General features: G+C 38.9%; 1 protein-coding gene and 1 non-coding gene across 2 annotated transcripts; both read left to right on the plus strand.

Moving 5' to 3' along the window:
• Window positions 1-26,234: 26,234 nt before the first annotated feature.
• SERPINA7 (serpin family A member 7) lies at window positions 26,235-31,502 on the plus strand. Its single transcript, XM_052663731.1, has 5 exons — window positions 26,235-26,241; window positions 27,959-28,594; window positions 29,645-29,918; window positions 30,626-30,773; window positions 31,305-31,502. Exons 1-5 carry the CDS (start codon window positions 26,235-26,237, stop codon window positions 31,500-31,502), a joined length of 1,263 nt encoding a protein of 420 aa, XP_052519691.1.
• A 6,146-nt stretch (window positions 31,503-37,648) lies between these two features.
• Window positions 37,649-37,721, plus strand: TRNAC-ACA (transfer RNA cysteine (anticodon ACA)). The gene has a single exon. It is a non-coding gene; the product is annotated as a tRNA-Cys (tRNA).
• Window positions 37,722-72,089: the final 34,368 nt, after the last annotated feature.

Below are 72,089 nucleotides of genomic sequence, written 5' to 3' on the forward strand. Positions count from 1 at the left end.
CCATTATTGTTACATCTGGTGATGATTCTCAACTCACAGGACACAAGGCCAGGAAGGAAGAATGAATATGAACTCAAGAAATGCAGGGGAAAATTGAAATACACAAAAAGATGGAACCTGCATCTTCCTTTCTTTCATTGGACCCTGTGTCAGGATTTGTCTATCATCAACCCTAAAAATTTGCTGAAGAAATGTAACTCTTGTTACAAAATCCCTCTTGAACTTGGCCAGAAATTACAGATGCTAGAGGAATATGACCCTGAATGCTCGAGTTGTGAGCCTGGCCACTGCCATTGTCAACAAGGGGGAGCAGCAGTGTGTGATCTACAACTTGGTGCCTGACTACATCATTCTTCCAAGAGTAAAACATGGCTACTGTTTCATCTCAGATTTTTGTTTTACGGTAATCAACCCTAACTTGCAACATGCACAGTAAACAATTATGGGAAATGTAGTTTGGCTTGGCCAAGTTGACACATTTTAGTGCTTGCACAGTCCAGCCCTTGTCAACTTGGCATCCATACACACTTCAACTAAAGAAAAGAGCAAAGCCATGCTTCAGCCTATCATGATGCAACTCTCCCATGTAAAAATCCGAACATGCTAACTCCCTTCATAAAAGGTACAATTCCCTTCATCCATCTTGGGTGAGATGCTTATTTTTCTTCTCAGACCAGTTTAACGTCTGGTAACTTGTACCCTGAAATAAAAATTAACCTTTATTAGCATTTGCTATATATTAATAAATAGGAAAGAATAAGGGGAAAGGAAAGTTGAAGAAAAATAGCTAATAAAATAGATATATTGATATCAAAATAAGCAAAATTACTCATTACTATCACAGCCCTGGAGTTTTCAACTGGAAAATCCTGGTGGTCGTAACTGGTGTTTTCACCAATCTTCTTCTAATACCCATTTCATATTCTCATTGCTGTAAGCAAGTCCCTTAGCTGGGTTAATTTCCTTGCCTGGTGGAATGACCTAAGTTTTCCTTTCTAGAGGGTCTGGACTATTGGCAGTTCTGTTTGTATGGGCTGTTTAGTTTTCCATTGATTTTGTTCACCGGACATAGGAACGTTACTGAACCAAACTAGGATCTGCTTGCCTATACGAAATAAAGCCAATCTACTGACACCAGGTTTTGGTGAAGGACAGTGCAGCATTATTGCTGGGCACCAAGTAAGGAGTCCAGGTAGCTAGTGCTCAAAAGGTACAAACTCCCCAATGGCTTTCAAGAAAAGGTTTTTAAAGACAGGGTGAGGGAGTGGGGTGGTGGGTTGTGAGGTATGTGATCAGTTTGTGGACATTCTTCTGATTGATTTCTGGTGAGGTAATTGGGAGTGCACATCATCAATCTTCTGATTCCAACCATTCTGAGGTCTATGTGCTTGTGGGCGGCATGCAGTTAACTTCTTCCACCTGGTGATGATGGGGTTTCAGTATCTGTAAAACAGCTCAAAGGACTTGGCTCAGAACATTATCTATAGCCCTTGAAGAAGAACTAAATGTCCTTCACTTTGTTTAATGGTTGAAGTACTATTATTTTGTCTTCCTTGACTGGAACTCAGGGAAGGCATAGGAGGTCTTCTCTACAGATAAGAGACTAGCAAAGTACCTGGGGATGTCTCCCTAGGAGGGCCCCATCAGGTCTTGCTCAGGTATAGCAGTACTGAGAGGCATCCCCGGGAAACTCCTGTATTACAAATCCCCATTTTGTGTACCAATGCCATTTCCTCTTGATGGTCAGGATCTACCACCTCTACCAGCATTCTAACCCCTCTTTTTTCCTATTCATTCAGTGGCACCAAGGTAGCCAGATGGCAATCTCAACTACAAGTCCAGTGGAACCATTGTTGTATCCCCTCAGTGGAAGTGTTCATTCATTTGAACTAGGAGAGCCTAGTTCATAGGGACAGGAAGCAAGAATTATGCCAATAGATTAGTAGGGGAGTAATGAGAGGATTCACACTCATTTTCACTCCTCGATGCCACAACCCGTGAATCCAGACTATGGGAGAAACTGCATCACATTTTGGATGCTGATTTAGAGCATATACCACATCGCAAGGGACATTGTCCTACTCTACAAAGTGTTGTCATCTAGCTGGTTCTGAAACTGAGTCATCAAAAGGCCCTTTCACTTGCTATTAGACCAGCTATTTCAAAGTGATGGGAAGGTAGATAGCACGATCAAACATATGGCATAAGGGCCTTTGGAGAGGGGCAGAATTGGTGTGTTGATAGCCTAGACTACTCACTTGAGATATGTAATCCAAGCTAGTATTATTTTGTTCCATCTTGTCAGCTGCTTAAGCCTATCCTTTAAATTTTGTGGGTGATATGAAGCATGAGATTGTTTTATATACCCCATGATTGGGTCCACTGGTGTGCACTTGGGTCACAAGTCTGAAGCCATTATTAGATGAATAGTGTTCAGGAAACCTGAACAGGAAACTAATGTGGTTTTGTGAAAGTGAAGTGAAAGTGGCTCAATTGTGTCCGACTCTTTGCGACCCCATGGACTATCCATGGAATTCTCTAGGCCAGAATACTGGAGTGGGTAGCCTTTCCCTTCTCCAGGGGATCTTGCCGGCCCAGGAATTGAACCGGGGTCTCCTGCATTGCAGGCGGATTCTTTACCAACTGAGCTATCAGGGAAACCCAATGTGGTTTTGTAGGTCTAGGATAATGTGGCCAAGTCAGTAAAATATCTATAAATGGCTAGGCCAAATGCCAGAGAAAGTCTCTGCAGCAGTCAGGATCCAGTGAAGCTATCCAGATGTGACCAGAGGCTCACTGTGATTAACCTGCTAAGAAAGTCCCAGCCCATGGCTTGGAGAATCTGTCCTTAGGCAATGCTTTTAGTGTTGGCTAGGCTTTGGCAGGTGCAACAGCTTTTCTGTGCTGTCTCAGCATTTTCAAATGGCAGTGGCATCCAGGAGGCAAGCTATTGTAAATCTACCTGCTTTAGGGTAGAAGACACTTCATTCTCAGGATTTAGCTGACAAGTATAGTCTGCTAGTTGATTATGCTTTCCCTCACCATTATTCCTGGAGAAGGAAATGGCACCCCACTCCAGTCCTCTTGCCTTGAAAACCCCATGGATGGAGGAGCTTGGTGCAGGCTACTGTCCATGGGGTCGCAAAGAGTCAGGCACGACTGAGCGACTTCACTTCACACCATTATTAGAGGCCTTTCTAGTGAGCATCTATATGGGTAACGCCAAGTTTATTAGGAGCAGAATTGATTTTTATTTTAATGTTTCTACTCCACAAGAAGCCTTATTTTATATACCAGTCTGAGGCTTGATAGTGGCCTGATCAAATTTCCACACCATTAGATATAACCTGAGTCACATAAATTTATGGTTTTCCATATGTCCCACTCAAATGGCCCTAACTGTAGCAATTCCCATCAGGGCTTGAGGGAAAAAACTAGCAGAGATGCACGTAGACAATATGTCAATACCAATAACACATTCATTTATGGGGGTCATAAAAACAGATTTATAGAAGCTTTAAGGGATCCTGCCATTGTCAAAGTTAAGCAAGGGTCTTAATGGTGGTGGCTTTAGGCTCCAAATCAGAGGGTATTATCTACTTTTCCCTCACCTTGGTGCCTGTAATTGTGTGGAAAACAGTCATCTATGAAATGATACTCAGCCAAAGAATTTAATTTTTCACCTCTCTACTAAATTTTAACCTTTGTGTAGGAATTCTGATCCCCCTGGTAAGAGAGGGTCATTGGCTTAACCCGAGTGTTATTTGTATTTGAGGGCTGAGAGGTCAGATTCTGGTTCAAGATAGCTATACAGGAAGATTCTGAACTTATCCTTTCACATGGACACAATGAGTCTATAGCTACATATGGAACAATTTCCTCTGGGAAGAAACCTAAAGACTGGCTGAGTAATGACTATACATCAAGCAAGCAAGCAAGGAAGCACATAAAAGTGGGTAGAAGAGACTGGGATACAATCTTGCCATAAAAGCCACCCCTCACGTGTGTGCTAACATGGTGGCCTATAAATGGCATGGAACTCAAAACCTGGAGCTTCTCCCTGAGTAGCAAAGGATTTGAACACCACATTGGGCACCCAAACTTTTAAGACCTGTACCTAAGAGGTGAACCCCCAAACATCTAGCTTTAAAAACCAACAGAGATCTGATGGACCTAGAGACTCATATCCATGAGACCTACAAGACTGTAGCAATGTGAGAAATGGATCTAAAAGGGCTTAAGTGCTTGTGCTCACTACCCTAGGGCTTAGCTCAGAGGTAGGCAGTTGCATCCAGAGGCTAAGTGAAAGAGGTTTGTGTGTACTAAAGTATTGGCCTGAGAGTCAGGTATCTTATTTAACTCACATATCTAAGAGTCTGCTGGAATGCTCTCTGGAAACAAGGACTGTAGGGAGCCATCTTTGTGCTCTTCCTCTGCCTTATTGAGGAGCCTGATGGGCTACAGTTCACAGGGTCATAAAGAGTTGAACACAACTGAGTGACTAATACTTTCACTTTTTGCCTTACCCTAGACAGCAGGTACCATCTTTTAATTATTTTTTCTATTTCTGGTGGAAACCATCTTTATGCGTCCTCTCTGCCTCATTAAAACTGGTGGGGAACAGTTTCACACTCTCCCTCTGCCATGTTCCAGAGCACCAGTAACTCAGGGATCGAGCTTTACACAAATTTGCTGTCCTGATTTTTGTGGCTAGAGCATGCCCCTTTATTTCCTGGTTCTTGAGGCCAAGAGAAATTGTGTTCATGGGTACCATGGAATTGTATCAATCAGAAAGACAGTTTTCAGTTTTTAGCAGTCTACCACCCATAAGGCATTGCACAGACAGTAGCTGAAACATACCCTGGTATTTGAAAGAGGCTTATTTGCTTATCCAGGAACTTTGGTCTCAGGGGAAAACTTTTGGTTTAACACACACTTAGTGCCCTTAGAAATAATTTCAGGGAACAGAGGCCAGTGGAAACAATCTTTGCACTCTCTCTCTGCCTCATTACAGCTCACTGGTATCTCCCACGAAGGATCTTATATCGTTGCCTGGTGCCCAGATTCTTCAACTGCCACCAGAGAATGCCTGAACACAGCCTGGCTCTGGGTATCACAGGACTTTAACCAACAGAAAAATAGTCCTTAAATAGTTAGCATCTCCAGGGCACAACAAGAGGCAGCAGAGCCAGGAGCTCAGTCTCTGTGAAAGAAGCCTGTTAGCTAATCATCATAGATGCAGACTGAGGGGCAAGCTTCTAACTACGTACATATCTGAGGCATGACTGTAATCCTTTCCACAGACCTCAAAGAATGGGTGCTATCTTTACACTCTCCGTCTGCTATGCTCAGGAACAACACTATCTCCCAGAGGGGACCTCTTATGCATGTCTGGGGCCCTGGTTTTTGTGGCCAAGGAAAATTGTGTTCCTGGGTCCCATGGGAGAGTGGCAATCAGAGAGACATTTCTTTACAAGCTAGCCGCGCCCCCCCCCCCCCCCCAGAAGACTGCAGAAATGATGGACTGAAATTCACCTCCAGTCTTTCTGTGAAAGAAGCTTCCTTGCTTGTTCTGGAGCATTGGCCTGAGATGTAAGCTTCAGTTTTGACTCATGCCCAGGAGTTTATGGAGCTGCTCTTAGGGAATGTAGGACAGTGGATGCCATCTTTGTGTTCTCCCTCTGCCTTGCTAAAGCTTGCCAGTATCTCCCAGAAAAGAGCTTATGCTTATCTGGAGACCCAATTGCTGAGACTGCTGCACAGGGGACCCCTCCAAATTGCCTGGCTTTGGTGGCCAGAAGACTGTATTTATTTGTATACTTTAAGTTTTGCTGCCTGAGGGTCTGGATTCCAATCAGCCTGAATCTAGGTCCCAAATGAGATCCTACCTATTGGGACACTGACAGGTCTCAGGACAGCCTCAACTACTTGGAGCTATTAAAATTATAATGGTTTGATTGGACAATCACAAATGTTTGAGAGAGAAACAAGATCTAGGGAAGGGTTGAATGACAAGGCTCATCCCCTACCTAAGGCCACTACTTCAAGGCTGAGAGAGGTACCTGGTTCATCTAATGAATAGAAGTCAACACAGAGTATCAAGCAAAATGAAGAAACAGAGGAATCTGTTCCTAATTTTTAAAAAAGATAGTCTCAGAAAAAATCTTAATGAAATGAAGATAAGTAATTTAAACCTGATAAAGAGTTGAAAGTAATGGTAAAGTAAAAGTAAAGATGTTCATCAAACTCAGGAGAATAGATGAACAGTGTGAACTTCAACAAAGAAATGGAAATATAAGAACTACCAAATAGAAGAAGAAATCAAAGAAAAAATTTACTAATACCTTGACATGAACAAAATTGGAAATACAATGAATTGAAATGAAATTTAGGGGATACAGTAAAACCAGTTCTAAGAGAGAAGCAATAAATGCCTACTTCAAGAAACAATAAAAAGTCAAATAAACAACCTAACATAATTTTTTTTTAACTGGAGGATAGTTGCTTTGCAATGTTGTGTTAGTTTCTGCTGTACAGCAAAGTGGATAAGTTATACTGTTGATGGACATTTAGGTTGTTTCCAAATGGCTAACAACCTAACATTAAACTTAAAGAAACTACAAATAAAGAACAAATATGCCCAAAGTTAGTAGAAGGAGAAGAATTACAAAAATCAAGCATAAATAAATGAAATAGAGACTAAAAAGAAAATAGAGAAGATCAATGAAAATAAGAGTTGGTTCTTTGGAAAAATAAACAAGATTGACAAGCATTTAGCTAGACTCACCAAGAAAAAAGAAAGAGAAAAAAGCTCAGGTAAATAAAATAAGAAAGGAAAGAGGGGATATTACAATTGCTACTACAGAAATACAAGAGATCATATGGGCTTAATATACATCAACAAATCTGACAGCCTAGAAGATATGGATAAATTCCTAGAAACATACAACCTAACCAAAGATTGAAATAGAAAATCTGGACATATTGCTAGTAAGGGGATTGAATTAGTAGTAATAATAATAATAAAACACTTCTCAACAAATAAAACTCCAGGTTGCACTGATAAATTCTTTCAGACATTGATAAAAACAGAAATAAAAACAATTCTCAAACTCTAGTCGCTAAGAGTCAGACACAACTGAGCGACTTCACTTTCACTTTTCACTTTCATGCACTGGGGAAGGAAATGGCAACCCACTCCAGTGTTCTTGCCTGAAGAATCCCAGGAACAGGGGAGGCTGGTGGGCTGCCGTCTATGGGGTCACACAGAGTCGGACACGACTGAAGCAACTTAGCAGCAGCAGCTTCTCAAACTCCTAAAATATAGAAGAGGAGGGGGGAATTCTTCCAAACTCATTTCAGAAGGTCAGCATTACTTTGATATAACTACGCAAGGACATTACAAGTAAAGAAAATTATAGGCTGAAATCTCTGATGAAGATAGAGGTAAAAGTCCTCAATAAAATATTAGCAAACAAAATTCAACGATAAAGACATTAAAAGGATAACATACCATTATCAAGTGGGATTTATTCCAGGGATGCAAGGATGGTTCAACATCTGAAAATCAATCAATGCAATATATCACATTAACAAAATGAATGATAAAAATTACCTCAATAGATGATCATCTCAATAGATGCAGAAATAATTTAACAAAATTAACACCATTTGTGGCAAAAAATCTCAACAAATAGAGTATAGAGGGAATGTACCTCAACATAATAAACGGCAGCATATGACAATCCCACAGCTAATATCATACTCAATGATAAAGAGCTGAAAACTTTTCTTCCAAGAGCAGGTATAAGACAAGGATACTCACTTTCACCACTTTTATTCAATGTAGTATTATAAGTCCTAGCTAGAGCAATTAAGCAAAAAAAAGAAATAAAAGACATCCAAATTGGAAAGGAGGAAGAAAAACTCTTACTATTTGCACATGACAAGATGTTATATATATAAAAAAAAGACTCCATTTAGAAACTGTTAGAACTAATACAAGAATTTAGTAAATTTGCAGGATACAGAATCAATATACAAAAATATGTTGTGCTTCTATTTACTAATAACAAGATATCAGAAAGAGAAATTAAGAGAAAAACCATTTACACTTGCACCAAAAAGAATAAAATACCTAGGAATAAATTTAACCAAAAAGATGAAAGACCTGTGTCATGAAAACTACAAGATATTGATCAAATAAATTGTAGAATACACAAATAAATGAAAACCTATACCATGCACATGGATTACAAAATTAATACTATTAATATGTCCATACTACCCAAAAGAATCTACCAAAATTCCAATGGCATTTTTCATAGAAATAGAACCAACAATCCTAAAATGTGTAAAGAGGTGTAAAAGACTTCAAACAGCCAAAGTAATCTTGAGAAAGAAGAAGCAAGGTGAAGGCATCATGCTCCCAGATTTCAAAGTATATTATAAGGCTGTATAAATCAAAACTGCATGGTACTGACACAAAAACAGACACATAGATGGGATAGTATACAGCACTTAGAAATAAACCCACACATAAATGGTCAATTAATCTACAACGAAGGCGCCAAGACTACACAATGGGGAAAAGACAATCCCTTCAATAAATAGTATTGGGAAAACTGTATGGTTACATGCCAAAAGAATGAAACCAGATGATTATCTTACACCATACAAAAATATTAACTCAAACCATATTAAAGTCTTAAATTTAAGACGGGCAACCATAAACTTGAAGAAACATAGATGGCAAGCTACTTCATCTATGTAATCTTGGTAATAAGGTTTTGAATCCAACATAAAAAGAAAAAGCAAAAAAAGCAAAGAAACAAAACCAAGTGAGACTATGTAAAACAAAAAAGCTTCTGCACAGCAAAGGAAGCCATTCACAAAAAGAAAAGGCAATCTAATGAATGAGAGAAAATATTTGCAAATCATATATTCAAGGGTTAATATCTAAATTATTGATATATAAATAACTCTTGCAACTTAAGAGCAAAACATTGTGATTAAAAGATGAGCAGAAGGTCTGAATAGATATTTTTCCAAAGAAGACATACAGGTAGTCAACAGGTACATGAAAAAGTGCTCAGGATCACTAATCATCAGAGAAATACAAATCAAAATCATAATGAGATGCCACCTCACACTTGGTGGAACGACTATTATCAAAAAGGAAACAACGTGTTGGTGAGTACATAGAGAAAAGGGAATGCTTGTGACTTGTTGCTGGGAATAAGATTGGTGTAGTCACTATGTAAAATAGTATGCTGCTGCTGCTAAGTCACTTCAGTCATGTCTGACTCTGTGTGACCCCATAGACAGCAGCCCACCAGGCTCCCCCGTCCCTGGGATTCTCCAGGCAAGAACACTGGAGTGGGTTGCCATTTCCTTCTCCAATGCATGAAAGTGAAAAGTGAAAGTGAAGTCGCTCAGTCGTGTCCGACTCTTCGAGACCCCATGGACTGCAGCCTTCCAGGCTCCTCCATGCATGGGACTTCCCAAGCAAGAGTACCAGAGTGGGTTGTCATTGCCTAGTATAACGTTTCCTCAAAATTAAAAATGAAACTACCGTGTGATCTAGCAATTCCAGTTCTGGGTATTTATTTGAAGAAAACAAAAACACTAATTCAAAAATACACATGTGGCCATGTTCATAGCAGCATTATTCACAATAGACATTAGCCCCAGTATGGAAAAATCTACATGTTCATTAATGAAAGAATGGACAAAAAAATATGGCATACGTATTATAATTTAGCCATAGGAAAGAATGGAATCTTGCATTTTATGAAAACAGATGATCCTTGAGGGCATTAAGCTCAGTGAAAAAAGTCAGATAGAAAAATACAAACAGAATGACCATCATCAAAAAGTCTACAAACAATAAATGCTGGAAGGGTATGGAGAAAAGGGTACCCTCCTACACTGTTGGTGGGAATGTAAATTGGTATAATCACTCTGTATAATAGTATGGAGCTTCCTTAAAAAACCTAAAAATACCACATGACCCAGCAATCCCATTCCTGGGCATATATCTGAAGAAGACCATAATTCAAAAAGATACATGCACCCTAATGTTAATTGCAGCACTGTTTACAGTAAGCAAGTCATGGAAGCAACCTAAACGTCCATCGACAGAGGGGTGAATAAAGAACATGTGGCACATGTATACAATGGAATATTACTCAGTTATAAAAAGAATGAAAAAATATCATTTGCAGCAACATGGTGAACCTAGAGATTATCATACTGAGTGAAGTCAGTTAGAGAAAACAAATATCATATGATATCACTTGTATGTGGAATAAGAAAAAAATCATGCAAATGAACTTATTTACAAAGCAGAAACAGACTTACAGACTTAGAAAACAAATTTATGGCTACCAAAGAGGAAAGGTGGGGAGGAAAGATAAGTCAGGAGTTTGAGATTAACATATACACACTATGATATATGAAATAGATAACCAACAATGGGTAAAAGGGATAAAAAAATATAAATTTCAGTTTTAAAATAAATAAGTCATGGGGACATACAGCACAGTGTCTATAGTTAATACTCTATTTCATATTTTAAAATTGCTAAGAAAGTAAATGCTATCACAAGGAAAAAAAATTTGTAACTATGTAAGGTGATAGATGTTAACTAAACATTGTGGTGATCATTTTACAAGGTATATAAAACCAAATCATTGTATTTTACACGGGAAACTAATATAATGTTATATATCGCTAGACCTCACTTAAAAGAAAAACTATTTCTTTTGGTGATATTAAGCTGCATGAGCTGTTTGTAAATTTTGGAGACTAATCCCTTGTTGGCCTCATCATTTGCAATTATTGTCTTTCATTTTATGCGTTGTCTTTTGTTTTGTTTATGGTTTCCTTTGCTATGCAAAAGCTTTTGAGTTTAATCAGGTTCTATTTGTTTATTTTTGTTTTTAATTTCCATTATCCTGGGAGACAGATTGAAGAAGATATTGCTGCGATTTATGTCAGAGTGTTCTGCCTGTGTTTTCCTCTATGAGTTTTATAGTATCTCGTCTCATATTTAGGTCTTTAATCCATTTGAGGTTATTTTTGTGTATGATGTCAAAGAAAGTTCTAATTTCACTTTTTTTTGCAAGTAGCTGTCCAGTTTTCCCAGCACCATTTATTGAAGAGACTGTCTTTCCTCCATTGTATAGCCTTGCCTCCTCTGTCGTAGATTAATTGATCATAGGCATGTGGGTTTATTTCTCAGCTTCCCATCCTGTTCCATTGATCTATATTACTATTTTTGTGCTAGTACCATACTGTTATAGTCATAAGACTATAGCTTTGTACTATAGTTTGAAGTCAGGGAGCCTGATTCCTCCAGCTCTGCTTTTCTTTCTCAAGATTGTGTTGGCTATTTGGGGTCTTCTGTGTTTCTATACAAATTGTAAATGCCTTTTTTGTTTTAGTTCTGTGAAAAATGCTGTTGGTAATTTGATGGCAATTGCATTAAATCTGCAGATTGCCTGGCATAGGACAGTGATTTTCACAATATTGATTCTTCAAATCCAAGACGATGGTATATCTTTCCATCTGTTTGTTTTGTTTTGATTTCTTTCATCAGCATCTTATAGTTTTTGGAGTAGAGGTCTTTTATCTCCTTAGGTGGGTTTATTCTTGAGTTCAGTTCAGTTCAGTCGCTCAGTCGTGTCTGGCTCTTTGCAACCCCGTGAATCGCAGCATGCCAGGCCTCCCTGTTCATCACCATCTCCCGGAGTTCACTCAGACTCATGTCCATCGAGTCCATGATGCCATCCAGCCATCTCATCCTCGGTCGTCCCTTTCTCCTACTGCCCCCAATCCCTCCGAGCATCAGAGTCTTTTCCAATGAGTCAACTCTTCGCATGAGGTGGCCAAAGTACTGGAGTTTCAGCTTCAGCATCATTCCCTCCAAAGAAATCCCAGGGTTGATCTCCTTCAGAATGGACTGGTTGGATCTCCTTGCAGTCCAAGGGACTCTCAAGGTATGTTATTATTTTCAATGAAAGGGTAAATGGAATTGATTCCTGAATTTCTCTTCCTGATCTTTCATTGTTAGTGTATGGAAATAAAATAGATATCTGTGTATTAATTTTGCAACCTGCAACTTAACCAAAATTACAGCTGTAGTGGTTTTCTTAAGATTTTTGTAGTGATATTCTCCTTAGCATTTTCTTAATATTGTCATTCGCGAACAGTGACAGTTTTCTGGTTTGGATTCCCTTTATCTATTTTCCTTCTCTGATTGCCATGGTTAGAACTTCCAAAACTATGTTGAATAAACAACCCAATCAAAAAATGGGCAGAAGACCTAAATAGACATTTTTCCAAAGAAGATATAAAGATGGCCAAGAGGCACATGAAAAGATGTTCAACATTGCTAGCTATTAGAGAAATGCAAATCAAAACTTACAATGAGATATCACCACACACCAGTCAGAATGGCTATCAAAAAATCCACAAACATTAAATGCTGGAAAGGGTGTGGAGAGAAGGGAACCCTCCTATATAATTGGCAGAGATGTAAACTGTTGCAGCCACTCTGGACAACAGTATGGAGGTTCCTTAAGAAACTTAAATTAGAGCTATCATATGATCCTGCAATTCCACTCCTGGGCATATATCCAGAGAAAAACACAGTCTGAAAGGATACATGCATTCTGATGTTCATAGCAACACTATTTACAAGAGTCAAAACATGGAAGCAACCTAAATGTTCATCAGCAGAAGGATAAATAAAGAAGAAGTGGTGATATACACACACAAGGGAATATTACCCAGCCATTGAAAAGAATTAAATGATAATGGATGGACCTAGCAACTGACATACTGAGTGAAGTAAGTCTGACAGAGAAAATATGATATCGCTTATTAGAAAAATCTAAAAAATGACACAAATGAACTTATTTACAAAAGGAAACAGACTCACAGACTTTGATAACAAACTTATGATTCTAGGGGTGGGAGGCAGGGAGAAGGGATAGTTAGGGAGTTTGGGATTGACATGTTGTTGTTGCTGTTTAGTTGCTAAGTCATGTCCAACTCTTTTGTGATCCCATAGCCTGCAGCCTGCCAAGCTGCTCCGTCCATGGGATTTCCCAGGCAAGAATACTGGAGTGGGTTGTCATTTCCTTCCCCAGGGGATCTTCCCGTCCCAGGGATCGAATCTGTGTCTCCTGCATTGGCAGGTGGATTCTTTACGACTGAACCACCTGGGAAGCCTGGGATCGACATGTACACACTACTGTATTTAAAATGGATAACCAACAAGTATGGAGTACAGGGAACTCATCTCAATTTTATCTAACAGCCTAAATGGGAACATAATTTGAAAAGAATAGTTACATATACATGTATAGTTGAGTCATTTTTTATGCACCTGAAACTAACACATTGTTAATCAGTGGTACTCCAATATAAAATAATAAGTTTAAAAAAATAAATAAATTCAGTCAAAAGTATCTGTTTTACAGAAGAAAAAGAAAAAAATAGCTGATAGGTTAGACAAAAAGCTTCTGGGCCTTTCCCTCTATTCCCAGGTCCACAGAGAGGGGTGGACCTGCATCAGTCACAGGGGCTGACAACATAAAGACCCCAGCAAGGCTACCTCCCTGGATTTGGCCACAAGTTATCTGAAGCAGGAGAGGGAGAAGGAGCAGAGAGTGGGTGAGGCAACTGACTGGGGTGGACAGCTGCTTCCTGGCTGAGACTCTTAGGGGCATGCAGGGTGGGCCTGTTCAAGCAGAGCCCAGTCTTTCTGGGAGCGGGGGGTAGGGGGCAACCAGAAGGTCACAGCTGCTATTGCTGCTGCTGTTTGCATTTTGTTACCCTGGTGACGGCTGCCATAAAGGCACTATGAAGGACAGGATTTGTAGTAAAGCACCCTACACTGTGCCACTCTCTCTTTATTAACTTTAATCAGATTACCTCTGGAGAGATCTAATTAAGTTTCTAAGGTCTCTTTGGGGGCTGTTGGACAAAGCAATCTTGAAAAGTACTACACTTTTTTTTCCCTCTCTTGACGTTTCAATAACTTGCTGACACAAGGGTGTTTATTGGCACCAGGAACATATTGTTCAAGTTACTCAGCTTGTGTGATGACTCCCACCCCCATATCATTGCTGGAGAGCCTTAAACAGTGGCTAGGATATTGCTTCCCTACCTTTCTTTGACCCTCTCTGTTGGGTCACTTATCTGACCAGCCAGGTGAGATCTGCTGGGGGATGATCTGGTGGTGGTCAGGCACTAAAGAGGACCAGAAACTGCCCTCAGAATGGAAAAGTTTATATAAAAATATGCTAACACCCTCCTAAGAATGCCTCATGGCTTCCTCTGGCATTCCCAAAGATCCATATGCATGACTAGCAAAGTGCCCCATGAGACGTTTAGACTCTTGCAAATAATCCACTAGCAACCTTCTAATATGCCCTGCAGACTCTGTTAATAACTCCCAAAGGTACTGTGTAGGATCTTCAGGCTTTTTGAGTTCCAGGAGAGCATTGTGGTTAATTGACTTATTGGCTCTCTAAGTTTGTCAGAAGCTCAGCTGAGCTGGAGAGAAAGCTGATCTGCCAGATGTCAGAGTAGCTGCTTAAGACAACATGCCAAAGTAAAAGTAACACTCAAGCCTTACTTAAATCACTTACTGCAATAAGAAAAGCAAAAGGCTAAACTGGGAAAAGTGCTGACCCCACTCTTTTCTGTTTTGCCCATGGACCAGTACCAGCATGAGATCAGATGGATGAACATAGACAAGGAGGTTGTCTCACTGTAGAGGGAGCGCTGAACAAAATGCTCCTGTGGTTTTAAGGTCTGAGGCACCTAGGCTAGGAACACAGCTATGTGTGAGAGCATGGCCAGCTATGGGAGGCTGACTGCTTGACAGCAACACCCTCCTGAGACATCAATCTGTTAGGTAGTTAAAATAGGAAAAAGTAGTCCAGAATGGCAGTGGCTAAAAGACAAGGAAGGGAAAAGCCCGTAAAAATAGAACAAAGGAAAATCTGAGGACCGGAGTGAGGATCTCAGGTAAAACAAACAGCACTCCTGGTTAGCCCAATTTACATAGGGCAGGCCCAAGGGGAGGAGAAAAAACATAAAAAGAGGAGCCAAAATTGGGCTGCAGGCCTCCCTCTCCTCTTCCCATCTACTGGGTTGGCATGCCCTCATGCCTCGAGGATGTATTTTCCTTTCAGTTCAGTTCAGTTGCTCAGTCATTTCCGACTCTTTGCAACCCCATGAACCACAGCACTCCAGGCCTCCCTGTCCATCACCAACTCCTGGAGTTCACCCAGGAGGGTGTCCATCAGGTTGGTGATGCCATCCAACCATCTCATCCTCTGTCGTCCCCTTCTCCTCCTGCCTTCAATCTTTACTTTCTAAATAAAACTGAGCTGTTACGGAACTGTTACATTGGTCCATCGGTTCAAATTTTTGTTGCAACGAGACAGAACTGAGGAAATTACACACTCCCACAACAAATCTGTTGGCTGTACAACACGTCTGATGTAGGGAGAGAAGTTTTAGCCTTCAAAGTGTGCAGGTTAAATCCTTCGTAATTGCCTATGGTGAGGCCTGAAAATCACATGTAAGTTTTTAAATCAGGAGCCAGATGCCTCTTTTTCATCATAAACTTTTAGTGGTAATTTTTGTAGCGGTTGGTCTAGTGGTCTACATCTTAACTTTTTCTTCCTTCCTTCCTTCTTTCTTTCTTTCTTTTTTCCTGGCTACGAGGCATGCTGGATCTTAGTTCCCTGATCAGGGACCGAACCTGTACCCCTTATAGTGGAAGTGTAAAGTCTTAACCACTGGACCTCTAGGGAAGCTCTTCCATCTTAACTTTTCAATATCAAACTCAGATTTTTATATTATTAATAACTTAATTCCAGTTAGATATAGAAACATTATTTTCATATAGCTTTATTCCCTTTACTCTATTTTGTGGTATTATTGCTATGTATGGGCTTCCCTGGTGGCTTAGTGGTATCAATGCAGGAGACATGAATTTAATCCCTGGGTCTGGAAGATCCCCTGGAGAAGGAAATGGCAACTCACTCCAGTATTCTTACCTGGAGAATCCCATGGATGGAGGAGCCTGGTGGGCTACAGTCCATGGGGTCGCAGAGTCTGAGACTACTTAGTGACTGAACAACAGCAATTCCTATATATGTTAACTAATAAATGTTACAAACTCAGGAATACATTGCTATAATTATTACTTTATAAAATTTTATGTCTCTTGAAGAATCTTAGAGAAGGATAACAAATACATGTTTGTAGCTTTTATTATATTAACTTTCCTATTTATTGTAGCTGATTCACTTCATTTCTTCTTGTGAATTCAGGTTACCATCTAGAGTCATTTCCTTTGTCTAACACAGCTTTCCTCCCATCTACCTCCATTGTGCTGTTTTTGCTAAATATATTGGATTTCTATGTGTTATAAGCTTCACAATACATTATGTACATTTTTTAATATAATTGCTTTTTAAATCAGTTAAGAAAGGAAAGGAGAGTAAATACAATTATATACAGTCTTTTATAATTACATAGTTACTATTGCTCTTTGTGTGTGTGTGTATTCAAATTACAATCTGAGGTCACTCATCGTCAGCCTGAAGAACTTCCTTTAGCAGTCTCTGTAGGGCAGGTGTGCTAGCAACAATTTCCTTAAGCTCTTGTTTGTCTGGAATGTGTTTATTTCACCTTTATTCTTGAAAAATCACTTTGCTTGATTTGGGATTATTGGTTGACAGCTAGTCAATTCACTTCAGTTGCTCAGTCGTGTCCGACTCTTTGTGACCCCATGGACTACAGCATGCCAGGTATCCCTGTCCATCACCAAATCCCAGAGCTTGCTCAAACTCATGTTCATTGAATCAGTGATGCCATCCAACCATCTCATCCTCTGTCATCCCCTTCTCCTCCCGCCTTCAGTTTTCCCCAGCATCAGGGTCTTTTCAAATGAGTCAGTTCTTCGAATCAGGTGACCAAAGTATTGGAGTTTCAGCTTCAACATCAGTCCTTCCAATGAATATTCAGGGCTGATTTCCTTTAGGATGGACTGGTTGGATCTCCTTGCAGTCCAAGGGACTCTTAAGAGTCTTCTACAGCACCACAGTTAAAAGCATCAATTCTTCAGTGCTCAGCTTTCTTTATAGTCCAACTCACATCCATACATGACTACTGGAAAAACCATAGGTTCGATGAGGTGGAACTTTGTTGGCAAAGTAATGTCTCTGTTTTTTAATATGCTGTCTAGTTTGGTCATAGATTTTAATTCCAATGATCAAGTGTCATTTAATTTCATGGCTGCAGTCACCATCTGCAGTGATTTTGGAGCCCAAGAAAATAAAATCTGTCACTGTTTCCATTGTTTACCAATCTATTTACCATGAAGTGACGGGACCAGATGCCATGATCTTAGTTTTCTGAATGTTGAGTTTTAAGCCAGCTGTTTCACTCTCCTCTTTCACTGTGATAAAGAGACTCTTTAGCTCTTCTTTGCTTTCTGCCATAAGGGTGATGTCATCTGTGTATCTGAAGTTATTAATGTTTCTCCCGGCAATCTTAATTCCAGCTTGTACTTCATCCAGCCCGGCATTTCACTTAATGTATTCTGCATAGAAGTTAAATAAGCAGGGTGACAATATACAGCCTTGACATACTCCTTTCCCAATTTGGAACCAGTCTGTTGTTCCATGTCCAGTTCTAACTGTAGCTTTTTGACCTGCATACAGATTTGTCAGGAAGCAGATCTGGTGGTCTGGTATTCCCATCTCTTGAAGAATTTTCCATAATTTGTTGTGATCCACACAGTCAAAGGCTTTGACGTTGTCAATAAAGCAGAAGTAGGTGTCTTTCTGGAACTCTCTTGCTTTTTTGACGATCCAGTGGATGTTGGCAATTTGATCTCTGGTTCCTCTGCCTTTTCTAAATCCAGCTTGAACATCTGGAAGTTCATAGCTCACATACTGTTGAAGCCTGACTTGGAGAATTTTTTTTTATTTTTTATCTGACTTGGAGAATTTTGAGCATTACTTTGCTAGCGTGTGAAATGGGTGCAATTGTACAGTAGTTTGAGCATTCTTTGGCATTGCCTTTCTTTGGGATTGGAATGAAAACTGACCTTTCCCAGTCCCATGGCCACTGCTGAGTTTTCCTGACTTGCTGGCATATTGAGTGTCGCACTTTCACAGCATCATCTTTTAGGATTTGAAACAGCTCACCAGGAATTCCATCACCTCTACTAGCTTTGTTGGTAGTGATGCTTCCTGAGGCCCACTGACTTCACATTCCAGGATGTCAGGCTCTAGGTGAGTGATCAGACCATCGCGGTTATCCGGGTCATATAGATCTTTTTTGTACAATTCTTCCATGTATTCTTGCCACCTCTTCTTAATATCTTCAGCTTCTGTTAGATCCATACCATTTCTGTCCTTTATTATGCCCATCTTTGCATGAAATGTTCCCTTGGTATCTCTAATTTTCTTGAAGAGATCTCTAGTCTTTCCCCATTCTATTGTTTTCCTCTATTTCTTTGCATTGATCGCTGAGGAAGGCTTTCTTATCTCTCCTTGCTATTTTTGGAACGCTGCATTCAAATGGGTATATCTTTCATTTTCTCCTTTGCCTTTCACTTCTCTTCTTCTGTTTGATATTTTAGAAATATCAATAGCATCAGATACACAGATGACACCACCTTTTTGGCAGAAAGTGAAGAAGAACTAAAGAACCTCTTAGGTATTTGTAACGCCTCTTCAGACAACCATTTTGCCTTTTTTTGCATTTCTTTTCTTGAGAATGGTCTTGATCACTGCCTTCTGTTCAATGTCAGAACCTCCATCCATACTTCTTCAGGCACTCTTATCAGATCTAATCCCTTGAATCTATTTGTCACTTCCACTGTATAATTGCAAAGGATTTTATTTAGATCATACCTGAATGGTCTAGTAGTTTTACCTACTTTCTTCATTTTAAGTCTGAATTTTGCAATAAGGAGTTCATGATCTGAGCCACAGTCAGCTCACAGTCTTGTTTTGGCTGACTGTTTAGGGCTTCTCCTTCTTTAGCTACAAAGAATATAATCAATCTGATTTTGTTATTGACTATCTGGTGATATCCACAGTCTTCTCTTGTGTTGTTGGTTGACAATACTGACAGGTTTTTTTTTTTTTTTTGAATTTTGTATTATAATGCGAATACCAGACCACCTGACCTGCCTCTTGAGAAACCTATATACAGGTCAGGAAGCAACAGTTAGAACTGGACGTGGAAAAACAGACTGGTTCCAAATAGGAAAAGGAGTACGTCGAGGCTGTATATTGTCACCCTGCTTATTTAACTTCTATTCAGAGTACATCAGGAGAAATGCTGAGCTGGAAGAAGCACAAGCTGGAATCAAGATTGCTGGGAAAAATACCAATAACCTCAGATATGCAGATGACACCACCCTTATGGCAGAAAGTGAAGAGGAACTCAAAAGCCTCTTGATGAAAGTGAAAGAGGAGAGTGAAAAAGTTGGATTAAAGCTCAACATTCAGAAAACGAAGATCATGGCTTCCGGTCCCATCACTTCATGGGAAATAGATGGGGAAACAGTAGAAACAGTGTCAGACTTTATTTTTCTGGGCTCCAAAATCACTGCAGATGGTGACTGCAGCGATGAAATTAAAAGACGCTTACTCCTTGGAAGAAAAGTTATGACCAACCTAGATAGCATATTCAAAAGCAGAGACATTACTTTGCCAACAAAGGTCCGTCTAGTCAAGGCTATGGTTTTTCCAGTAGTCATGTATGGATGTGAGAGTTGGACTGTGAAGAAAGCTGAGCGCTGAAGAATTGATGCTTTAGAGTCCCTTGGACTGCAAGGAGATCCAACCAGTCCATTCTGAAGGAGATCAGCCCTGGAATTTCTTTGGAGGGAATGATGCTAAAGCTGAAACTCCAGTACTTTGGCCACCTCATGGGAAGAGTTGACTCATTGGAAAAGACTCTGATGCTGGGAGGGATTGGGGGCAGGAGGAGAAGGGGACGACGGAGGATGAGATGGCTGGATGGCATCACGGACTTGATGGACGTGAGTCTGGGTGAACTCCGGGAGTTGGTGATGAACAGGGAGGCCAGGCGTGCTGCGATTCATGGGGTCACAAAGAGTCAGACACGACTGAGCGACTGAACTGAACTGAACTGAACTGATGATAGTTCTATTTTTAGTTTTTCTGAGGGATCTGTGTACTGTTTTCCATCGTGGCTGCACCAATTTCCATTTCCACCAATGGTTCATTAAGGTTCTCTTTTCTCCATATTCTCACCAACATTTGTTTTTTGTTGTCTTGTTGATAATGGCCATTCTGATAGGTATGTGGTGATAACTCATTTTAGTTTTGAATTGCAATTCCCTAATGATTAGTGGTGTTGAGCATCTTTTCATGTATCTTTTGACTATCTGTATTTCTTCCTTTGGAAAATGTCTATTCAAATTTTCTGCTCAATTTTTATTCATATTATTTTTTAAAAATAATTAGTTTTAATTGGAGATTAATTACTTTAGAATATTGTAGTTGTTTTTGCCATACCCTGACATGAATCAGCCATGGGTGTACATGTGTCCCCCATCCTGAACTATATTATTTTTTATATATTGAACTCTGTGAGTTTATTGCATATTTTAGATATTAGCTCCTCAATGGAAATACTGTTTGCAAATATCTTCTCCCATTCAGTACATTGCCTTTTGGTTTTATTGATAACTTTGAGAGAATTAACTCTTAGGTAGGTTGACAAGGAGTTGGGGGCTGTTGAGGAGGAGAAAGGGTCCAGAGTTCTCAAGGAGGAGAAAAGGACAAACTTTTCTTCTGCATCCCTTTGTTTTAGTCACATAAAACATTGTTTCTTTAAGCTCAGAGCTAATGGTTCAAGGGTATTTTTTTCCTTAAGTTCTATACTAAGGATTATATAACAACAAATGTATCTTGCTGGAGGACACCTTTCTCCTTCTTAACAAGAACCTTTTGACTAATCTTGTTATCTTATGTGGGAGTGGGTCTGGTTAGACCTTTCTATTATTAGTTCTAATCTTACTAATTTAAGATGTATGTTGTGGGAGTGAGTCTGGCAAAAGTATATAAGGCCTTGTTAAGACTTGTCAGAAGCAGAAGCTATTAAGAAGATGTGGCAAGAATACACGGAAGAACTGTACAAAAAAGATCTTCACGACCCAGATAATCATGATGATGTGATCACTCACCTAGAGCCAGACATCTTGGAATGTGAAGTCAAGTGGGCCTTAGAAAGCATCACTACCAACAAAGCTAGTGGAGGTGATGGAATTCCAGTTGAGCTATTTCAAATCCTGAAAGATGATGCTGTGAAAGTGCAGCACTCAATATGCCAGCATTTTGGAAAACTCACCAGTGGCCACAGGACTGGAAAAGGTCAGTTTTCATTCCAATCCCAAAGAAAGGCAACGCCAAAGATTGCTCAGACTACCACACAATTGCACTCATCTCACATGATAGTAAAGTAATGCTCAAAATTCTCCAAGCCAGGCTTCAGCAATACGTGAACCATGAACTTCCAGATGTTCAAGCTGGTTTTAGAAAAGGCAAAGGAACCAGAGATCAAATTGCCAACATCCGCTGGATCATGGAAAAAGCAAGAGTTCCAGAAAAACATCTATTTCTGCTTTATTGACTATGCCAAAAGCCTTTGACTGTGTGGATCACAATAAACTGTGGAAAATTCTGAAAGAGATGGGAATACCAGACCACCTGACCTGCCTCTTGAGAACTCTGTATGCAGGTCAGGAAGCAACAGTTAGAACTGGACGTGGAACAACAGACTGGTTCCAAATAGGAAAAGGAGTATGTCAAGGCTGTATATTGTCACCCTGCTTATTTAACTTCTATGCAGAGTACATCATGAGAAACGCTGGACTGGAAGAAACACAAGCTGGAATCAAGATTGCCGGGAGAAATATCAATAACCTCAGATATGCAGATGACACCACCCTTATGGCAGAAAGTGAAGAGGAGCTAAAAAGCCTCTTGATGAAAGTGAAAGAGGAGAGTGAAAAAGTTGGATTAAAGCTCAACACTCAGAAAACGAAGATCATGGCATCTGGTCCCATCACTTCATGGGAAATAGACGGGGAAACAGTAGAAACAGTGTCAGACTTTATTTTTCTGGGCTCCAAAATCACTGCAGATGGTGACTGCAGCCATGAAATTAAAAGACGCTTACTCCTTGGAAGAAAAGTTATGACCAACCTAGATAGCATATTCAAAAACAGAGACATTACTTTGCTGACTAAGGTCTGTCTAGTCAAGGCTATGGTTTTTCCAGTGGTCATGTATGGATGTGAAAGTTGGACTGTGAAGAAGGCTGAGCGCCGAAGAATTGATGCGTTTGAACTGTGGTGTTGGAGAAGACTCTTGAGAGTCCCTTGGACTGCAAGGAGATCCAATCAGTCCATTCTGAAGTAGGGATTTCTTCGGAAGGACTGATGCTAAAGCTGAAGCTCCAGTACTTTGGCCACCTCATGCGAAGAGCTGACTCATTGGAAAAGACTCTGAGGGATTGGGGGCAGGAGGAGAAGGGGACGACCGAGGATGAGATGGCTGGATGGCATCACTGACTCGATGGACGTGAGTCTGAGTGAACTCCGGGAGATGGTGATGGACAGGGAGGCCTGGCATGCTGTGATTCATGGGGTCACAAAGAGTCAGACACGACTGAGTGACTGAACTGAACTGAACTGAACTGAAGACTTGTGAGGGGGGCACACTCTGTCCCCCTTCCAATGTTTATGTCAGAAGCTTTTTCTGTCCTTTTTCACTGTAATAAAACTTCTGCCACACAAAAAAAGCTCTGCGTGATTAAGCCTGGTCCCTGATCCCTAAGTTAAAACTTCTTTGGAGATCATGATTCTGATATTGTTCACTGTAATCTATCAGTTTCCTTCACTGTGCAAAAACTTTTTACTTTGATATAGTAGTGTTTAGTTACCTTTGCTTTTGTTTCCTTTCCCTGAGGAAACAAATCCAAAAAAAATTGTCACTATGACTGATGTCAAAGTACATATTGCCTATGTTTTTTTTCTAGGAGTTTTATGGTTTCAGGTATTACATTTATGTTTTTAAACAACTTTGATCTCACTCGTTGGCATGTGGCTGTTCAGTTTTCAAAACACCATTTATAGAGACACTGTGTTCTCCCCACTGTATATTCTTGGCTCCTCTGTCATAAACTAATTGGCCATATAAAAATAGGCTTATTTCTGGGCTGTCTGTTCTGTTCCATTGATACTTATATGTCTGTTTTTGTGCCAGTGCCATATAGTTTGGATTATTATAACTTCATAGTATAGTTTGAAACCATGAAGTATGATATCGCCAGCATTGTTCTTCTTTCTCAAAATTGCTTTGACTACTCAGGGTCTTTTGTGGTTTGTACAAATGTAGGATTATTTGTTCCAGTTCTGTGAAAAATGCCATTGGGCTTTTAATGAAATTATGATACTTTGAAATTGATTATCTGGTCTAGTGGGATAAAGGCAGTTGAAAACCCAATTTGTATTCTATAAAGAGAATATGAAAATAAATGACAACGTAATTAAATGGTCCTCTGAATTATAAGAGAGAGACATATTTTTGGATTTAGTTGAGTTTATTGATATGGCTGCACTTCCTAGAGATTCTGTATTCAATGTGCTAGTTCCAGCAGCTTTATACAAGACTGAAACGATTGTTTTAAATGTAAGTTTTAAAGAAGATCTTTCAAGTTAACAGTCAATCAATCAATTTCATTTTAGGAAGAATGTATTTCCAGAATGCAGAAATGAACAATAGTCAGGAATGAGAGAGAGGTGGAGGACAGAACTGTGGAGACTCGGGGGTGGGGGAAGAGAATCAAGATAATAGATGAAGAGGAAGAGAGTTAACAGTTTCTGGATCCCTCCTATGTGCCAAGTACAATATAGGAGCTTCCCGACAGCATCTCTATATTTTATTTAATACTTCTGATAACCACGTGATATGGAGATTGTTATTGTTCCACTATAAACTTAGTAGTGAAAGTAGTGAAAGTCGCTTAGTCATGTCCAACTCTTTGTGAACCCATGGACTTCAGTCCATGGAATTCTCCAGGCCAGAAAACTGGAGTGAGTAGCCTTTCCCTTTTCTAGGGGATCTTCCCAACCCAGGGGTCGAACCTAGGTCTCCAGCATTGCAGGCAGGTTCTTTACCAGCCGAGCTACAATGGAAGCCCAAGAATACTGAAGTGGGTGAAGTGAAGTCGCTCAGTCGTGTCCGACTCTTTGCGACCCCATGCGGTGTAGCCTATCAGGCTCCTCCGTCCATGGGATTTTCCAGGCAAGAGTACTGGAGTGGGTAGCCTATTCCTTCTCCAGCTGATCTTCCCAACCCAGGAATCAACCCGGGGTCTCCTGCATTGCAGGCGAATTCTTTACCAACTGAGCTATCAGGGAAGCCCATATCATTTCACTATAGAGGAGAGGAAACTGAGGTTCAGGGATGTTAAGTTACTTTCCTCAAATTACACAACTCTTACATAGCAAAGGTATGACAGGAGCACAGGACTCCAGAAGGCAGAATAGGGGAGTCTGTGGGGGTGGGGGAGGGTTGCCCTTCTCATGCGTCAGCAGATCCTGCAGTTCCTGCCTCCCATCCCAGGGACGGAGGAGCCTGGTGGGCTGCCGTCTATAGGGTCGCACAGAGTCGGACGCGACTGAAGCAACTTAGCAGCAGCAAAGCTCAGCTGAATCAGATACAGAAAATAAGTCGTGCTATTGCCTGACTAGGACGCTAGAGGGCGCAACTTTGGAAATTTTCTTTCTAGACAGTCTGTTTCGTCGGAAGCAAATACTTGTAACAGAGAGCAGATTATGTGTTGTATACCAGGAGTGAGTATGGACTAACCTCAGTGTTGGGAGCTCTGAGCTTTCCATTGCCTTGTGGCAGGACAAATGCACCCGTGACCACCCTATGTGTGAGGTGTACTGTCTTCTGTTCAGTTTGCGCAGTGGGTGTCAGGTAGTTTGAAAGATCCCTTGGGTTCAGCACCAATTCTTTTGAAATTCCAGTGCTAAATGTGGTCATTTCCACACAGTAGGAGCTCTATCGATGTTTGCTTAAGAAGAAACGTTGTCACCGTACTATCACCCTCTGTTTAGTCACTGCCTTGTCAAAATCCCCCAGTGGCTTTCTAATGCCCTTTAGGTAAAGTTTGCACTGTTTAACTTGGCTTTCAAGTCCCACCATAGACTGTGATCTAAGTTTATCTCAAACTAACTCCCTTTCCGCCAGCAATCACCCCAATCTTATCATATACGTATCCTTAATGTACTCCTGAAGCGGCCAGTGTCTGAAATTAGATGCTTCACATCACACCCTGCACATGCTAAATACTCTGGAGTTGCTGCTGCTGCTACTATGAGTACTGCTAATACTACTTATACCACTAGATCTAGAAATTGGCAGAGGCAAGTTTGAACTCAGGTCTCCTGAGCAAGTCCAGTGCTCTTAGCTCCCTTCACACATTTCAGTACATAGTGAATATTGAACAATGAAACCTTTGACTCCATTCTCCTTGGCTCCTTCTGCATCCTTTTTAGGGTCCTGTGGCCCAAGGGATGGAACAGGAGATTTTAGTGACCAGAGGACAGGACTGATTTCTCCCTGAGCAGACGTAGATGTGTCCAGCATCGGAAATCTGCAGTTGGAAGCTACTTTTGACATGATCTCCTCCAAGCCAATGTGTAAATAACTTCTACGGCACCCATTAAAGAGGTTTACCCAGTCTCTGCCTGTGTGTACCTTTCCTTTAAAAGGCTGCTGATCCCAGCCGTGATAGGGAAAACAGTCTGTCCTGCTGCCTCTTGGCAATTTTGCCTCTGGTCCTCATTCTGCCTGCTGAAAAGACACAAACTCAGACCCTACCAGCTCTGACCATCCTTTTCCTCTCTTCTTATAGTTGGAAGATGTGACAGCAAAGCAATCATTCAAAGTTCCATCCTTATCATTTTCACTTTGTTCTTTTTGGCCTTGGTTTTGTACATCAGCTTTGAAACTATCATCCCAGGGCTAATGCCTGGTGTTAATGAGTAACTAAGAACACTCTACTTTTGCAATAGAGTAGGGCACATTATAAAAATGGAAAGATTTTGCTTTCTGAGATATGCAAGTGGCTTCTTGGGCATGTGCTGTAAGTACTTTTTTCCTCTTTTGGAACTTTGAGCATTTCTGTCAGCAAGTCAGAATTCCAAATAATCATGAGCTTCAGACTGTTAATTCTAGAGGTCAAGGTCTAAGTGTGATCCTCTGATAATTGACCCCCTACTAGCTTCTGTGACTTTTTCAGCAAAAGGACTTTGGTGACAACATGGAGATTGGTCAGAGGGGTAGAAGCAGGGGTGTTGGACTGGGAGAGATTGAAGGCTATGTGACTTGCTAGGATATGGTGAAATAGTTTAGGCTTCCCAGGTGGCATAGTGGCAGTTTAGTCCATAAACTGAGGCAGTGGCAGTAGAAAGGGAGAGAAGGGAAGAGTTTTGAGAGGTATTTAGAAGGTACCACTCATAGGGCATCATAACTCATTAGATGTAGGGGATGAAGAATGAAGAAACCCCTAAGATGACTCCCAGGTTTCTGGCATGGGAGCCTCAGTAGATAGTGATATGGAATGAAGATGAAGGAGCAGCCTTGAGGGTCAAGGAGACGATGTGTTTACATTAGGAAACAGATTTCCAAATGGAAACTGAGGTATGTGTGGAACATTCTAGTGGATACATGCAGTAGGCAGCTGGACAAATTACTGAGAATATAGACGCACACTGTAATACAGTATGTAGTTTTGTGCTATGGCAGCTTAGTTCCTGGAAGTGGACAAGATCACTCAGGAAGAAAATAGAGGACTATTTCTTTCTTCATATCACTCCTGTCCATGGTCACTGGATTCCACAGCTGACTCCCTTACTCTTCTGTCTTGTACTCTTTCAGGCTCAGAGAATCTTGCATCATATTTTCTGATTGCTGCTCTGATAAATAAAAATATAACATGAATGAATATAAGAATAATAGTGTTTAGATGTCTTGCAACTTAGAAATGACTGTATTATACTGATGGTGACAGAGATCTGAAATGCAAAAGGTTACACTTTCATTTTCCTGTTATTTAGAAATATTCCTATACTTTCCATATGTTGCATGAATGTATTAATTTCAGCTCATGATCATGTACATGGCTCCATAAACTACCACCCTTCCATTCCAACTAAACATACTTTTCTTGTGAAAATTATTTCCCCCCCTTTTTTTCTGGCCACACAGCATGGCACGCAGGATATTAGTTCCCTTGTCAGCGATCAAATCTGTGCCCCTTGCAGTAGAAGGGCGGAGTTCGAACCACTGAACCACGATGGAAATCCCTCTTTTAGTCTTTTATTCAAAGAAAAGTACAAGCTTTCTTTCATCTCACCTCTCATAGATTTTATCTTAAGAATAATGCCAAAATTAAAAAAATCTAAAATTCTTATATATTAATATAAATAATAATGTAAGCAGAAGAGTGCTAATGTTATCTAAAGATTCTTTTCACTCCAAAAGGTTGCCTCTAGTTCAAATAAAAAGTAATTAAATTTCCGTAAAGTCAGTTTACTCCCAGAATTTTCATATGTCACTATTACATCTGAATGACAATCCTTGCCACTATTTCGGTGGCCCCAGGAACCTACTTCCTGCTCCTATTAGATGTGTCATTAGTTTCTCAGGGGAGAAAAGCGTCCCCATAGGCCTTGGTGAGCACACCGTTAAATATTTTCTACTGTTTTACTAATCACGATGCGTGATTATTACATGTTTCTGATTCAGAGTTTTCATCCAGCTAAGATTCCCCAATGGTTTTCTCACCTCATCTCTTATAGATTACCTTCCTTCCAAAATGCCACTGTTCTTCTCTCTGGTTCTCTTGATACTTGGGCTTCATTGTGCACCACCTAACAGCTGTGAAGGCAAAATAACCTCCTGCCTTTCCCCCCAACAAAATGCCACTCTCTATAAGATGTCATCTATCAATGCTGACTTTGCATTCAACCTGTACCGGAGGGTCACTGTGGAGACTCCAGATCAGAACATCTTCTTTTCCCCTGTGAGCATCTCTGCAGGATTGGCCATGCTCTCCCTTGGGGCCTGCTCCAGCACCCAAACTCAAATCCTGGAAAGCTTGGGATTCAACCTTACAGACACCCCAATGGCAGAGATCCAGCAGGGCTTCCAGCACCTGATCTGTTCACTGAATTTTCCAAAGAAGGAGCTGGAATTACAGATGGGAAATGCCCTTTTCATTGGGAAGCAGCTGAAACCACTGGAAAAGTTCTTGGATGATGTCAAGAACCTCTATGAGACTGAAGTCTTTTCTACCGACTTCTCCAATGTTTCTGCAGCCCAGCAGGAGATCAATAGTCATGTGGAGAGGCAAACCAAAGGTAAAATTGTGGGCCTCATCCAAGACCTCAAACCAAACACCATCACAGTCCTGGTGAACTACCTTTGCTTTAAAGGTAAGGTTCTAAGATGTCAATTTCTAGTTCAACGTTCCATAATTTGATGAGGCACTGGAGGGAGCTCATGGTGTCTTCTCACTGGCATTAGTGGGTGTCTCGAGTACCACAGAGACCTGCTCCACTGGATATAGCTGTGTGTAATTTTGGATATTCCCGGAGGGACACATAGCTCTGTGGATGAAACAAGTAAATCTCTAGGGAGAGGGAATATTCAGAGAGATGAGGAGTTACAATGGTTTGAACACCCTGCTCACATTTAGCTCAAGGATCATGGTTTCCAAAAGATTTGGTGAGGTGAGACAAGCTTGCACTTGGCAGGTAAAGAGAATTAGTTTTAAATCTTATTGTGACCCTCACTTGCTGTTCATTCTTGGGCATGTTACATAAAGGCTTCTATCACGTACTATGTACCCACTATATACTAAGCTCCATGCTACATGTGTGGTTGATACACATTGTCTCATCTAATCTTCACGGTTAATAAATTTCAGAGCTGGTATTCCCACCCAGGTTTGTCTGATTCTAAAGCTGGTTCTTGTAACAACAAGAATCATGTGACTCTTTTCTGAAGGTGCTGTGCCCAAATGATTTCTCCTGGTTCTACAGCACATGTCAGCCATGTTTGGTGGAAGAGTGAACGATTCTTGGCCACAAATCACACACTTGTAGACGGATAAAACGGCAGAACAGATCTGTTGTCTCATTTCATCCTGTGTGTTGGATGTGCTTATACCTTTTTACGGAAGAGGAAACTGTGGCTCTGATGGGTTTAGTGTAAGTATAGTGATTTTGAACACAGACGGAACATCTGTTGAACATGGAGTCCAATAGCCCTGGGTGTGACTCCTGGCTCTGCCACCAGCTATCTGGGAGAGTATGTAAAGTCACTGTCTCTCCCTGATCCTCAGTTACTCATTTTTAAAACTGGTTGACAGAAGTTACCTACCTCTGCGGTGGTATTCATTACTAGATTAGATGACTGATGGAGAGGTTCACATTGGCGCTAATGCAGGTTTAAAACAAACTCTCTCCTCTTTGTATTTTAAGCCCAGTGGGCAAATCCTTTTGATCCATCCAAGACAGAAGAGGGTTCCAGCTTCTTAGTGGACAAGACCACAACAGTGCAAGTGCCCATGATGCACCAGGTGGATCAATACTATCACCTGGTGGATACAGAGCTGAACTGCACCGTGCTGCAAATGGACTACAGCAAGAATGCTCTGGCGCTCTTTGTCCTTCCCAAGGAGGGCCAGATGGAGGGGGTGGAAGGGGCCATGTCATCGAAAATACTGAAGAAGTGGAACCGCTTACTGCAGAAGGGGTAAACATCTTAGATGATGTGCAAAGTGGAGGGTGGGCATAAGACTAAGTTCAGAAGAAACCCAGAGGCAGGAGAAACACCCTGAACCACTTAAGAGCTGTGTGATGACCACTAAAGTATAGTGAGGAGATCCTCTTTGCCAATCCCTTTGCTGGGTACTTTACATACAATATTTCATCTAAACTCTTCAACAAACTGGCAAAGGAGATAATATTATAAGAATTTTTCAAATGAAGAAGTTGGGACTAGAAAAATGCAATGAACTATACAAAGTCAGCCAGCTAGTAAAAATGATACTTTCCCAGAGTCCAGCTGGAGCTTGGGGGATGGGTAAGATATTGATAGATGTTCCATACTGCACCAGAAGTGTTAGATGGAAATCCATGAAATTCCCCTGGTACTACCAATTGTCATTCATGCCATTGACATCCCAACTTTTGTGAATATCCCTAGAGGTGTTTGTTTTTTATTATAAGTGAGTCACATCTCCCAACTTCCGTTGCCGCAGTCCCAAATGGGCTGAACCAGAGAGCATTTCATCTAGGATAACTTCTAAGGTTTTGGTATCATGTGTTGACCTGCATAGTAGTGGTTATCAATACCTAGGGAAGGAACAGAATCCAAGACCATACCAAAGAGACAGAAAGGGAGGGAATCATGAGCTTGGTGTTCTAATAGCCGTATGTTCCCTCTTCTTTTCCCCACAGGTGGGTTGACTTATTTGTTCCAAAGTTCTCCATTTCTGCCACATATGACCTTGGAGGCATCCTTCTGAAGATGGGCATCCAGGATGCTTTTGCTGACAATGCTGATTTTTCTGGACTCACAAAGGACAATGGTCTTAAAGTTTCCAATGTAAGTTGATAGAGTCCTTTAATATATGAGATGTAAGGGCCATTGACAAGCAGTTAATTCAGATCTCTCATTTTATCAGTGATGATTCTGAAGCCTATAGAGGCAGAATAACTCTTCCTAGGCCAGATTTACTCCAGGGCTATTCTCATTACCCCCAAAACAAGTCATTGTAACATTGACTTCCATCCTCGACTTTCATGTTCTAGAATGATTCTGATGGAAGAACTTAATCATTAGAATCGACTCTGATGGAATACAGTTCTTGAGGAGGTGGCAGGGGCAGGAGAAAGCTTAATAAATGACTTCTAGTCAGAAAGCCATGAATAAAAGGTTGTCCCTTGACAGAAAGTTCTACAATCAGCAGAGATTCATTAACTACACTTAGCCTAGTGTCTTTCCTATTCAAGCACCATCAACACAGTATAGGGAAGGGGTAGCCCCATCCTTTCTTCTACTTCCGTACTTCTAAACTGTTTCAAAGTCATATCCTGTTTCTTCCGGGGATCAGCAGTGTTTGTTCTCCCCCAACAGGTTGCCCACAAGGCTTTGTTTTACATTGGTGAAAAGGGAACTGAAGCCATTCCTGAAGTCAGATTCCTGAATCAGCCTGAGACAACTCTTCTTCATCCTATCATCCAATTTGATAGATCTTTCCTGTTGTTGATATTGGAGAAAAACACTAGGAGTATTCTCTTTCTAGGGAAAGTTGTGGACCCAACGGAAGTGTAGTTGGGAAAGAGGCTATTGGCTAATTTCATGTGCTTATTGCAATGAGAAATAAATAAATAGTATAGCCCGATGTGATCGATATGGGCTTGGACATGATTTCCTTTGTGCAGGAGTGGAGGCTGGACCCTAGCCGAACTACACTGGGTATGAAAGAGGCCACTCATGTGTTCAGATAGTCAATGAGTGGCTCAGTATCCAAAGCACAAGGAGGCCCCATGTCAATATGTTCCTCTTTGTCAGAACATCCACTCCCATCCCAATTAGTCAGCTCCAAGGAATTTTACTGGGCTGACAAATGCCCTGTCTTCTGCCCTCTTGGTAAATAGTTGAAATGAAGGTCAAGTCCTCATACCCCATGATTCCAATAAAAAGTACAACGAATATTAAGCAGCATAAATGCAGTGGATTATATGTGAACTTCTCAACCTCCTTCTTCCCACCTAATCAAAATTGTTCTCTGTGTTCTTGCCAGAACTGCCACCAGTGGCTTGTAAAAAGATGTTTTCACTATAGGGCTGAGTCACCGACTGAGAGCTACTGGTAGGGATGTAGCTTTTGTGACCTAACAAGCATGGTACAAAAAAGCAAGAGACAAAGATGAACTTCATTGTACAAGCCCATCTTGTCCCTAAAAAATGTTTTCTTATTGCTAATTTATAAGCTGGGAGGGGAGAAGGAAAGTGATGCATTCATATTATAACTCATAGCTCTTCCTTTTCTGTATTCTAATCAGACCCCTTTCTAAAAAGTTGTACCCCTGTCCCACTTGCTTAAGTATAAATCTCCTGGTTAGTTTTACTGAAGTTTGATACCTCCCTGTTCTCAGATGCTTCAGCAACTTCCCCTTGTCTGTTCATGTTCTTCTACCCCCATCTACTAAACTAGACTTTATCTCAGACAATATGTATTCAAAGCCCCAGTATTAGAATTCAGTACACACAAATAGTACAGTGACTGTCAATGATGTACTAACTGAAATTCTAGCTCTAAGGTGCAATTCTTCAGTGACAGGGAAATAATAACAAGTGCATAAGTGCTTTTGCAAATATTGTACTTTCAGGTTGAAACAAATATATATGCTTAGAAAAGTATATAGCCCACAAGCATTCTGGTGTTTTTTCAGACAATTTGGATGGAGGTTTGCTTACTCCTGGTATAGCTTACATTTTGGTTTTATGGATAATAAGTTGGAAGTCCAGACAGGAAAGGTGATTTATAGGACAGAAAAATCATTGCTAACATGCAGTTTGGTTTCACTGAGGTTACATTACAATTTTGGCTTTGCTGCTTATATTGTTTTGTGATCTTGGACTAGGTACTTAAACCCTTCACTTTGTTTTCCTCATCTTTAAAATGGGAGCACTAACGATATCCATGTCATCAGGATTTTGTGAACATTCCTGCTATAATGCATGTAATGTTCTCACCACAGAGCCAGATATCTGATAAGGGAAGTGTTAGCTGCTCAGTCGTGTCTGACTGTGACTCCATGGACTGTAGCCTGCCAAGCTCCTCTGTCCATGGAATTCTCCAGGCAAGAATACTGGATTGGGTTGCCATGCCCTCCTCCAGGGGATCTTCCTGACTCAGGAATTGAACCTGAGTCTCTTACATCTTCTGTATTAGCAGGTGAGTTCTTTACCACTAGCACTAACTGGGAAGCCCAGATATTTGATAAAATGCCTTATAAATATTAATTGTTATTCCTGTTGGTCAACATTAGCCAGTAACTTAGGGACAGAGCCAAGATTATAGTGTGGGTCTCCTGATTTGGAGATATGCTTTCTAGCTCAGGCCCTACCTCCAGAGACCTGAGTAAATGCCATACATTTCCCTCTCTAAACCTCTCCAAATGAGTTCATCAGAAATTGTTCTGAGAGAAATATCAGTTTCTCCAGTTGCAAGTTGGGAATTAGGAAGACACTATCTTTCTAGCAGTTCATGTATCTTATTAGAGAACAAATCTCATTTAATCACTTATTCCTGTAGCTGGATCATAAAGGATGGTCACTATTTCCCTTATAAATCTCAGTTTATTCTAGCAAACCAGGACTAAAATATAAATTCCTTAATTTCATAAGGGTTAATCATAAAATACCTATACCAATATATCGTTTAGCAGGAAAAGTTCACAGCAGAATTTTTACTAAATTGGGGAAAAAGGCAAATACTTTATTATTGTTCCTATTAAACATTACCCTGGAGGTCCCAGTGAATACAGCAAGATAAGAAAAAGAAATCCACATTATTAAAAATGGAGCAGAAAGGAGAAAACAAATCTCTCTGCACAGAGTTGAAGGTGAAGTTGCTCAGTCGTGTCCGACTCTTTGCGACCCCGTGGACTGTAGCTTACCAGGCTCCTCCGTCCATGGGATTCTCCAGGCAAGAATACTGGAGTGGGTTGCCATTTCCTTCTCCAGGGGATCTTCCCGACCCAGGGATCGAACCCAGGTCTCCCTCATTGGAGGCAGACGCTTTAACCTCTGAGCCACCAGGGAAGTCCCTCTGCACAGAAAAACCCAATAAAAATCTGTGACTAAACTCTTAGAACAAAAGGGAGAAAACTTGCAGGGGGACAAGGTACAAAAAAATAGTGGCATAGATTATATGAAGTTAATTAACTCTTTTTTCTTTTCTCCATTGTAATAGAATCATAGACACAAGTCTTCCCTAATATATTACATTTCTTAGCCTTTCTTACAATTAAGGGTGCCCATGAGACTAAGTTCTCATCAATGGAATGTGAGTATATGTGTGGTGTGACATTTACTGGCCAGGGCATTACAATAAGTCAGATACCTCTTTCATTCTTTTTCCATCTCATTTGAACTGGATTGTGGACTTACTCGTGATTTATTAATAGTTTGATCACCAGGAAGATGAAGAGCTCTTTAGCGTGATGCAATATATGTGCCTCTTTTCAGAGTAGTATGTTAAATGTCAAAAAATTTAGCATTACAAAGGCCATCAGTAATATTGAAATATAATTATAAAAATAATGCAATTGAAATTACTAATGTGGTGATATGTATGCTTCAACCACAATGTATTAATTAGATCTTATAAGTGATATAATGAAAACATTCTTTCCAAAGTAATAGGAAGTATGTGATGTTTCAAGATATCTCCAACAATAATGATGTGTTTTGAAATTACGTGAACTTTGTGATAAAAATCACAGGTACAGTGGCCACTACTGTGGTTTGTGGCCCACATTTATAAATGAACAAAATGCTAAATTTTGGCTGGACATTGGTAAAATCATAGATGAATTTTTTTCATAAACAAATGCATAGATTCTCAAAATTTTATCCTTAAACATCCTTGAAGTTTTTCTGGGCTCCAGGTTAAAAATTCTGCTTTTGCAGTAAAAACATAATGGAAAAGACCTTGATATCTAAATATCTATATGGAAGAGAGGTAGCCACTGACCAAAAATTCTTATTGCAGATGATTAAGTGACTAGAAATAAATTTCTGTCTTCTTTAAGAATTAGATTTATCGTGAGAATATTTACTAAGCAGCCTGGCTGTATTAGTCTGATCAGACTGTCATAACAATATCACAAACTGATTGGCTTAAACAAGAAAAACTTTTTTTTCTCGCAGTTTTGAAGGCTAGAGGTCTGTGATCAAGGTGCTGGCAAATCATATTTCTGTTGAAATCCTTCTTCCTAGTTGAAGCCTTTGTGCCATGTGCTCTCATGCCTTTTTCTCTCATGCATACTTGTGGGTGGGAAGAGCCACTGAGCTCTTAGGTATCTCTTCTTATAAGAACACTAATCTTATCAGAAAAGGTCCCCACTCTGGCCACCTCATTTAGCCTTAATTACTTCCTTAGTCCATATATAGCCACACTGCCGAGACAGGCTTTCATCATATGAATGGGAGGAACACATACATCCTGTCCGTAAAGGGAAGTGAAAGTGAAGTCGCTCAGTCGTGACCGACTCTTTGCGACCCCATGAACTGTAGCCCACCAGGCTCCTCCGTCCATGGGATTCTCCAGGCAAGAGTACTGGAGAGGGTTGCCATTTCCATCTCCAGGGGGTCTTCCCGACCCAGGGATCGAACCCGGTCTCCTGCATTGTGGGCAGATGCTTTAACCTCTGAGCCCCATCCATAACACTAGCCTTATTCCAAGTCATACAGAAATTGGTAGCACTAGTAGGGATGCTGCAGGTTATATTCTCCAGGAAGAAGACAGAGTTCATCATTGTTGTTGTTGTTCAGTCACTAAGTTGTGTCTGAATCTTTGAGACCTCATGGACTGGAGCACACCAGGTTTTCCTGTCCTTCACTATATCTGTTTGCTCAAATTCATGTCCATTGAGTTGGTGATGCCATCTAACCAGCTCATCCTCTGCCACCCCCTTCTCTTTTTGCCTTCAGTCTTTCCCAGCATCAGGGTCTTTTCCAATGAGTCAGCTTTTTGCATCAGGTGGCCAAAGTATTGGACTTTCAGCTTCAGCAACAGTCCTTCCAATGAATATTCAGGGTTGATTTCCTTTAGAATTGGCAGGTTTGATCCCTTTGCAGTCCAAGGGACTCTCAAGAGTCTTCTCCAGCACCCCAATTCAAAAGCATCAATTCTTCAGTGCTCAGACTTATTTATGGTCCAATTCTCAGTTCTGTACATGACTACTGGAAAAATCACAGCTTTGACTATATGGACATTTGTCGGCAAAGTGATGTATCCGCTTTTTAATACGCTGTTTAGGTTTGTCATAGCTTTCCTTCCAAGGAGCAAGCTTCTTTTAATTTCATGGCTGCAGTCACTGTCTGAAGTGATTTTTGGAGCCCAAGAAAATAAAATCTGTCACTGTTTCCATTTTTTTCCCCATCTATTTGCCATGAAGAAATGGCACCAGATGTCATGATCTTAGTTTTTTTATGAATGTTGAGTTTCAACATACACAATGTTTATTAGGGAGTGCCTTTGCAACTGATGCAATGAAATGGATGACCCTTCACACAACCGCCTCAATCAGTCATTGGATATGGGCCAGACATCTCTCTGCAACTAAGACTGTCTTAGAAAGTTCTGAAAACTGAAGGCTTTCTACTAACTGGACAACTAGAATCTGAAAAAAGAAGTCCTTTCTTGAAAAGGAATATGTATGGAATCCAACTCAATCTACTTCTAATGCTGTCAAAATCTACTTTTTCATATTAAGTCCAAGAAGGAGATCCTCCAGAGTCCTCCACTATCGATTCTACATTTCTCCTCTCTTTAGCTGGTCTCTGTACCTCACTTGGTAACATGACTGAGACCCTCATCCCTGACAAGAGCGCTTCTTTGGCCAAGGTTACTGCATATATCCATTCTCCATCAAAATTGGTCAAAGGAATATCAAAAGGCACCATGTGGATTGTTTCTTTGGGGCCAAGCATATTCAGCTTGCTTCCACTGTGTAACATTTCTTCCTCCTCCTGATAGAGGGTCAACTGCCCTTGTCTAGATGGTGTGATAGTCTGAACCTATTTTTTGGCCACCTGTACGGCATGTGAAATCTTAACTCCCTGACCAGAGATCAAACCTGTGACCCCTGCATTGGAAGGCAGAGCCTTAACCAGTGGACCACCAGGGAAGTCCCCTGAATCCTTTTTTTAATGTTTGACTGCTAGCATCTTTTAAGCCTCACCTCTCCCTATTCCTCTTGTATACCACATCTGGGCACGCTTACAAGAAACCTAGGTGTTCTTTCCTTTGCTGCTGATGGGAGGTTTAAATTTTATAGGTCCCTGCATGCACAAAAGAATCGCCATACCCTACTTACCATAAAAATCTCAAGCCAGTTTTATTTCTCTGATCTCTGAAGTGATTTTGGGTGAGCAAAAGAATCTGACTCTTGAAAAATCCTTACCATGTAAGCAACAAGACTTTCACACTTTGTGTGTTTGCCAATCTTGATATCTGAAACAAATTTTGAGCAGGGGTCCATTCTGTGTCTGAAGGATGGCCACAACAGATAGTGATTCCTCTTCTTGCTTGTTATACACTGAAAAAAGAATCCTGAAGTGTCCAGGCAATGGGATTCTTGTTGGTTTTCCTGGGAGAAGTACTTTCTGTTTGGAGATCATGCTCTGCAACCCTAGAGAGCCCAGAGTTATAGGAACAGGAGGAAAATTTTCTGCCTCTGGACTTCCCTGGTGGCTTAGTTGGTAAAGCGTCTGTCTACAATGCAGGAGACCCGGGTTCGATCCCTGGGTCAGGAAGATCCACTGAAGAAGGAAATGGCAATCCACTCCAGTACTCTTGCCTGGAAAATCCCATGGACAGAGGAGCCTGGTAGGCTACAGTCCATGGGGTTGCAAAGAGTTGGACACGACTGAGCGATGTTCCTTCCTGTTCCTGGACTGCCTTTGGCACAAGACTACAGCATCAACTCTTCCCTGAATCTCCACCCTGCTAGCATGTCCCCCAGTTTTGGACTTGCCAACTTCCACAATCATGTGATCCAGTTCCATAAAATCAATCAATGAATCTCATATACATTATATATGTTGCTCATTTCCTGCTGAGGCCTCACTAGAATCAGCTTAATGTCCATCTTTCTAGATTTCATCATACAACTCTTCCAGCCTCTACCCATTACCCAGTTTCAAAGCCACTTCCACATTTTAAGGTATTTGCTAGAGCCCCATTTCTCACTAACAAAACATGTCTTAGTCTGCTAAATGTCATCAATTGGGTATCTTACACAACAGAAATTAATTTTGTCATAATTTTAGAGGCCAGAAGTCCCAGATCAAAGTACAGTAGGAATAAATACTAGAAAATATTAGCCCCCTGGTTTATAGATAGTGACCTTCTCATTCTGTCCTGACACAGCCTCTGTGTGTGTGTGTGTGTGTGTGTGTGTGTAGAAAGAGAGAGATATCCCCTTCTTCTTGTAAAGCCTCAAATCCTGTGTAATTAGGACCTCAACCTTATAGTTCATTTTTTGCTCAATTACAATCTAAAAGCTCTATCTCCATATATAGTCACATGGTGGATTAAGGTTTCAGCATATAAAGTTTGGAGGGATACATTCAGTCTATAGCAGTGATCTTGTGGCATTTAAAATGTTAATTACTTCTGGATTCTAAATAAGACTTCAGGATGAAAAAGTCTTTAAGAAAAAAAGCTCATTACTATCTACAATAGCCAGAACATGGAAGTAACCTAAATGTCTATCAACAGAGGAATGGATAAAGAAAGTGTTTATATATATATATTTATATATATGTGTGTATATATGTGTGTGTATATATATATATATAATATATGTGTGTATTTATATGTGTGTATATATATGTGTGTGTGTGTATATATACATATACATATACACACACACATATATATAAATATATATATATAATATATATATACACACACACACAAAATGAAATATTACTCATCCATAATAAAGAATGAAATAATGTTATTTGCAACAATATGGATGGATCTAGAGATTTTCATACTAAGCAAAGTAAGTCAGAAAGACAAATGCCATGCATCACTTACACGTGTTGTCTAATGGTATCAATGAACTTATTTTAAAAACAGAAATAGAGTCAGAGATGTAGAACACAAATTTTTTATGATTACTAGGGGAAAGTGGGGAAGGGGAGGATAAATTGGGAGACTGTGAGAGAGAGATATGTGTGTGTGTGTGTGTGTGTGTATACTATTATATATAAAAGAGATAACTCATAAGGACCTACTGTATAGCACAGGGAACTTGTCTGAATACTCTGTAATGACCCATATGGGAAAATAAACTAAAACAGAGTGGATATATGTATATGTATAACTGATTCACTTTGCTATGCAGCAGAAGCTAGCATAATATTTTGAATCAGCTATACACCAATACAAATTTTTTAAAAGGCTCATTTAGTCTCCTTAGATAGAAAATGGTAGATTAGAGTCTTAAAAGCCCATTCTTCCATAAAAACAACTAATAAACTGGCAGATTCTGTCAAAATCAATTTTACCAAACTCTGGAAAGTTATTAATATAGGCGCACCTAGAATTGGATCATCAAATATATAAGACAGTTATTAGTAGAACTAAAGGGAGATATTGACAGTAACACAATAATAGTAGCAGACTTTTACACCTCACTAACAGTGCATTCTGAAGGAGATCAGCCCTGGGATTTCTTTGGAAGGAATGATGCTAAAGCTGAAACTCCAGTACTTTGGCCACCTCATGCAAAGAGTTGACTCATTGGAAAAGACTCTGATGCTGGGAGGGATTGGGGGCAGGAGGAGAAGGGGACGACAGAGGATGAGATGGCTGGATGGCATCACGGACTCGATGGACGTGAGTCTGAGTGAACTCCAGGAGTTGGTGATGGACAGGGAGGCCTGGCGTGCTGCGATTCATGGGGTCGCAAAGAGTAGGACACGACTGAGTGACTGAACTGAACTGAACATCAATGGATAGATCATCCAGATAGAAGTTCAACATAAAAACTTTAACCTTAAATGAAACACTAGAGCAGATGGTCATAATAGGTACATACAGAAATTCCAAAATGTGCATGCCCAGATGACTTCACTGTCAAATTTTACCAATTTCTGCAAAATAATTAAGATCAATTATTTTTGAACTATTGGAATAATATAGAAGAAAGAACACTTCCTAACTTATCCTATTAGGCCAATATTACCTTGATACCAAGGCCAGACAAAGACATCACAAAAAAAAGAAAACAAATACCAATATCATTTATATAGATGCAGATATTCTCAACAAAACTCTAGTAAGCTGAATCCAGAAAATATAGAAAGTATTATATACCATACCCAAGGAGATTTAACAAAGAAAAGCAAAGGTGGTTCAATATATAAAATTCAATCAGTATTTTACTATATATTAACAGAATGAATAAAAACACAAAATCATCTCAATAATCGAAAGTGTTTGAAAAATTAAACACAGTTTCATGATATAAGCAATCAATCAGGTAGGAATAAAAGGAAATATCCTCAACATAACAAAGGACATTTATTAAGAACTCAGAGCTAATGCCATAGTCAATAGCAAGAAACTAGCAGCATTTCTCCCCAATCAGGAGAAAGACAAGGATGCTTAATCTCACCACTTAAATTCAATATTTTACTGGTACTTACATTCAAAGGGATTAGGTGAGAAAAGGAAATAAATGAATAAATTTCAAAGGAAGAAATAAACTATCTCTATTTGCAGATGAAACCCTAAAGAATCCACAGGATACCACTGGAACTAATAAAGGAGGTCAGCCATATAGCAACATACAAAAATCAGGTGTATATCTACACTATATACTAGCAATAAACAATCTGAAAGAAAATTAAGAAAACAATTACATTTACAACAGCATCATAAAGATTAAAATATGTAGGCATAAACTAAACTTAGCTAAGAAAATGTAAGACTTGTACACTGAAACTATACAATGTTGTTGAAAGAAAGTAAAGAATACATAAATTAATAGAAAGTCACCCTGGGTTCATGGTTTAGAAGACTTAATATTAAGTTGGCATTACTCACCCATTATGAATCCACAGATTAAATGTAATTCTAATCAAAATTCCAACCTCCTTTTGTAGAAATGGAAAAACTGATCCTAAAATTCATAAGGAAGTACAAGGGATCCTGAGTACCCAAAACATCTTGAAAAAGAACAGAGATTTAGAAATTACACATAAACCTATGACAAGCTACAGTAATCAAAGTACTGTGGTACTGGCTTTCATAGACATGTGGATCAGTGGAATAGAATTTGAGTCTAGAAATGAACCCATACATCTACGGTGACTTGATTTTTGGCAAGAGTCCCAAGTTCATTCAATGAGAAATTATAGTCTGTTTGACACATGACGTTGTGACAACTGGATATTTGGATGCAAAAGAAAGAAGTTGAACGCTTACCTCACACTATATACAAAAATTAACTCCAAATAGATGAAGTTTTAATTAACTCAAAAAGAAAAGTGTCTTTGAAGAAAAATGGCTTATTAAGATTTTCCTTAAACAGATATCTTTTCACACCAGAGATCTCTTCAAGAAAATTAGAGATACCAAGGGAACATTTCATGCAAAGATGGGCACAATAAAGGACAGAAATGGTAGGGACCTAACAGCAGCAGAAGATCTTAAGAAGAGGTGGCAAGGATACACAGAAGAACTGTACAAAAAAGATCTTTATGACCCAGATAACCACGATGGTGTGATCACTCACCTAGAGCCAGACATCCTGGAACGGGAAGCCAAGTGGGCCTTAGGAAGCATCACTGCCAGCAAAGCTAGTGGAGGTGATGGAATTCCAGTTGAACTATTTCAAATCCTAAAAGGTGATGCTGTGAAAGTGCTACACTCAATATGTGAGCAAATTGGGAGAACTCAGCAATGACCACAGGATTGGAAAAAGTCAGTTTTCATTCCAATCCCAAAGAAAGGCAATGCCAAAGAATGCTCAAACTACCACAAAATTCCACTCATCTGACATGCTAGCAAAGTAATCCTCAAAACTCTCCAATCCAGGCTTCAACAGTACAAGAACGGTAAACTTCCAGATGTTCAAGTTGGATTTAGAAAAGGGAGAGGAACCAGAGATCAAATTGCCAACATCTGTTGGATCATCAAAAAAGCAAGAAAGTTCCTAAAAAAACATCTACTTCAGCTTTATTGACTATGCCAAAGACTTTGACTGTGTGGGTCACAACAAACTGTGGGAAATTCTTCAAGAATACCAGATCACCAGACCTGCCTCCTGACAAATCTGTATGGAGGTCAAGAAGCTACAGTTAGAACTGGACATGAAAAAACAGACTGGTTCCAAATTAGAATAAGAGTACATCAAGGCTGTATATTGTCACCTTGCTTATTTAGCTTCTATGCTGAGTACATCATGTGAAATGTCGGGCTGGATGAAGCACAAGCTGGAATCAAGATTGCTGGGAGAAATATCAATAACCTCAGATATGCAGATGACACAACCCTTATGGTAGAAAGCAAAGAAGAACTAAAGAGCCTCTTGATGAAAGTGAAAGAGTAGAGTGAAAAAGTTGGCTAAAAACTAAACATTCACAAAACTAAGAGCATGGCACCTGGTCCCATTACTTCATGGCAAATAGATTGGGAAACAATGGAAACAGTGAGAGACTTTATTTTGGGGGCTCCCAAATCACTGCACATGGTGACTGCAGCCTTGAAATTAAAAGACGTTTGCTCTTTGGAAGAAAAACTATGACCAAACTAGACAGCATATTAAAAAGCAGAGACATTACTTTGCTGACAAAGGTCCATCTAGTCAAAGCTATGGTTTTTCCAGTAGTCATGTATGGATGTGAGAGTTGGACTATAAAGAAAGCTGAGTGTCAAAGAAATTATGCTTTTGAACTGTGGTGTTGGAGAAGACTCTTGAGAGTCTCTTGGACTACAAAAAGATCCAACCAGTCAATCCTAAAGGAAATCAGTCCTGACTATTCATTGGAAGGACTGATGCTGAGGCTGAAACCCCAATACTTTGGCCACCTGATGCGAAGAACTGACTCCTTGGAAAAGACCCTGATGCTGAGAAAGATTGAAGGCAGGAGGAGAAGGGAACAACAGAGGATGAGATGGTTGGATTGTATCACAGATTTGATGGACATGAGTCTTAGCAAGCTCTGGGAGTTGGTGATGGACAGGGAAGCCTGGTGTGCTCCAGTCCATGGGGTCGCAAAGAGTTGGACACGACTGACTGAACTGAACTGAACTTAAACAAATGTCCTCAGCAAGATCAGATTAAGGTTGTTTCCTTCTCACCCAATCAAACAGATTTAGATGGCCTCATAAGGAAAGAGGTTGGCAGGGGGTGAGGAAGGAAAGAAATAAGGGAGACAATTGTGTCTAGAAAAAAGATTTGGATAAGTTTGCTGTCATATAGTGTTGGTTGCAAATAAGTGGAAAGTTTATTGAGTTTTGAGGCAATTGCATTGACAAAGAAACCACAAACTTGGTCTTAAAAGAGTTTATGACTGTATGGCTTTGTCCCCAAACTTGAGCCTTCTGAGAGAGGGGTGTGGATAATTGTGTATCCACCAAGGAAGGAAATATCCCCCAAACCCACTTGACATATGTCTATGGTTAGCAATGGACAAGGGAGTTTCTCACATAGAGAAGATTTACTATCTAAGCAGAGAACTTCCCTCATTAAAAGTGAAGAATGTCTTCAGAGTAGTGATCAGATTCCATCATTGCAATGAATAAGCGATCACAGTATATCTTTCATTCTTCCATTTTTATAAAGGGAATTTTTATTCAGCTTATTCTGTCCTTGGAGAAGGCAATGGCACCCCACTCCAGTACTCTTGCCTGGAAAATCCCATGGATGGAGGAGCCTGGTAGGCTGCAGTCCATGGGGTCGCTAAGAGTTGGACACGACTGAGCAACTTCACTTTCACTTTTCACTTGCATGCATTGGAGAAGGAAATGGCAACCCACTCCAGTGTTCGTGCCTGGAGAATCCCAGGGATGGGGGAGCCTGGTGGGCTTCCGTCTATGGGGTCACAGAGTCGGACACGACTGAAGTGACTTAGCAGCAGCAGCAGCAGCATTCTGTCCTTATGCCACCATTGTCTATTGGGGATGTGGGAGAGATTGATGATATAACTTTTAATTCAAAAGGATCTACATGTGGACCTGACAGAACTACTCACTACCCAGAGATCCTGGATTTTGAGCTGAAGGTCAGAACACTGGCTTATCTTCTTTGGAGAGGGAGTCCATATATTCTAGATGTGAAAAGGAAGGTGCATAAAATGAAACACTGTAGATCAGTAGTCCCCAGCCTCTGGGATCTAATACCTGATAATCTGAGGTGGAGACGATGCAATAACAATAGAAATAAAGTGCACAATAAATGTAATGCACTTGATCGTCCCGAAATCCACTCCCTCGGATCCGTGGAAAAATTGTCTTTCATGGTGCAAAAACGGTTGGGGAACCTCTGCAGCAAATAAGGAAATAAAGGCTCAGGGGCTTAAGGAATGTTCCCCAAATCAAATGGCTTTTTTGTTGAGACAAGGATTCTTACTGCTATCTCACTGTGGAGCCTCTGCTCTTGGCTAGGACATTACCTATCTCCAGGGAAATAGAAATAGGGGCAATGCCAACAGTACTGGTATTTGTCCAAAGTCACTTCCTGCTGCAGCAGAAAATAGAAAGCAATAAACAAAAGCAGTCAGAAAGCTTCATTAGTTTTTGAGAAGGAGCCATACATTTGCAAGAAGTCAATTGGAATGTTGGAATTTGGTATTCCAAATTTTGAGAGCCTCGAAAGCAGGTGGCAAGGGGCACAAACCTTTTTGATGATACATTCATTTATTCAATCAACAGACATCAGTAGAGGGCCTATCTTGTGCCAGGATCTGTCTCAACAAAAAAATAAAATAAAGTATTCCTGAAGATTACATTCCAAGCATGGAAAGACAGTAAACTATTGATAAATAAATAAAATATACTAGGTCTTACTTGGCTATGAGTATTATGGAGAACAATAATGCGAGGAAGAAGGAAAAGTAAAACAATTTGGATATAATGGTGCCTTTCTGCAGTTCGGAAAAACAAGGGTTACTCTTTCTGTTTAATATGCCACACTTCCCAGAACTTGAGATGAAACACCCTCACAAGGTCTAAGTTGATTTTTGCTCTTGCTATCACCTATTTGTTTTGTTTCCTTGCAATTATTAACTTTGCAAGGTACGATTTTGCAAGGGGTTGTCTCAGCCTGCACCTCCCTTCCCCTATCTTGTTATGGCAGCTGTCTTATCTATTTTCCATCTCTCTACCACCCATCCAAACCTCTGTTCTTTGCTGATTATGGGCCTATGACTGCTGATGTTGTTACTCTTATTTCCTACTTCTTATTTTAGTCTCTTATTCATTCAAGGAGCCAGACTAGAATTATAGGTGTGAATTTTGGAATCAGAGGAATCTGAAATTAAACCCTGGTTCTATCACTTACTGGGTAGGGGTTCTGTCACTTACTCCCATTTCTATTCCTGAACAAGTGATAATGCAATCACTTGTTGCCTGAATAGCATAATATGGATATATGCTAGAAAAACAATGTAAACTTGTTATCTATATTGAAAAGTTAGAACCAGAATGTAAATCAATGCATCTCTTCTCTTGCAGTGCATCCCAGATCAGCCAAGAATTAAAGTTTGCACATACCACTGAACAATGAAGCCCAATTACTAAGGTGCTGGTGAAAGAAAAGGATATATTAAGGAGAGTGGAGGAAGGAAGTCATTAATGCTAAATATGACCTCAATGCCAGCTACAGAACTGAGAGCTTTGGTCTTTACAAATAGGTTCTTTCTTCTTGGTCATGGATTTATATCTATATATTTTAATTAATATAATCAATTTCTTCCAGAACTATAAGTAAGTGGTGTTTAAAATGGCTAAATTTAGTCCACAGGTTGAGGGATGTTGAAGCATAGTCATAATAGATCTAGAGAAAGTATGAGCATTACCCATGATCCTGGAATTGAAGCTCAGTGAAATGACTGAAGAAATACTGGAAAGTGACAGAATTTATTTTGGATTATATTACATAAAATATGTGCTGTGTGTGCGCTAAGTTGTTTCAATTGTGTCTGGCACTTTGCTACCCTGTGGAATGTAGCCCACTACGCTCCTCTGTCCATGGGATTCTCCAGGCAAGAATACTGGAGTGGGTTGCCATTTCCTTCTCCAAGGGATCTTCCTCACCCAGGGATCGAACCTGAGTCTCCTGCACTGCAAGTGGATTCATTACCACTAATGCCATCTGGGAAGCCCTGTTTCATAAGATAATGCTATCTTTTTAGGTAAGAACAATTTTGGAAGAAAGTATATTGGAAGAAGGGTATGTAGATGTTGGGCAGCTCTAAGCATGGCTTCTAATAGACATATTGCTTCTAGACAACCCAGCATTAACTTTTCCAGTCCTTATTGTGCTCCAATTTATTTATTTATTTTTATTTCTGAGAGGATTTTAATTTCCAGAAATAGAGGCGTATCTCATCACCAAATATCTGTTAATCAGTCAAGTTAATGCTACTCAGGTTTAATCAGTTGTGGTTTCCAAATTAATTTATATTTGAATACTCAGGCTAGGATGCAAGGTCTCTGCAGAGTCTGTTTTGAGCACAGACTGGACAACTTCGCTTAAAGGTCACCATGAGAACTGTTTCAGGTGAGGAGGCCTCTGAGTTCTACTTTTGAACCATGGCAGGAAGAAGAATATGTACGTGCAGCTTCTCTCTTGAACCCACTGAAAGATTTGGTTATAGCTTATTTTCTTTTAAAAAAATAATTAATTTATTTTAATTGGAGCCTAATTACTTTACAATATTGTGGTGGTTTTTGCCATATGTTGACATGAATCAGCCATGGTGCACATGTGTCCCCCATTCTGAAATCCCTTCCCATCTCCCTCCCTATCCCATCCCTCAGAGTTGTCTCAGTGCACCAGCCCTGAGCACCCTGTTTCATGCATTGACCTTAGACTGGTGATCTATTTCACATATGGTAATATACATGTTTCAATGCTATTCTCTCAAATCATCCCACTTTCACCTTCTCCCACAGAGTACAAAAGTCTGTTCCCTTTTTTGCTGTAGGGTCATCAGTATACCATCTTTCTAAATTCCATATATATTCTATTGGTGTTTTTCTTTCTGACTTACTTCATTCTGTGTAATCGTCTCCAGTTTCATCCACCTCATTAGAACTGATTCAAATGTGTTCTTTTTAATAGCTGAGTAATATTCCATTGTGTATATGTGCCACTGCTTTCTGATCCATTCATCTGACCAGTGGACATCTAGGTTGCTTCCATGTCCTGGCTATTGTAAACAGTGCTGTGACGAACATTGGGGTACATGTGTCTTTTTCAATTCTGGTTTCCTCGGTGTGTATGCCCAGCAGTGGGATTGCTGGGTCATAAGGCAGTTCTATTTCCAGTTTTTTAAGGAATCTCCACACTCTTCTCCATAGTGGCTGTACTAGTTTGCATTCCCAGAGGGATCCCTTTTCTCTACATCCTCTCCAGCATTTATTGTTTGTAGACTCTTGGATAGCAGCCATTCTGACTGGCATGAGATGATACCTCATTGTGCTTTTGATTTGCATTTCTCTGATAATGAGTGATGTTGAGTATCTTTTCATGTGTTTGTTAGCCATCTGTATGTCTTCTTTGGAGAAATGTCCAGTTTCTTTTTAAATAAGTATTTTTGCCTTTTATATGCTGCTGCTGCTGCTGCTAAGTCACTTCAGTTGTGTCTGACTCTGTGCGACCCCATAGATGGCAGCCCACCAGGCTCCCCCATCCCTGGGATTCTCCAGGCAAGAACACTGGAGTGGGTTGCCATTTCCTTCTCCAATGCATGCAAGTGAAAAGTGAAAGTGAAGTCGCTCAGTCGTGTCTGACTTGTAGCAGCCCCATGGACTGCAGCCTACCAGACTCCTCTGTCCATGGGATTTTCCAGGCAAGAGTACTGGAGTGGGGTGCCATCGCCTTCCCCGGCCTTTTATATGAAATCTACTTAAATCATGGGATTTCTCCTCTAACGAAGAGGCAGGCATATCTTGAGCTAAGTTAGAATAACCTAATGCTCTGTGGTTAGATTTTGGATCATAATCATTGGAAAACAAGACTGATAATGTCTGAGGTCTAAGAAAACCATGTGTTAGTATCCTTATCAGACCAATCATGCTATGCCATCACTTTTGGTTATTCCTAGCCCAACCATCCAGTTTCCTGTTCGTTCTCTGAGCTTTTAATATCATTATAGCAAATTCACTTTTCTAACTTTAAAAATCTCAAAGAATTTCAGCTCTCTAATCTAATGATGTACATGGGTACCAGCATCAGAGCATGGGTTTAAATTCTGGTCCCACAAATTACTGAAACTTTCTAGGCCTCAGTTTTATTATTTGTATGGCACCTACATCATAGAGTTATTTTGTGATAAGTGTCCAATAATTGTTAGCTTTTATTATCATACAGCTGACTAAATTTTCTTACATTAAGTATTGCTACTCTTTTGTCCTTCATTACCATATTATAAGGAGGAATCCCCTGTTGCATGGGCAGCTGTCTGACATGATTTTTTATTGTGCTGATTGGAATAATGAATAGAGCTGCAGAACTGAAGGGCCCTAAAAAGATTAGCTCAATTTACCTTGGAAAGGGTCAGGAGACATTCCTAGGAAGAGGTGACTATTTCAAATTGATTTTCAGTGATTTTTGGTTATTGAACTGGAGTGTTTGGGATATAACATTGTGATGTAATTGATCAAAGGCAATAAGTTTTACTTTGGATTAATGAAAATAAATTAGGTGTGTGTGTGATGTTATGGAATGCTGAGTTCTTCCCTCATTGTGTTCCTGAGAGTTTCAGCTGATACATTCTATCTTGCCCACTCCATAGGCAATGTCAATAGATACTATTTCTTCTATCTGTGCTCATTTTCCTATTGTTTTCTGTAATTAAGTCTTCATTACCAACATGCATATAGTGAAAATTTTGACCATAATGGCCTGCCTCAGAGTCCTTAAGCACTTTGTCAATATTATTTAACTAGTATTTACTTTGAAAACACTGAGGACTTTAAACTCTCCCCATTAAGTACTTTACCTTTCCCATCTGGCAGCAACACGTTTTGCTAAAGACACGGTTCAAATGTCTCTTTCCCCGTTGCAAGAACAGAACCACTTGAGAAAAATTTCTGCTTTTAATAAAAGTGACTTTAACTATTAGAGGAACTATCTTTTCCTATTGTTTATCCTAAATTATGTTCCCAAAATTTGCTAATTATGGGGGAGCTTAGATTTATTTCTTTGTTCATTCACTCATGAATCTTCCTCTTTTTGGGACTGCAGCCCTTTTACTACTCAAAAACGCTGAATTTGTAGGGAGAAGATTTGAAAATCAACCAGACTTTTAATTTTCAGGCATACACACAAAGCATTTAATAATAGTTGGCCCTCTCGTGAGGGTTGGAGTTGTGGATGTTGGGAATTAAATTTTTTTATTTTATATATTTTGATTTTTTTAAAAAAACAAGGAGGATGTGATGCTTTTATAATTATACATTTTTCTAAACGATCGATCCTTCCTTATAAAATAATTTTCTTAGGAAATCTATAATAATAATAGTCTCTGTATCTAGGTATTTTATCCAGCTTAAATTTGTGCTCAATCATGATAATCATTTTCTCGTATATGTCCTTGACTCCCTTGTTCTTGTTTCATTCTGGCACACTTACTTGGGAAACTGGAACCTTAATTAAATCCAACTTTCTTTCATGTCTGCACCCGAAAAGCTGATCATGACTGGAGAAAAAAGTGCATAACAATAAATTAATGACCACATACCTAAACTATCTTTTTAACCCTTCCAGATATATTATTTGTTTTACGAACATTAAATCTCCTATCTACAAAGGTGACTAGTTCACAGCTTCTTCTCTATCTTCAAATCTCTAATACCACCCCCCTCCATCCTCTCATTCAGCAGATTTCTTTGCTTCCCACTTTGGAGATAAACTGGAACATTTAAAGGGGAATTTCCACATATGTTATCATTACTTCTATCCACTTAGCAGCATCTATATCTATATACTCTAACTTGCTTGTACCAAGATCATCTTTTCCTTCCTTTTCTCTAAAACTAATCTTTTTGGCACTAAATTGCATATTCTTTTAACCACGTTTGCTTAAGCCCCAGCAATTCTTTCTTCGCTCTCCTGTAAAAGCATCTTTATTTTTTGCTCTCTAGTGGATCATTCCAATAAACATAACATTTTTTAATCACTTCTTCCATCATTAAAGAAATGTTCCCTGATATCACTTCACTGTTATCTGGCAACAAATTCTTTTAATCACTTGCAGAGTATAATAAAAATTTTTATTAATATTTGATATATACAATATCTCTCATCCCATTCTCTATTCTCTCTCTGCCCCCTCTCTTTCACACATGTGCATGTACATTCACCTTTAATATAGTTTACATGTAGTGAAACAATTATATTGAAATTGTATTATTCAATGAGTTTCCACAAATGTATACACCCTCAAAATTCATCCTCAAATGGAGATATAAAATATTTGCATAAAATTTCTTCATGTCCCTTTATAATCAGTCTCCATGTCAAACATTTATTGTTTCCATCTATAACTATAGGCTAGTTTAATCTGTTCTTAAATGTAAATGTTCTTAATAGTCCATAGACAGAGGCTTTTATGTCTAGCTTCTTTAGCTCTGTTTTGTAGTCTGAGGTTTCATGTGCTGCCTTGACATATTTGAGACTCACACAACCCCAAATGATTAGCTGTGAATTCTCCTTCTCTTACCATACATGCTCCACATCCAGCCACAAAAGCTTCCCACCCAGCTATTCTCTTTATCAGTGGGTCTAGCTACATCCAATCTGATCCTGAACCTAAGGGGTTTTACTTCCATGGTGTCCTGTGAAACTATTCAAACAAACTACATGTTTGTTCAAAGGTACTCTTTTCACATTCCTTTTTTAAAAATATATTTCACTACAATATTTATATAATTTTATAGTAACAATCTGGGATTTGGGTAGATGTCTGTCTGCCTACTAATTATACATTTCTACCATGGGTAAAAATATCTTGTTTACTTTGTACCACCAGGCCACAAGACTGATATAAGCAAGGGAGTAAGTATAGACAGAGAAGAGAAATAAGGACTGAACTTGGGAGTGCCAATGTTAAGAGGTTATCTACCATAGGGGAAAATAGAAAGGGCAGTGAGAAGAAGCTGTCGATGAAGTTGAATAAAAGACATGAGAAAGCCGTTTTGGAGATCAAAGAAAAATATCAAAGAGAAGGTGTAGAGACTGCCCTGGTGGTCTCAGTGGCTAAGACTCAGAGTTCCCAATGCAGGGGTCCTAGGTTCCATCCCCTGGTCAGGGAACTAGATTCCACGTGCAGCAACTAAGAGTTCACATGCCTCACATAAAGATCCCACGAGCTACAATGACTATTTGGTGAAGTGAAATAAATGTCAGTCAGTTAAGTCCCTCAGTCATGTCCAACTCTTTGTGACCCCATGAACTGCAGCATGTCAGGCTTCCCTGTCTATCACCAACTCCCGGAGCTCGCTCAACTCATATCCATCTAGCCGGTGATGCCATCCAACCACTTCATTCTCTTTTGTCCCTTTCTCCTCCTATCTTTAATCTTTCCTAGCATCAGGGTCTTTTCCAATGAGTCAGTTCTTTGCATCAGGTTGCCAAAGAATTGAAATTTCAGCTTCAGCATCAGTCCTTCCAATAAATATTCAGGACTGATTTTCTTTAGGATTGACTGGTTGGATCTCCTTCCAGTCCAAGGGGCTCTCAAGAGTTTTATCCAACACCACAGTTCAAAAGCATTGTTTCTTCAGCACTCAGCTTTCTTAATAGTCCAACTCTCACATCCATACATGACTACTGGAAAAAACCATAACTTTGACTAGATGGACCTTTCTTGGCAAAGTAATGTCTCTGCTTTTTAATATGCTGTCTAGGTTGGTCATAGCTTTTCTTCCAAGGAGCAAGTATCTCATCATTTCATGGCTGTAGTCACCATCTGCAGTGATTTGGGAGCCCCCCAAAATAAAGTCTGTCACTGTTTCCATTGTTTCCCCATCTATTTGCCGTGAAGTGATGGGACCAGATGTCATGCTCTTAGTTTTCTGAATGTTGCCCTTTAAGCCAGTTTTTTCACTCTCCTCTTTCACTTTCATCAAGAGGCTCTTTAGTTCTTCTCTGCTTTCTGCCATAAAGATGGTGTCATCTGCATATCTGAGGTTATTGATATTTCTCCTGGCAATCTTGATTTCAGCTTGGCTTTATCCTGCCTGGCATTTTGCATGAGGTATTCTTCATAGAAGTTAAATAAGCAGGGTGACAATATACTGCCTTGATGTACTCCTTTCCCAGTGTGAAACTAGTCTGTTGTTCCATGTTCAGTTCTAACTGTTGCTTCTTGACCTCCATAAAGATTTCTCAGGAGGCAGATCTGGTGGTCTGGTATTCACATCTCTTGAAAAATTTTCCACAAGTTGTTGTGATCTAGAGTCAAAAGCTTCTACATAATCAATAAAGCAGAAGTAGATGTTTTTCTGGTATTATCTTGCTTTTTTGATGATCCAGTGGATGTTGGCAATTTGATCTCTGGTTCCTCTGCCTTTTCTAAACCCAGCTTGAACATCTGGAAGTTTACCATTTTTGTGCTGTTGAAGCCTGGATTGGAGAGTTTTGAGCATTACTTTGCTAGCGTGTCTGATGAGTACAATTTTGCAGTAGTTTGAACATTCTTTGGCATTGCCTTTCTTTAGGATTGGAATGAAAACTGAACTTTTCCAGTCCCGTGGCCACTGCTGAATTTTCTAAATTTGCTGGCATACTGAGTGAAGCACTTTCACAGCATCATCTTTTAGGATTTGAAATAGCTCAGCTGGAATGCCATCACTTCCACTAGCTTTGTTCATAGTGATGCTTCCTTAGGCCCACTTGATTTTGCATTCCAGGATGTCTGGCTCTAGGTGAGTGATCATACTGATCATAGTGATCTAGGTGGTTATCTGGGCCACAAAGATCCATTTTGTATAGCTCTTCTGTTTATTCTTGCCACCTCTTCTTAATATCTTCTGTTTCTGTTAGGTCCATACCATTTCTGTCCTTTATTATGCTCATCTTTGCATGAAATATTCCCTTGGTATCTCTAATTTTCTTTTTTTGAAAAGATCTCTAGTCTTTCCTATTCTATTGTTTTCCTCTATTTCTTTGCATTGATCACTGAGGAAGACTTTCTTGTCTCTCGTTGTTATTCTTTGGAGTTCTGCATTCAAATGAGTATATCTTTCTTGTTCTTCTTTACCTTTAGCTTCTCTTCTTTCCTCAGCTATTTGTAAGGCCTCCTCAGACAACCATTTTGCCTTTTTGTATTTCTTTTTCTTGGGGATGGTCTTGATCCCTGCCTCCTGTACAATGTCACACACCTCTGTCCATAGTTCTTCAGGCACTCTATCTATCAGATATAATTCCTTGAATCTATTTCTCACTTCCACTGTATAATCATAAGGGATTTGATTTAGGTCATACCTGAATGGTCTAGCGGTTTTCCCTACTTTCTTCAATTTAAGTCTGAATTTTGCAACAAGGAGTTCATGATCTGAGCCACAGTCAGATCTTGGTCTTGCTTTTGCTGACTGTATAGAGCTTCTCCATCTTTGGCTGCCAAGAATATAATCAATCAGTCTGATTTAGGTGTTGACCATCTGATGATGTCCATGTGTAAAAAAACCATTTCAGTATTCTTGTTTTGAGAACCCCATGAATAGTATGAAAAAGCAAAAAGATAGGACACTGAAAGATGAACTCGCCAGGTCGATAGGTGCCCAATATGCTACTTTAGAAGAGTGGAGAAATAACTCCAGAAAGAATGAAGAGACAGAGCCAAAGCGAAAACAACACCCAGTTGTGGATGTGATTGGTAATGGAAGTAAAGTCCAGATGCTGTAAAGAACAATATTGCATAAGAACCTGGATTGTTGGGTCCATGAATCAAGGTAAATTAGAAGTGGTCAAACAGGAGATGGCAAGGTTGAAATTGACATTTTAGGAATCAGTGAACTAGAATGGACTGGAATGGGTGAATTTAATTAAGATGACCATTATATCCACTACTGTGGGTAAGAATCCCTTGGAAGAGATGAAGTAGCCCTCATAGTCAACAAGAGAGTCCAAAATGCAGTACTTGGGTTCAATCTCAAAAATGACAGAATGATCTCTGTTCATTTCCAAGGCAAGCCATTCAATATCATAGTAATCTAAGTCTATGCCCCAACTAGTAATTCCAAAGAAGCTGAAGTTGAATGGTTCTATGAAGACCTACAAGACCTTCTAGAACTAACACCCCCAAAATATGTCCTTTTCATCATAGGGGACTGGAATGCAAAAGTAGGAAGTAGGTATCCAAGTGTTACCTGGAGTTAAGGCAAGTTTGGCCTTGGAGTACAAAATGAAGCAGGTCAAAGGCTTACAAACTTTTTCCAAGAGAACACACCGGTTATAGTCAAATAAATAAATGTTAATAAATATATCTATTTTAAAAAGAAAAAGGTATAATCAATTGTGTTAAATGCTATTGATAGGTCAATTAATACGAAGTTTGTTCTACATATGATGCACCTCACCTCTGGTATCTAACACTGGGAACACAAGACCCCTTAGCTGTTTTAAAAACAGTAGCACTTAGTGTATAGCTATAAGAAGCTAAGACATTCTTCTTGAAGAGTGCATAGACTTTCACACTCACAGTCACAGCTCAGAGGCAACAGACTGAAAACTGCCTGGAAATCTAGCCGGTTTGCCAGGACTGCTCCAGTACCACACTCTTGCCCATACCAAGCTCCTACTCCAGCCCCTCTTGCTCCATTGTTGCTACCCATTATCATGGAGTGTGCCATGCCAATTAGAATGCACATATCTGAAGTGAATAAACATGACTCAGACCTGCCTCTGCCTCTGACCAGGGCAGCACAGCCATTACCAGTTTGAGTGTTCCTGTACACACTCCAGAGAATGTGAAACTAACTCCAGGGCAAAGACAGCCACTGCAAAAACATACAGCTTTGTACACATCTGGCAGAGGGGAGGAGCAGCTCAGTAGTGTAGTATACAACCCATTTGACCAGGACCCAGCCTCTAACCAAAACATGTATGCAAGGGAAAAGTGAAACCAGCTAAGAGTTGCAACCCCAAACCCTCAAGCCCTCAAGCCCCAGCCATATACCAGGCCAATATGGAAACTATCTTGGTCTGGAATATGGAAACTATCTTGGTCTGGAATATGGAAGAGAAGCCCAGTTGCCTCAAGTCTCCTGAACCAGCCCTTAGCCCCCAACTCCATCTGTGATAAAGCAGTGATGGCCATTGAGTGCGAGAGAAGTCTTGACTTGCACCTAGCTTTGGTTCTAAACTCTCTGACTCCAGCCCTACCTCCCACCAAGGCGGTGACTGCCAGCACACCCCAGGAAAAGATGCAGCCTGTGCTCACTTCAGGTCCAGCTCTGTCAACACAGTTACTGGGCACAAGCAGACTGCATAGAGACACTCCCACACAAGGGTACACCTTCAAGACTGGAATAAGTAAATGTTTCACCAAATTCCAAAGAGACAGAGGAAGTTAAAATAAAAAGACAGACAGATATACTTCAAATTATAGAACAGAGGAAGAAAAATGCTGAAAAAACCCTAATGAAACAGATAATTTACCTGGTAAAGAGTTCAAAACAATAGTAGTAAGAATCCTAACTAAAGTGAAAAAAAGAATAGATGATAATAATAAATTTAAATTTAAAAAAATAGATGAACATAGTGAGAATTGTAACAAATAACTAGAACATATAAAAAAGGACCAATCAGATCTCAAGAATTCAGTATTGAAAGATACTCTAGAGGGTACAGTATATTAGGTGATACAGAAGCGTGCATAGATGATCTGGAAGATAGAATAATGGAAATCACCCAATTAGAACAGTAAAAAAAATAAAGCAAATTTTAAAAATGAGACTAGTTTCAGGGACCACTGGAACAATATCAAGCATAGACATTCACATTATAGGAGTACGAGAGAGAAGAAAGAAAGGAGTAGAAAATTTATTTGATGGAATTATGGCTGAAAATGTTCAAACCTGAAGAAGGAAACTTTATATCTGGGTATAGGAAATACAGAGAGTTTCAAATAAGATTAAGACAAAGAAACCCACAACAATCATATCATAATTAAAATGATAAAATTTAAAGATAAAAAGATACTTCTGAAGACAGCAAGAGATAAACAAACATATAAAGGAACCCCCATAAATCTATCAGTTGAGTTTTCAGCAGAAACTTTGCAGGCTGGAGGGGAGTAGCATAATATATTTAAAGTGCTGTAAGCTAAAGTGCTTACAACCTTGGATACTCTACCTAGCAAGGTTATCATTCAGAATTGAAGACAATGCAAGGAGCTTCTCAGAAAAGCAAAAAACTCAAAGAGTTCATCAATACTAAACTTAACTTATGGGAAGTGTTACAAGGTCTTATTTAAGTGAAAAAGATAAGGCTACAACAACAACAAAAAAACACATTATAGGAAGGGAAAAATTCTACTGATAAAGGCAAATATATAGTAAAGGCTGTGCTGATCAACTACTCAAATAAGCTAGTACAAAGATTAAAAGACAAAATTGTAAAATTAAATATAGCTACAATAAATAGTTAATAAAGAAACATGAAGATATAAAATATGACATAAAAACAGAAAATATGACGGGGGAGTAAAAAATGCAGAGCTTTTAGAATATGTTTGAACTTAAATGACTATAGTTGAAAACAAGTAGATATAGGTCAACACATATGAACTCCATGGTAATCACACATCAAAACCCAACAATAGATAAACAAACTAGAGAGAAATAAACAAAAACATAATAGTAAAGAAAATCTTCAAAGGAAGAGACTAAAAGAAGAAAAAACAGAAAAGAACTACAAAAGCAACCAGAAAACAAATTTAAAAATGGCAATAAGTACTTGTCAATATCAATAACCTCAGATATGCAGATGACACCACCCTTATGCCTCTTGATGAAAAGTGAAAGAGGAGAGTGAAAAAGTTGGTTTAAAGCTCAACATTCAGAAAACGAAGATCATGGCATCTGGTCCTATCACTTCATGGCAAATAGATGGGGAAATAGTGGAAACAGTGTCAGACTTTATTTTTTGGGGCTCCAAAATCACTGCAGATGGTGACTGCAGCCATGAAATTAAAAGACGCTTACTCCTTGGAAGAAAAGTTATGACCAACCTAGATAACAAATTCAAAAGCAGAGACATTACTTTGCTGACTAAGGTCCGTCTAGTCAAGGCTATGGTTTTTCCAGTAGTCATGTATGGATGTGAGAGTTGAACTGTGAAGAAGGCTGAGTGCCAAAGAATTGATGCTTTTGAACTGTGATGTTTGAGAAGACTCTTGAGAGTCCCTTGGATTGCAAGGAGATCCAACCAGTCCATTCTGAAGGAGATCGGCCCTGGGATTACTTTGGAAGGAATGATGCTAAAGCTGAAACTTCAGTACTTTGGCCACCTCATGGGAAGAGTTGACTCATTGGAAAAGACTCTGATGCTGGGAGGGATTGAGGGCAGGAGGAGAAGGGGATGACCGAGGATGAGATGGCTGGATGGCATCACTGACTCAATGGACGTGAGTCTGAGTGAACTCCAGGAGTTGGTGATGGACAGGGAGGCCTGGTGTGCTGTGATTCATGGGATCGCAAAGAGTAGGACATGACTGAGCGACTGAACTGAACTGAACTGTCAATAATCACTTTAAATGTCAATGGACTAAATGCTCCCACAAAAAGACATAAGTGGCTGAATGGATTTAAAAAAAAATACAGATTGAAAGTTAAGGGATGGAAACATATTCCATGCAAATGTAACTGGAAAGAAATCTGGGCTAACAATATTCATATTAAAAAAAGTAGAATTTAAAATAAAGTTTATAATAAAACACAAAGAAGGGCATGATACAATAATAAAAGGATCAGCACAAGAGGATATAACTTTAATAAACATATATGCACTTAGTATAGAACTGACCTATATAAAGCAAACATTAATAGACATAAAAGGAGAAATTGACAATAATTAAATAATAGTAGGGGACTTTAACACCCATTTACATTAATGAATAACTCATTCAGACAGGAAATCAATAGGGAAAGGATGGCCTTAAATGACACATTAGACTAGTTGCACTTAATAGATATCTACAGGACAGTCCATTCTAAAACAGCAGAATACACATTCTTTTCATGGGCACATGAAATGCCCTCCAGGACAGATAACTTACTAGGCCAAAAAACAAGTCTCAACAAATACAAGGACAGAAAGTATACCAAGTATCTTTTCCAACCACATGGATATGAAACTAGAAGTTAATTACAGGAAAAAATTGGAAAAACACAGAAAAGTAGATAGTAAACAATGTGTTAATAAACAACCAATAGATCAATGAAGAAATCAAAGGAAATCAGTAAATACTTTGAGACAAAAAATAAAAACACAACTTTCCAAATTTTATTTGATTCAACAAAATGGTTCTAAGAAGGATGTTTATGTTCATAAAAGCATACCTCAAGGAACCAAAAAAGAAAAAAAACACAAAAAATCTCAAATAACAACCTAACCTACCATCTAAAGAAATTAGAAAAAAGACAAACAAAACCCAAAGTCATCAGAAGGAAGGAAACAATAAAAATCAGAGAAGATATAAATAAAATAGAGACCCCTGCCCGATTTGAAAGATTATTGAAACAAAGAGCTGTTTTTTAAAGACAAAGACAATTGATAAGACTTTAGTCAGGCTCACTAGAAGAAAAGAGAGAAGATCTAAATGAACAAAGTAAGGAATGAAAGAGAAGTTACTTGATATCACAGAAATACAAATAATCATAAAGTAATACTATGAACAGTTATAAATGAAAAACTGGACAATCCAGAAGAAACAGATAAATTCATAGAAACATACAACTTTCCAAAAATTAATCAGTTAGCATAGATAATCTGAACATGTTGATGAATAATATTGAAATTGAATCAGTAATCAAAAAAATTTCCAACAAACAAAAGTACGGGATGACGTAGCTTCACAAGGGGATTCTACCAAACATATAAATAAGAGCCAATACCTATTATTCTCAAACTATTAAAAAAAAAAACTAACATGAGGGAACACTCAAATTCATTCTATAAGGGTACCATTACCCTGAAATGAAAACTAGACAAAGACACCACATGTACACACAAAAAAACAAAATTGCAGGCCAATATACCTGATGAATATATTTGCAAATACCTTTGAAAAAATATAAACAAACTAAATCCAAGAATATGTAAAAAGGATCATACACTGTGATCAAGTGGGACTTATTCTAGGGACACAGGAAAGCATGATCAATATTTGCAAATCAATCAATGTGACACATCTCAATAACAAAATGAAGGGTAAAAATTACATGATCATCTCAATAGATGAGGAAAAGCATTCACAAAATCCAACACCAATTTATGATAGAAACTCTCAACAAAGTGGGTATAGAGGAAATGTCCCTCCACATAAAAAAGCCATAAGTGACAGACAGTTAATATCATACTCAATAATAAAAAGCTGAAAGCTTTTCCTCTAAGATGAAGAACAAGACAAGGATGCCCACTCTCATCATATCTATTTAACATAATATTGGAAGTTCTAATCACAGCACTTAGATGAGAAAAAGAAAGAAAGTATCTGAATTGGAAGGAAAGAGGTAAAACTGTCTATAGATAGAAACTCATAAAGTTTTCACCAAAAATCTATTAGAACTAACAAATTATTTCAGTGAAGTTGCAAAATGCAAGATTAATATATAGAAATTTGTTGAACATCTATACACTAAAAGTGAACTATCAGAAAGAGAAAGCAAGAAAACAATGACATTTACAATAACATCAAATAGAATAAAATACCTAGTAATAAATTTAATCAAGGAGGTAAAAGACTCTGAAAACTGTAAGATATTGATGAAAGAAATTGAAGATGATAAAATAAATAGAAATAGATCCTGTGTTCATAAAATGCAAGGATTAATATAGTTACAATTTCCATACTATCTAAAGCAATTTAAAGATTCAAAGCAATGCCTATAAAACACTATGAAAATTTTCACAGAACTAGAAAACATAATCCTAAAAATTTTATGGAACCAAAAATACCCCAAATAGGCAAAGCAATCTTGAGAAAAAGTAATGAAGTTGGAAGTATCAGGTACCTCAACTTAAGACTATACTACAAAACTATTGTAATCAAAACAGTACAGTACTGGTGCAAAAACAGATACATAGATCAATGGAACGGAATACAGAACCCAGAAATAAATCAACACAATATGGTGAGTTAATCTATGACAAATGGGGCAAAAACATACAATGGAGAAAAGACAGTCTCTTCAATAATTAGTGCTCAGAAAATTGTACAGCTACATGTAAAAGAATGAAATTAGAACATTTTTCACACCACATGCAAAAATAAAATAGATTTAAGACCTAAATGTAAGACTAGAAATTATATAACCCTTGAAATAAAACATAAAGTACAGAAAGTACACTCTTTGACATAAAATCTTCACAATATTATCTGGACCTATCTCCCTTACCAAGGGAAACAAGAGCAAAAATAAACAAGTGAGATCTAATTAAACTTAAAAGCTTCTGTGTAGCTAAGGAAACCATCAACAAAACAAAAAGACAATATCTGAATGAGAGAAGATATTTGTAAATGGTATGTCTGATAAGGATTTAATATCCAAAAAATAAGGGCTTCCCTGGTGGTTCTTTACCACTTCCCTCGTGGCTCAGGTGGTAAAGAGTCCATCTGCAATGCAGGAGATCCAGGTTCAATCCCTGGATCAGGAAGATCCCCTAGAGAAGGGAATGGCTACTCACTCCAGTATTCTTGCCTCAAGAATTCCATGAACAGAGAAGCTGGAGGGCTACAGTCCATGGAGTCACATAGAGTTGGACACAACTGAGAAACTAACACTTTTACTAACACTGGTGTCTCAGTGGTAAAGAATCCACTTGCCAATCAATGCAGGAGATCCAGGTTTGATCAGTCGATTGGGAAGATCTCTTGCAGAAGGAAATGGCAACCCACTCCAGTGTTCTTGCCTGAGAAATTCCATGGACAGAGGAGACTGTGGGTGTTTGCTCAGTCACTTCAGTTGTATCCGACTCTTTGTGACCCTGTGGACCTTAGCCCACCAGGCTTGGTAGAAATCTAAACTAATAATCACTATGAATGTGAGAATCCAAATATGCCTGTTAAAATACACAAATAGTTACAGGTTAAAAAAATGACCTAACATAATATTGCCAAATATTGTCTATCAGAAACCCACTTTAAAGACTGAGATAGATTAAATGTTAAGTGACAGAGAACTATATATAATAAAAGAAAATTGAGCTAATTTCATACAAAGCAGACTTCAGAATAAGGGAGATGATTAATGATAAAAAAAGTTCTAGTACATAGGATAAGAGGGCCAGTTGCCCAAGAAATCATAGCAGTCCCTAGTATGTATGCATTTAATGACAAAGTATCAAAGATATGTGATGCAAAAGCTGATAGAACTAAAAGAAAAACAGATATATCCCACTCTTATGTTTAAAGAATTGAAAAAGCTGTCAATCATTTATAAATCAAGCATGCAGAAAATCAGTAAGAATATAGTAGGCCAGAACAGCATAGTCAGCTTGACTGAATTGACATTAATGGAGAACTTCAAACAACTGTAGAATATACATCTTCTCAACCTCACATAGAGCACTTTCTAAAACACACTTTCATAAATTCAAAATAACAGAAATCATACAAAGTGTGTTTTCAGAATATAATGGAATTGAATTAGTAATCAACATCAGAAAGAAACCATGACATCCCCAAATATTTGGGAATTAAACAACATACTTCTATGTATAACACGGGTCAAAGAAGAAGTCTCAAGATAAATTTTAAAATATTTTGAACTAAATTTAATGAAAATAAAAATTATCAAAGTTCTGGCATGTTGCAGAAGCAGTGCTAATGGAGGACTTATAGCATTAAATGCATATATTATAAAAGAAGAAAGATCTAATATCAATATCCTAAGTGTTTACCTTGTGAAAGTGAAAGTATTAGTCACTCAGTTGTGTCTGTCTCTTTGGGATCCCATGGACTATAGCCCATCAGGCTCCTCTGGCTATGGAATTCTCCAGGCAAGAATACTATAGTGGATAGCCATTCCTTCTCCAGGGGATCTTCCCAACCCAAGGATTGAACCTGGGTCTTCTGCATTGCAGGCAGATTCTTTACCATCTGAGCCATGAGGGAAGCCTAAAGAGTTTCAAGGCAGTCAGGAGTCGAACCTAGGATCTTCTGATCCTTAGAAACCTGAAAAAGAAAGGCAACTTAAGCCTAAAGCAATTAAAAGAAAATAAGTTATAAGTATTTGAACAGAAATGAAAAGAAAGGGAAAACAAAACAAAACAAAACAATAGAGAAATCAATGAAACAAAAAAAAAAAAAACTGGCTCCTAGAAAAGAGGGAGAAAATGAATAATTATCTAGCTAGACTAACCTTAAAAAAAGAAAATACACAAATAGCCAATGTCAGAACTGAAAGGATTATTACTACTGATCTTGTGAACATTTAAATATAATAAAAGAATACTAGGAACAATTCTGTGCCCACAAACTTGATAACATATGAAATATACCAACTCCTTGAAAAATACAAACTAGAAATGCTCACACAGGATCAGTAGCAATGAGCATACCCAATACCCAAATCTTGTTTTCTATTCCTATTTTCCAAAAAAAAAAAAGAAGAATATAGAACATAACAGACAATCAAAAACTCTACTACACTTTTATTTTTCTTCATCTCAGTTCATTTCAGTTCCTTCTTCTTGTATGGAATAAAAACCTGGGGATCATCCTTGACTTCTCTCTTTATTGTACTTTAAAAAAAAATTGATCTAGGAATTCTGTTGGCCTTAGCAACATACAATATTGTCAACTAACTAATTCTCATTCCCTCCAATGCTGTTACCCTGGTCAAAGTCACCAGCATCTCTCAATTTGTTTAATAGTTTTTTACCTGTTTTAGCTCTTGCCCTCCTACAGTATAGTTTCAAAAAGTCAGAGTAATCCTTTTGATACCTACGTCAGCTCATATGTTTCTTATGCATAAAATCATCTAAAGACATTCTGTCAGAATAAAATCCAAAGTCCTTTACATGGTCTAGACCTTTACTTTATGAATTCCACTTCTATTCATCTCCATCGACTACAGCAACTCTAACATTCTTGCTCCTTAAACCTACTTGGCCTGTTTCCATCTCAGAGCCTTTGTACTTGCCATTTTCTCTTCCTATAAGGCTCTTTGTTGAAATAGAAACATGACTTGCTCCCTCACCAATTTCAAATCTTTGTTCACATGCAAATTCTGTGAGACCTACCCTGACCACTCTCTTTCAAACTGCAGTCTACTCCTCCAGCACTCCTCCCCTTTAAGATGCTTTGTTTTTACATAATATTTCACCTTCCATTATACTCTATACTTAATATTTTGCATATTTAGTGTCCCACTCTTCTAGAAAAGAAGTTCCATGAAGATGAAGGGTTTTGTCTCTTGTTTACTGTTATATCACCAGCATCTGGAATAGAGACTCAAAAATACTAGATACTCAAGAAAGGTTGGTGAATTTTGAATCAAATTCTACCTGGACTGCTTGCAAGGCTATTCTTAGACATATGTTACACCCTGAATTTGTCTATAATCACCATTGTTATTTTGCTGCCAACTGCACAGATGCAGGTGATTGCTATTACTGATCGACCCTCTACACCTTTGTGTGCTGTGTGCTAAGTTGCTTCAGTTATGTCCAACTATTTACAACCCTATGGGCTGAAGCCCACCAGGCTCCTCTGTCTATGAGATTTCTCAGGCAAGTATACTGGAATGGATTGGCATGCCCCCCTCTAGGATGTCTTCCTGATCCAGGGATCAAAACTGTGTCTCTTATGTCTCCTGCACTGGCAGCCAGGTTCTTTATAACTAGCACCACCTGGGAAGCCCCCTCTACATGTATAAGTGCTAGTTACTGCTGCTACCATTTGGGGCAAACTTGACCAATGCCAGCTTCATGGATCTCCTGTCTGTTCAAATGCCACTGGTCATTTATGTAACTTCAGTACTCCAAACCACAACTCAAGAGTGTGCCTGAGTCATTATCTTCACCACTACAATGTGTTTTTTATATAATCATTTGCTATAATAATCTCCTAGACTTAAATTTCTCAGAACTATAAGGAAAAGCCTTTTTATCACATTTTTGTGCTAGTTTAGAAAGGTCTGACAGTACATATGCAATAACTCTTATGTATAACACGTTTAGTTTTATGCTCACAGCTATTTCTTCTAAGACACAAAGCTGCTTCTTGAGAGTGGGGTCAAGGTGAGTTCAATCATCTTGGACTGAGCATGCGTTAATGTTGTCAGAAGGCCATATACATTCCAGTACTTACTGTTCTCTAACTTCTGTCCCTGTTACATGGTTGACTAATATTGCTAGACTGGGCTCACTTGCAGGGCTCTGTACTTTCTTTTATCATACCCTCCAAATGTAGTTTGTCAGATGTGTTTCTATATGGAGCATATAAACATGTACTTCAGTGTACAAAGTCAAGTTCTTTCCTAGCAGGTGAACTGCATCTAATAAGGGCCTTCATCAAAGATGGCACTTCTATGGTCTGGTGACCATAGACATAGCCTCCTCCACAGATCAGTCAGATGTGTTTGTTCTTGTTCTTTATTCAGTCGTGTCCAACTCTTCTGTGATCCTATGGACTGTAGCTTGCCAGGCTTCTCTGTCCATGGGATTTTCCATGCAAGAATACTGGAGTAGTTTGCCATTTCCTTCTCCAGGGGACCTTTCTGACCCATGGATTGAACCTATATCTCCTGCATTGGCAGGAGGATTCTTTACCACTGAGCCACCTGGAAAGCTCCTCAGATGTGTTTAGAAGTGTGTTTATATGATAAAATGAAATCAGATTTAGATTCATGGAGTCAAGATATTTTTGTCTCAGGAAGATTGTATAGTTTTTCAGCTGTATCTGGGGAAATATTATTGGGGAAAAGACACTATAGATTTGAAGACAGGGTGGTCCTGATTGGGAAAGCATTGCTGTGATATAATCAATAGGGCCTAAGGACTTATGGCATCCTGGTCTTTAGCTCTCCTTTTGAAAAACACTTTATGAGTATGATGGTTAGGATTAAGATCTGTGGCCAATGACTGAAAAATTCATAATTGCCATTGCTTAAATATTTTAGAAATGTACTTCTCTCATGGAAATCTGAAGTTGTATGTGACGGGGTGACATGATAGCTCTAACTATTGAAATCTTAGAGGACTCACCTTTGCTGAGTGGGGCCCTTATTCTTAGGTCTGAAGCATCACCCACATCACAGGTAGCAGGACAGAGGAAAAGATGAAGAAAAAGGTACAACATGCAACTTTCAGTACTTTTATAAGGAAGATTGTTGGAAGATTTCATATGACACTTCTACTTTCATCTCATTGACCAGAACTTATCACATGTCACATGTAGGGAGGCTTAGAAATGTATTCTTTATCTAGGGAGCTACATTTCCAACTGAAAATACTATTTTTCTGCTCATTGAATCTAAGGTCCTATAGCAGGTTTGAGAAAAACGGATATCAGAGGCAGTCTCTGCCACCACCCTTCTCAATTACATATATATATATATATGTAGTGCAGTTAGCATCAATAGGTATATGTATGTGTATGCAGGTGCTCATGTGTGCAGTGGGAATAGTCTTTATGGAAGAGGTGGTATGAGATGAGACAGTGGTTAAAAATGTGGACTTGATACCACTCAGTTTGGCTGTAAACTTAAAACTGGTCTAAAAATGTATCAAAATTTGAAAGAAAACCCCAAAGGATGTCAACCCGGAATATTCATTGGAAGGACTGATGCTGAAGATGAAGCTCCAGTGCTTTGGCCATCTGATCTGAAGAGCCAGCTCACTGAAAAAGACCCTGCTGTTGGGAAAGATTGAAGGCAGGAGGAGAAGGGAGCAACAGGATGAAATGGTTGCATGGCCTCACTGACTTGATGGACATGAGTTAGAGCAAGCTCTGGGAGTTGGTGATGGACAGGGGAGCCTGGCATATTGCAAAGAGTTCATGGGGTTGCAAAGAGTCAGACACAACTTAGCTATTGAACAACAAACATGATCTTGAGACAGCAGACCTTAGATTTAAACCCCAGTTCTTCTACTTACAAGTCCTATGAACTTTGACAAGTTACTTCACCTCCCTGAACCTCAATTTGCCACATGTGAAGCAGACAGAACACCAATTCTGGGATTGTTGCAATTTTAATATGAATAATGTATATAAATTGCCTAAGAACAGCATTTTACACATAGTCAGTTCAATAAATAGCTCATATATATATATGACTATTTACATAAAAATTTACCTGTATACCTCTATGGAAACCATTCAAACAATAATTTTAAAACTGTAGCATTGCATATCAGTTTTCAAAGGGATACTGGCCTTAAAGTCAAAAGAGCTGAGTTTTAACTCAGATGGCTTTGGGGAATTCATTTACTATTTTTTTATTTTAAATTTCCTTCCTTCTTTCTTTTCCTGTCTCTCTTTCACTTTCTTTTTTCTTCTTTGTATTGTATTAACAGCATCAAGGATCAGAAAGGGTAATAGAAATGCCTTAGGGAAAGTATAAAGTACATCTTCCTTGGCATCCTTGGTCTCTACACACTACATGCTAGTGACACCCACCTCACTCTTTTGTGACAATGAAAATTGTCTCCAGACATTGCCAAATGACCTCTGGGGGAAAAATTGCCCCTAGTTCAGAGCTACTGTTCTAGGCAATAAGATATTGAAACAGTAAATGCTAAGTGTTACCAGTTTAGAATGTGTGTTTGCTTAGTTGCTCAGTCATGCCCGACTCTTTGCGACCCCATGGACTAGAGCCCACCAGGCTCCTCTGTCCATGGGGATTATCCAGGCAAGAATACTGGAGTGGGTTGTCATGCCCTCCTCCAGGGATCTTCCCAACTCAGGGATCGAACTCAGGTCTCATGCATTGCAGATTCTTTACCATTGGAGACACCAGAGAAGCCCAAGAATTCTGGAGTGGGTAGCCTATCCCTTCTGCAGGGAATCTTCCAGACCCAGGAATCCAACTGGGGTTTCCTGCATTGCTGGTGGATTCTTTACCAACTGAGCTACCTATTAACCATTTAATAAAAATTGTATTAAATATGACATGAACTTAAAGCATTGTTCTTTTGTGGTTTCCTAGCATGTAGTTATGTAAGTCTTTTATAAGTCTTTCAGTAATCACTGGTGCATCATAGAATTGCATGCAGGAAGTTGGATTTTTAAGTGAAAAAGACAAAATTATATGATGTAAAATTGTTGTACATTCTATAACATTACAATTGTTTTAAATAATCTGGCATGAAATAGAAGAATGAAACGAGTGTCACCTATATACCCCACTCCTAGGCTTTCTAGTGAACTCATCCAGTCCTTCAACATCTCAGTTTCTAAATACTCATTTTGGGCAAAAGAGTAAAATTTGCGGAGGAAAACCGGCCTGAATTTTTGTCTTTTTTTCTTGGAGAATCCCAAAAAGATAGCTGTGTCTATTTTCATAAAATAATTTCTAATGTCCCTCATTTCTCATACATGAGCCTGTAGCACCACTTAGTGGCTAGTACAGCTAATATGAAAAGCAAGTTTAAAAGTAGCATTTAAAATATTTTCTAATATTTTCCTATTAGACTTAGCTTTCCTAATAGGAAAATAGATGTCATTCCTATCTTCTAATTTTGTTATGCTTGTTTAAAATAATCAAGTACAGCAGAACCTTAATACAAATGTCAAAAAGTTGCAGTTTCATCTAGTTTCTGGTAAAATTTATATTCCCCTTTGTTAGATGTTTTATTAGAGGCCTGAGCTCAAGTCCAGGTGAAGGAACCCCTTTTCTCTTGTACTGCTTGATTTTTCTCTAAAAACAGCAATTAGAGCAAGGTAGAGGAATCAAGGGGAAATGAATAGCCGGTAATAGGATAAAGGAGTTTTCCAGTGAGGAGGGTGATGGTCCAGACATGCCATGCAGAGTTTATGAAAGTATTTTTTTTCAGGGGAGAGACCATTGTTATTTTATTATAGAAGTAATAAAAACAATTCAAAAAATTATGAAGAATACATAAGATAATATGTAGTCTTATCTCTATGTAGATAATTACTTTAAAATGTTTGGTATGTGTGTGTGCATGTGTGTGTGTGTGTGTGTGTTCTATGTACAAGCTTTATAGAAAAAATTGTTTTTCTCTCTTAAACCAATAGATACAAATAAGTTGAAGATAAATTTCAATTACAATTGAGGAACACAACATCCATTATTTGGTGAATTTTTTATAACTAAAAAAGTAATATTCAGACATGACTAAAAGCTCTACAAGTATGAAAGGATAGAAAAACAGATGTCTTACCCAATCAGAATTTTTTTTCCTTTCTCAGAAACATTGTATGTTGATGTTTAAAGTTCTTATGTAATACAGTAGATAATGTAAATAATACAATTCTTAATTATGTTATGTATTTTTTGTACTTTGTATAATCCCTTTAATGAATCTGAGAGATCTACCATATTGGCCTATCTAGATATGTTCCATTTTTGTTAATGGAGTATTTTCTGCTGTATAGATTTACTATATTTTTTAAACCAGTCACCTACTGATGGGAATTCAGTTTTTTTCCTTCTAGTCCAGTACTTTATTACAACCAATCAGGCAACAAACATTCTTTTGCATATAACTGTGTACATGTCTGAGTATATCTGTAGTATATATTTCTAGAACTAAAATTGCTGGTTCAAAGGGAATGTGCATGCTGAATGCTGTTGTCAAATTCCCTTGCAAAGAGACTGTAACAATAGAACCTACAAGTGGAATAATACAAAAGTCTTTAACCTTTGCCAATCTGACAGATAAAAAATGATTATCTTTGTTCTCATTCCTGTTTTTTCATTATGAGTGAGCCAAATATTTAAATAAGTTTATAAGTACTTCATATTTCTTTTGATGACCTCATTGTTCATGTCTTTTTTTAAATTTATTTAATTTATTTATTATTATTTTATTTTACTTTATTTTTCTTTACAATACTGTATTGGTTTTGCCATACATCAACATGAATCTGCCATGGGTGTACATGAGTTCTCAATCCTGAACCCCCCTCCCACCTCCCTCCCCATACCATCTCTCTGGGTCATCCCAGTGCATCAGCCCCAAGCATCCTGTATCCTGTATCGAACATAGACTGGCGATTCGTATCTTACATGATAGTATACATGTTTCAATGCCATTCTCCCAAATCATCCCACCTTCTCCATCTCCCACAGAGTCCAAAAGTCTGTCCTCTACATCTGCGTCTCTTCTGCTGTCTTGCATACAGGGTTATCGTTACCATCTTTCTAAATTCCATATATATGTGTTAGTATACTGTATTGGTGTTTTTCTTTCTGGCTTACTTCACTCTGTATAATCGGCTCCAGTTTCATCCACCTCATTAGAACTGATTCAAATGTATTATTTGTAATGGCTGAGTAATACTCCATTGTGTATATGTACCACTGCTTTCTTATCCATTCATCTGCTGATGGACATCTAGCTTGCTTCCATGTCCTGGCTATTAGAAAGAGTGCTGTGATGAACATTGGGGTACACGTGTCACTTTCAATTCTGGTCTCCTCAGTGTGTATGCCCAGCAGTGGGATTGCTGGGTCATAAGGCAGTTCTATTTCCAGTTTTTTAAGGAATCTCCACACTGTTCTCTATAGTGACTAAAATTTATTTTTTAATTTAAGGATTATTGCTTTACATAATTTTGTTTTTCTCTGTCAAACCTCAACAAGAATCAGCCATAGGTAAATATCTATCCCCTCCGTTTTGAACCTCCCTCCTATCTCCGTCCCCATCCCACCCCCTCTAAGTTGATACAGAACCCCTGTTTGAGTTTCCTGAGACATACAGCAAATTCCTGTTGGCTATCTATTTTACATATGGTAAGTTCCATGTTACTCTCTCCATACATCTCACCCTCTCCTCCCTCTCCCTATGTCCATAAGTCTATTCTCTATGTATGTTTCTCTATTGCTGCCCTGTAAATAAATACTTCAGTATCATATCTCTCGATTCTGTATATATGTGTTAGAATACAATATTTATCTTTTTTGTTCTGACTTACTTCACTCTGTAAAATGGGCTCTAGGTTGATCCACCTCATTAGAACTAACTCAAATGTGTTCCTTTTTATGACTGAGTATTCCTTTTGTATATGTACCACAACTTCTTTATCCATTCATCTGTTGATGGATATTTAGGTTGCTTTTATGTTCTAGCTATTGTAAATAGTGCTTCAGTGAAAAATGGGATACATGTGTCTTTTTCAATTTCGGTTTACTCAGTGCGTATGCCTAAGAATGGGATTGCTGGGTCATCAGTTCAGTTCAGTCAGTTCAGTTGATCAGTCGTGTCTGACTCTTTGCAACCCCATGGACTGCAACATGCCAGGCCTCCCTGTCCATCACCAACTCTCAGAGCTTCCTCAAACTCATGTCAATTGAGTTGGTGATGCCATCCTACCATCTCATCCTCTGTCGTCTTCTTCTCCTGCCCTCAATCTTTCTCAGCATCAGGGTCTTTTCAAATGAGTCAGCTCTTCACATCAGGTGGCCAAGTTATCGGACTTTCAGCTTCAACATTAGTTCTTCCAATGAATATTCAGGACTGATTTCCTTTAGGATGGACTGGTTGGATCTCCTTGCAGTCCAAGGGACTCTCAAGAGTCTCCTCCACCACCACAGATCAAAAACATCAATTCTTCAGCACTCATATAGTGGTTTTATTCCTAGTTTTTAAAGGAATCTCTGTACTGTCTTCCACAGTGTCTGTGTCAATTTACATTCCTACCAACAGTGCAAGAGCCTTCCCTCTTCTCCATACCATCTCCAGCATCTATTGTTTGTAGACTTTTTGATGATGGCATTCTGACCAGTGTGAGGTGATATCTCATTGTAGTTTATATTTGCATTTCTCTAATTATGAGGGATGTTGAGCATCTTTTCATGTGCTTGTTAGCCTTCTGTATGTCTTCTTTGGAAAAATGTCTGTTTAGATCTTTTTCCCACTTTTTGATTGGGTTGTTGGTTTTTCTGGTATTAAGCTGTATCAGTTGCTTTTATATTTTGGAAACTTAATCCTTTGTCAGTTGTTTCATTTGCTATTATTTTCACCCATTCTGAAGGTTATCTTTTCACCTTTCTTATAGTTTCCTTTGCTGTGCAAAAGCTTTTAAGTCTAATCAGGCCCCATTTGTTTACTTTTGTTTTTATTTCCATTCCTCTTGGAGGTGGGTCATAGAGGATCTAGCTTTGATTTATGTCACTGACGGTTCTGCCTATGTTTTCCTCTAAGAGTTTTATAGTTTCTAGTCTTATATTTAGGTCTTTAATCCATTTTGAGTTTTTGAGTTGATCTTTGTGTTTGGTTTTATGAAGTGTTCTAATTTCATTCTTTTACATGTAGCTGTCCAATTTTCCAAGCACCATGTATTGAAGAGGCTGTCTTTGCTCTATTGTATATTCTTGCCTCATTTGTCAAAAATAAGGTACCCATAGGGTCATGGATTTATTTCTGAGCTTTCTATCTTGGTCCACTGGTCTATATTTCTGTTTTTGTGTGTGCCAGTACCATACTGTCTTGATGACTGTAGCTTTGTAGTATAGTCTGAAGTCAGGCAGGTTGATTCTTCCAGCTCCATTCTTCTTTCTCAAGACTGCTTTGGCTAT

The sequence above is a fragment of the Budorcas taxicolor genome, chromosome X (assembly GCF_023091745.1).
Source record: "Budorcas taxicolor isolate Tak-1 chromosome X, Takin1.1, whole genome shotgun sequence".
In the NCBI taxonomy this organism is placed as follows: Eukaryota; Metazoa; Chordata; class Mammalia; order Artiodactyla; family Bovidae; genus Budorcas; species Budorcas taxicolor.

What these genes read in the sequence shown, in the direction of transcription:
- SERPINA7 (XM_052663731.1), top strand. An exon ending in GAACTACCTTTGCTTTAAAG is followed by an intron (nt 28,595 to 29,644) that starts GTAAGGTTCTAA and finishes TTGTATTTTAAG; the next exon opens with CCCAGTGGGCAAATCCTTTT. An exon ending in ATGGTCTTAAAGTTTCCAAT is followed by an intron (nt 30,774 to 31,304) that starts GTAAGTTGATAG and finishes CTCCCCCAACAG; the next exon opens with GTTGCCCACAAGGCTTTGTT.